The sequence below is a fragment of the Lactuca saligna genome, chromosome 7 (assembly GCF_052625555.1).
Source record: "Lactuca saligna cultivar CGN05327 chromosome 7, ASM5262555v1, whole genome shotgun sequence".
Classification (NCBI taxonomy): domain Eukaryota; kingdom Viridiplantae; phylum Streptophyta; class Magnoliopsida; order Asterales; family Asteraceae; genus Lactuca; species Lactuca saligna.
Window position 1 is genome coordinate 121,726,343 of NC_136423.1, and position 72,089 is coordinate 121,798,431.

At 38.5% G+C, this 72,089-nt stretch overlaps 1 protein-coding gene across 1 annotated transcript; it reads left to right on the top strand.

Annotated features, from left to right (window-relative positions):
* The first annotated feature begins 22,987 nt into the window (after positions 1 to 22,987).
* LOC145006502 (glycosyltransferase BC10-like) lies at positions 22,988 to 26,159 on the top strand. The gene is made up of 2 exons (XM_078965591.1): positions 22,988 to 24,046; positions 25,323 to 26,159. The coding sequence occupies exons 1-2, from the start codon at positions 23,471 to 23,473 to the stop codon at positions 25,962 to 25,964; spliced, it is 1,218 nt and encodes a 405-aa protein (XP_078821717.1). The 5' UTR covers positions 22,988 to 23,470; the 3' UTR covers positions 25,965 to 26,159.
* Positions 26,160 to 72,089: the final 45,930 nt, after the last annotated feature.

Here is a 72,089-nt window from a genome sequence, read left to right on the forward strand (position 1 = left end):
TAGCACGAATGGGAGTTTTTCATGAGAGGGAACTCATATGCAAAGAGGACAGTGAGAGTATAATTGATCTTGAAGAAATTCAGGTTTCAAGCGATGAAGGAACCTCTAACACTAGCGCTCAACCCGAGGAAGAAATTCCTGTTAAACCAATTGATGAGTCATTACCTCTTAAGCATTCCACTCGAGTTAGAATGGCACCGGAGTTTTATGGTTTTCATATTACTATGGATGGTGATACGTTTATCAATGATTGTACATTGGTAAATTTGGATGAGCCTTCTAACTACAAGGAGCCATTGCAAGCCCTGAGTCTACTAAATGGAAAGATGCAATGGCCAACGAGATCTAGTCCATATATAACAATCAAGTTTGAAACTTGGTTGACAATGTACAAGGTCGTAAGACAGTTGGGGTACAAATGGATCTTCAAGAAGAAGACCGACATGGATGGAAAGGTACACATGTTCAAGGAAAGGCTAGTTGCGAAGGGCTTTACTCAAACCCCAGGGGTTGACTATGATGAGACCTTCTCACCAGTGGCTAAGATCAAATCTATTAGGGTTATGCTAGCCATAGCTACGTTTCATGACTATGAAATATGACAGATGGATGTCAAAACCGCTCTCCTTAATGGAAATTTGGCTGAAGATGTTATGTCAGCCAGAGGGTTTTGTAGATACTAAGTACCCCAATAGAGTGTGTAACCTTGAAAAATCAATCTCTGGATTGAAGCAAGCTTCTCGCAGATGGAATCTTTGCTTTGATGAGAAGGTCAAAGAGTTTGGCTTATCTAGGAGTGAGAATGAGTCATGTGTATATGTCAAAGCTAGTAGGCGTATAGTTAGCTTTTTGGTACTGTATGTTGACAACATAATGCTCAGAGGAAACGACATTCCAACCTTGCAGGAAGTTAAGTCATGGTTTGGAAAGTGTTTCGCTATGAAGGATCTAGGAGAGGCTGCCTATACTCTGGGAACAAGAAGTTTGAGAAATAGGAGTAGTAGAATAATTGGACTTAGTTAAAGTACTTACTTGGATAATATGCTAAATCGTTTTATCATGGAGAATTCCAAGAAAAGAGAGTTACTTATCCAGAGAAATACCAAGCTGAGTATGACTCAGAGTCCGAGCATCGATGCTGAGACAGCAGAAATGAGTCGAGTTCCGTATGCTTCCGTCGTTGGCTCAATCATGTATGCTACGACATGTAGTCTCCCTGACGTGGCTTTTCTTTTGAGCATGGTTAGTCGATATCAAGGGAACCCGAGTAAATCCCATTGGATATCGGTTAAGAACATTCTTAAGTAATTGCAAAGAACTAAGGACTGGGTCCTTGTACTTGGAGGCAGTGATGACTTGAGAATTACTGGTTATAGTGACGTTGGTTTTCAGACAAATTGAGACAACCTGCCTTCTCAGTCTGGTTAGGTGTTTACACTCAATGGAGGAGTGGTGACTTGGAAAAGTTCCATGCAGGAGAACGTGACTGATTCAACATATGAGTCAGAATATATACTTGCGAGCAAAGTGTCAAAGCAGGCTATGTGGTTGAGGAACTTCATTGGAGACCTTGGCGTTGTGTCAGCCATAAAGGAGCCCATGGAGATTTTCTGCGATAATGAATGAGCAGTTTCCTTGACCAAGGAACCAAGGGATCATGGAAGATCTAGACATATCGAAAAAAAATACCACTTCATCAGACATCGGATAAAAGAAGGACTCCTCATCGTCAAGAGGGTATCATCAGAAGAGAATCCTGCAGATCCCTTTCATAAAGGGTCTGAGTAGGATTAAGCACATTCAACATCCAATGAGCATTGGACTGAAGGATGGTATTAGTTTTAGTGATTAGATAGATATTTTAGAAACTTGTAACAATATAAATGTAATTGACATTTTATGATTAAGTAATGAATATTTATTTATGAGTATGGTTTACTATCTTTTGTCAATTTTTTATCATTGTGTTTCATTTTTTGATGTTTTACTTCCTAGATAATTGGATTATTCAAATCAACCACAGCCGATCATACTTTGGAAGTAAGTAGTGAATTAAGATTGTCATGAACTGGCTTGTAGATTGTCTAAGTGTTTGGACATAGAAATGGTTTGCTGCAACGTTCATTAGTACTCCTGAAATGCGACTTGAGTATTGAATTAAACCCACGCTCATAGAATTACTTCATGGAATTTATCACAAGTAATTATGAGACGATAATATCATATAGTCTTTAAACCGAGATATATGAGTTGTTGTTTACGATTTGGTTGTGCATTGATAATGCGTAAATGCATCAATAAACTGATGTTATAAAATGTATTGTTGTGTACGATTTGATGAGCAAATAGTACAAGCATATAAGTAAAAGTTTATCTGTTCCTTTTATCCCAAGGGATAAAAGCGATATTTTAGGCCCCTCGATGATTTTGTGTTGACTTATGTGCCGAGCCTAGTCAGACCTGAATTGATGTATTCAATTAAGTTCTTTGTCATACAAATCAGAAATCTGGAAACAACCTGTTGGACAATAAGAATATTTTAGAAAGGAGGATTATATAATTCATGTCTTTATATATTGCAGAATAGAGGATTATATGATCCCTTATCTTAAGAACACACGACTGACTAGGTCAGAGTTCGACAACGACTTTTGAAAGCTACGATTGCTGGTCAAAATTTGAAGTCATACTTGAAATTATAGTTATTAGACTTATCCAAGTGGAAGATTGTTGGATTAGGTGCCTAAACCCATAATTATAATTGGTATGTACTTGATTTGGTAGTAGCATGGTCCTTTTGGGTTGTTTTCACCCTAGCAACTTGATAGGATGACTTTTGGAGAAAGAGGTTGAAGTTATTATTTGGAATAATAAATTGATTTATTAATGTATTATGAAAACAATATATTAATTAGAAAACATGTTATTTAATTAGTATTTAATCAGATATTAATTTGGAATTAATTTTGAGATTACAGGAACTGATTAAAGGAACAGGGGTTGTTTTGCAAATCATTGATAGTTGTGAAACTGGGCTGATGGACTCCTTAATTAGGAGTGGACGAAATTCTATAGGGAGGCCGTATAGATTTCGTCCAATGCCTATTGGTGGTATGTCCATGGGTTGCTTAATCCTTAAGCATGAAATTAGGGTTTCCTCTAGAAACCCTAGCAGCCCTCAGCTATATAAAGACCCCATAGCCTTGGGATTTTTGGCTAATGCTTGCTAAGAAGAAATCCTAGGCGAAATTCTAAGTGCTTCACCCCTCTCTCCTTTCATCCACTTGCTAGTGGTGTTGGTGAGCCATTAGAGGCGCAACACTTGAGGCACTAAGATTTCAAGAGTCAAGGATCTACAAGGAGTTCTTGTTATTACTACATAACAAGCAAGGTAATCATCAAAAACCCTTTTGGTTATATGATTTTCGAAATTGTATGCTAGATCTAGGCTTCATTTCTTTGGTATTCAATTGCATGTTCAACTAGTGAGAAACTTAGATCCAAAGCAATTAGGGTTGCAGGATCACATAGGATGTAGTTATACTCAAAACCAATCACAACATACTTTCAGAAGAGAAATCTGGGTAAGATAAAGAAAAAGGATTGGAGTGTGGTCTATCGGAGATAAGAAGGAGACTCAGTTAAGAAATGTTTGTTCTTACTGTTAGACAAATGTTTGTATTCCACTAATGCATTGACTCATATAATGGACTTAACCGTAGCATGAAAATTGAACGATGAAGGAGATCTGAAATGGTTTTGAGACATGATCAAGTGGTACATCGTCATTCAGAACAAACTTCTGAATTTGACGACCAGGCTGTTTTAAAGTCCAGAAGATTGAACGGTGAAAAATCTCCTTTCTTTATTGACACCAAGGGGGAGATTATTTGGTTACAATTTGTTATGTCAGTTGTTTTGTACTTAATAGTCTTATTTTAATGGGTTGGGACTATCCATTCGTATTTATGATGCTAGGGTTAGACTATTTAAGATGCATGCATGCATCTGTTTAGGGTTACCGATTTTTATTGTTTGTTTTTCCCTACATTGCGTTTACAAAAAAAGTTCTCACTGAACTCTTCTAAAGGTTTAAATATATTAAGCATTCGACATCCTTTCAATCATAGTTCTTGTTGTTTGATTCAATTATTTTGTACAGAATCTATCGATCTGTATTTCTTTGTTCTAACAACAGCCCTCCTTGAACCGAGTGTGGATCCTATGCTTCCAGTAGTATGGGCCCATACTACCTTTCACATCTATCCGTACTTTCCTCAAGAAGTGCCTTCACTCAGCCAAGTTACTTTGTATCCAAAAATCTCCTCACAAATAAGGCTCACAACGCTAAATCTCATCCTAGGTTTTTCTAGGGCAAACTCCACACCACTCTCCACCATCAGTTGTAGAAGGAGCTCACGCTAGCTTCCTCTAAATAGCTCACGAATACAATTACATATTACAAAAACTAGATAATATTTCGAATGAGAGGTCTCAAACTACAACGGTTGGACTCAGATAACAGCTGCACATTTGAGTTAAAACCCAACCCTATAAATTATTTAGTTCCCATAATATATAACTTAGCATATTTGCTCGCTAGTTAAAACTCCTAAAAGCACAAAGCAAGCAACATTTGAGCATCATGTAATCAAAACCAAGCATACCCTAATCAGGCCATCTTATTATTGACTAGTTAGTACTAGCATGCAATTCTATAAGCTCGTACAACAGGCGTACAAAGGCATCTCTCTTATATCCTAGCTCTAATCTAGCATGCGATCTACAATTTCACAGTTCATATCATATATAAACATGTATGGGTATTTTGGGATAACTTATTTTAGCTCGGCTGATTACACGCACCACACCCTTTCTTATTTTAGAATACATTTTCTTAAATGTGTTTATCTTTTCAAAACTTACCAAATCCCCAGTTTGAGTTCAGACACCCCCAAGAGTATGCCCGAATCCATCAAACCAAGGCTCTGATACCAACTTGAAACATCCAAAAATTATGACCCAAAATTTTCTTTTTTGATTTAAGTAAAAACAGTATTCCAAACATTGTTTAGACATCCCAAATAAAAATATCAAACATCATGAAAATCAGAGTTTGTTCCACAAACATAATCTCTATGGTGTGTGCGATGCAGTCAACCCGAGCTCTACCCCTTGGAACCAGAAGTACCTAAAACATAAACTAAAAATCATAAGCACAAAGCTTAGTGAGTTCCCCAAGATACCACATACTAGACATATCACATATCGGGCCCCGCCCAAAGAGATATGGGCCCCTCCCGCACTCGCATAACGGACCCCGCCCATGGAGATACGGGCCCTGCCCACACTCTTATAACGGGCCCCGCCCAATGAATCATACATATACAAACACCTACTATTATCACACAAACAACAAGTATATCAACATAATCAAACAAGGTTCGGCCTTAGTGCCTTAGACCCATTACACCTGGTGTGGAAACTCACCTCGAAATACTAAATGAAATGAATGATCTCTAATTGCTGGTCCTACAGCTCCCCGAGCTATCAATTACCACATAAAAGCTAATCAACAATGGGATCTACATCATTAACCAAAAATTCCTTCATAGGGTAAAATGACTATTTTACGCCTAACATAACTTAGTCCAAGAATGAAACCCTAAATCACAATCCAATGGCCCAAAAGAGATAAACAATCTAACAAAGGCCAATATATGGCCTGATTTCAATATGGGCCCAATTCTTTTTCATAGGCCTTAGCCTAAAGGCCCAATAATTCTTTCCTAGCCCAAATATTCAATTCCAGTTGGCCCACTAAGGCCCAAGACACAAAGTCCATGAAAGTGGCCCAAAACGATGCCCAACAATGAAAAGCCCCAAATACATTGAGTACGCGAGGTGTACTCAACTGTACGCTAAGCGTACAGACTGCATCGCTTGTATGTTGCGCGTACGAGCTTTTACGCCCAACGTACCAACTTATTAAGCCATAATCTCATAAAGTACTTAAATCTTTAAGACCTAGGGTTCTAATTACAGACTTGAGTCATATGAAGTGTCTTAGACCATAAAGTCGACAACTTGATGGCTTGCATGCCCCCAAATGAACCCAAACTCGAAACAATCTATTTCCATAAAAATGATCAATGCTCATGCATGGATGATCTTAGGGGTGTAAACGAGCCGAGCTGAGCCCGAGCCTGACCAAGCTCCATCTCGACTCATTTAATTTTGAAGAAGCTCGGCTCATGAACAATTTAGTGAGCTCGCGAGCCTAAATGAGTTTAAACGACCCTCACACACACACACACACTCCCATCTCTCTCTCTCTCTCTCTATATATATATATATATATATATATATATATATATGTTCATTTAGGCTTGCGATCCCACTAATTGAAGCTAGGCTCGAGCTCTTTTAATAAACGAGCTTCATATTTAGGCACGAGCTCAGCTCAGGCTCATTTAATTCGATCTCGAGTCGAGCTTTTAACGAGTCAATCCCGAGTAGCTTGGCTCACTTACACCCTAGATGATCTACAGTTACAATGATAGCAACTTTATGATTCTAGGACCCAAATTATACCAAGAGTGGCAACTCTAAGATTTAGAAATGGAATGGACTCATAAGATCTCAATAATAGTACCAAAAGGGTCCAAAAAATCAACCAAAAGAGATCTAAAATATGAAGTATCAAGTTCAAGACTTTATACTTGCAATAGCTTTTAATGAAGCAAACAACTTAGATCTACAAGCTTCTCCTTGAACCACCACCTTGCTCCAACCTTTACTTCCTTGGAAATGGATCAAAAACACCAGAAAAGCACTCAAGGTACCTTCCAAGAACAAGAATACACAATATATGGGTTAGGGTTTCGTGGAGGCTAATATAGGAGGTCCTTAAGGCATAATGTTCTCTATATAGTGCTCAAACCCTAAAATGTAGAGTTTTGGGTTTGGACACATATGTTGAGCGTACTCCTCAGTACGCAGCCCGTACGTGCATCGCATCTGCATCCAACTTCCAACAGTATGCCCAACATATGTAGGGTGGTACACCCAACGTACGACACCCTCCATAGCCTAAAATGATAAAAGTACAAGGACTCTAAGGCTCAACCAAGATATTTAAGCAATCAACAAATAAAATAAATATCTTGCAAATCGAGTATTACAAAAGCCCACTTTAAACACCACACTAAATCATAGCCTAGAAATCATCCCTGTAAGTAGATCAATCAGTATAACGACTTGGAATCACTGATAAATCTTGTTTATAGGTTCATAATAATGATAATGAACTTAAACATAAGTTATACTTAAAGTAGGGTAAGCATAACTCACTTACAAGAGAGTTTAGCAAGGAACCGGGATCTGCGCGGGCAGAACTTCTGTGCCGAACGATCTTCTTGTTGGAGCCTTCTAGCACTTCGGGACTCACCTCTTACACTTAGGAAGTGCTAGTGAACGAAAAGGGGCTATGGGGTGCTTGAGAGAGAGTGGGATAAGAATGGTGTGAGAAATGAGGTGATTTGCGCCTCTATTTATAGGTAGGGAAACTGACCAACACAACATGTTCTGAGCCCTACACGGTGTGTTGTGTGCCAAGTATCAGCATCTAGTGGCAAGGCGTGGGGAGGAAGTTGTGGCTGAGATGGTGCCACGTCTCAACTTCGGAACTTAACCCATAAATTAATTATCTTCTAAATGTAACACTCTAAATTTTCAGACATAATTTTCAATTAAAAAGTTTCACACAAAATATAGTTTAACATTTCTCATGCCAATTTTGAAATTTTCCTAAACACAAAACATCAAAAATTGTTTGTCAAATATCCCAAAATCCACATCAACACAAATCATCAAGTTGGTGTGTACAAATATGTTGGCACCTTCCCGAGATCTTGAGATGTACCTGAAACACATTTTACACAAACACAGTAAGCACAAAGCTTAGAGAGTTCCCCAAAAATCTCAGTGACGACCCGTTGGTCTCATATCTCGGTATGGACCCTTCGATCATGTGTCTCAGTGAACACCCTTCGGCCTCAAGGCTTGGTATGGACCCTCCGGTCATAACTCAATATATGCACAAGATAATGTAACAACAAAAATCACAAAGCATAATGCACAATAACACATATCTGAGTATAAGTAAACTGGACCCTCTTGTCAATAACACGAATAAGACCCTCCGACCACACATAGATTACCACACAGGTAAGTATAGTGAGAAGAGTCACCGCGCAAGCGAAGCAAGTAAATCCTGCACCCGAACTGTCAGTCTAGTCTCCGCCTAACATAGGTCACATATACTTCTAATTAATAATTGACATGAACAACCCTTAAAATGTTAGACCAAGTCCTATACTAAACCTCGGGAGGGTAAAAAGACCATTTTCCCCTCAAAAGTCCACATCTTGACCAACACCCTAAAAGTTAAAGAAGGTCAACACCCAACGCGTATGTTGGGCGTACATCCCTCTATGTTGGGCGTACAACTAGCCATGCATGCATCGGGGTGGCTCAATGCTACGCGATGCGCAATTGGTGTTGGATAAGGTGTCTAAGTCCATAACTATATTTAGTATGTACTTGATCCGGCTAAGCATGGTCCACTTTGGTTGCATGGCATCTCAATAATTGGATAGACAAAATGAGAATAAGGACACTTATGATTTGTTAATATATTCTAATATATTAATATGAAATCATATTATTTAATTAGTATATATCAAGAATTAATTTGGAAATAAATTTGTGATCAAAAGAGGCTAATTAAATATATGGGGATTGATTATGTAAATATTTCATTCTTATATAGTGGGCTTAAGGTCCATGATTCACTAGATTGGGCTAGGACTCATTGTGTTCTCCATGGATGCTCCATGGAGGTTAAAACCCATGGATCATGGGGGAAATGAAAAGCCATGCACATTAGGGTTTACATGGTGTAACCCTACATGTGACACGCTATATAAGGAACCTCATATGGATCAAAATCGGCATCTTAGACACAAGAAGTAAGGGCTAGCCAAATTTTGAGCTCAAGTGTACTTCTCTCAAGTTATTCCAAGAGTTGTGGTGTTGTGTGAAGCATTTAAGGCATGACATTTGGGGTGCTAGGCTCACAAGGTCTCTAGGAATCCAAGCAACAAGAAAGGTATCTCATTCTACTAATTTTTATATTACATGTACCCCATGGTATGCTAGTTAGAATGAAAACCTTGGAAAATTCATATTTACATGTATATTAGAGAAAACATAGATCCAAGATTTCTAGGGTTGCATGTACACCATAGGAGTGTTAGAATGCTCAAAACACATCAGTGGTATCAGAGTCTAGGCTTGTTTTCTTTATACTTGATACTTTCTGCAAAAAAGTGAGAAAACTACTAACTGTTCATTGAACTCGCTGAGTCCATCGGGGGACTCGACGATTCCAAGTGAAACCTCATCCAACTCGTCGAGTAGGAGGCCCTATGTGCAGATTTTTGAGTTTTGTTGCTGGAAATGGACTAGAATCATTACCCTAAACTCTTTTGGACTTATAAAATCTGTTTTTGATGTGGTAATGATTATACTAATCCATTTTCAAAGGTTATTATCAAATTTTCAAGTTTTATATATGTTTATATGATTCTTGAAATTTTTGATTTGAATGGTCATGCTTATGAGTTTTAGTAGATCATAGGAATTATTTGCAAATTGTTTGTTAGTGTAATTCTTGATCTTAATGTTAATTAATGGACTCCATAACTTGTCCTCAAGTTATGGAATTCCAAACGTATTTTCTTTAAAACCATCAATACTCATAACTTATTGAATATGAAAAGTTTTGAATAGTTTCAAAACTTGTCCTCAAGTTTTGGAATTTGTAAAGTCACTTAGAAAACTTTAATTCCAAAACCTAGAGTTTTAAGAGTTAAAATTCAACCCTTATACTTTATTGTATTATAATTTAATATATATATATATATATATATATATATATATATATATATATATATATATATATATATATATATGTATAAGAGCAAGTCAGTTTTACCGTTAGTAGGCGTCATTTGCGAAGCCGGTCTATAAGGGGGGTATAAGGTTGTTGCCTATAAAATGGTAGCTTAATGGGTGTCCACTCTCACCCATCGCTTCCTTAACTGGTGGAGGGTCGTTAGCTGAATAGTTAGGACAAGGACTATAATTCTCATTAAAAGTATAATGATAAATATAAAGTAACTAAACCTTTTATACATTCTCAATCTTAGTTACTTTAGGAAAATGTGAATTTTGTGCTATCCCAGGAAATTACACTTTGTACCTTACCAAGTCGTTGGTGGAGCGTGTATGGGTAACCAACACACTTACATGGACTAGTAAGAGTGGCAAAGGGTGACTTAATGTTTATCATAGATCAGTGGAGCACGCGTGTGGGTAACTAACACATTGATTAGGTGATAAAGATTTAGGTACCAAGTTAATTTGCATGGTTATTCACACATTGCTTGTGATCCTCGACACCAGTCATAAACTTGAGAGGACACAATCGAGATTTAAACATGCCATTGAAAAGTTCAATGAATCTCAAAAGATCTAGGAGTTTTAATCCAATTAAAACCTAATAATTTATTTCATTTTCATGGTGGAAATTGGTGAATCGTCATTCGCCTACCTTCATATATTTTATAACTTGGATTACGGCATCCCTCTTCCAAGTTATAAAGTATTGTGTTGGGTCCTAGCCTTAATATTACATGTGAGTGTCTTATTAAGGATTCTTTATCTAATCTAAACTTGTCTTTCTTCTTTTCAGATGTCTTCCAACAATGTTGCTTCTGGCTCAAACACTACTGGCTCCTTCTCTCTCATGAACCTTTGTAGGAGAGTCATCTTTGATGGTTCAAACTTTAATGATTTGATCAGGAACATCAGGATGGTCACGCGCTACAAGGATAATGAATATGTCCTCAACAATGAGCTGAAAGAAATTGATGAGTCTACTGCTACTCCAGAGAAGATCGTTGACTTTAGGGCACATGAGAGAGATGCTACCAAAGTGACATGTATCATGTTGGCCACAATGACAACTGAAATCTAGAAGTCCTATGATGACTTTTACCCTTTTGAGATGCACATGGACCGCTACCATCAGAGTGCTCGTCAAGAGAGGTATGAAATCATCTCTTCCATGATAACTACCCAAATGAAGGATGGTGAATCCATCATGGGCCACTTGCAGAAAATGAAAAGGTTTGTGGACCGGTTGCTAAAGTTGAATGTGAACATACCTGAGGAGTTGGCTATTGACATCATACTGCACTCCTTACCTACTTGTTATGATCAATTCCGAATGACTTATCACATGAACAAGGAGGAGGTCACACTCAACAAACTTCAAGGACTTTTAAAGACCACCTAAAGTGGTCTCAAAGGTAAGTTAATTGTTACTACGCCTACTCCTAACACTGCCCCTATCCTGGCTATCAGGAAAGGTAGAGGGAAAAAGAGTAAGACCCCTTCGAAGGGTACCAAGGGAAAGTCTCTTGATGACTCCTATTAAAGTGGAGCCAAAGGTGGTTCTGTCACTCCTTCTTCCAACTTAAAGGAAGCTCAATGCTTCTATTGTTAGGAAAAGGGGCATTAGAAATGAAACTAGCCCAAGTACCTGTACGATGTTAAGGATGGGAAGGTCAAACCTACCCATGCAGGTTTTTACAATATATTGTCTAATAACTCACCACATACTACTTCTTAGGTTCTTGATACAAGTTGCAATATTCATATATGTTCTGATTTGCAGGCTCTAAGAAGAAGTGAGGATGTGGAGCACGGAAAGATAAACTTGATCATGGGGAATAGGAAAGCTTCACCTGTCACCAATATTGGAGTTTATTCTTTGTTTCTAAGTAGTGAGTTAGTATTATATTTTAATAAGTGTTGTTACTCGTCCAAAATGGTGAGAAATATTATTTCTTTTCACGGTTTGTACAAACAAGGGTTTACTTTTTCATTTGATAATGAATGTGGTGGTATTAATGCTTTTTATAATGATGTTCTTTATTTTAAAGCATTACCTTGTGATGGTGTATATGAAACTGTGTTGGTTGTAGATAAGTTAGGAAATAATGTATTGCATATCAATTCTTCCACTAGTTTGGATAAAGCATCCTTGTGGCATTGTCATCTTGGACATGTTAACAAGAAGCGCATAGGCCAACTCTAGAAGGATGGAGTCTTGGAGTAATTTGAGTTAAAGTCAGATGATAGTTTCTAGTCTTGTTTTCTTGGAAAAATGAAAAATTCACCCTTCACTGGTACTTGTGCTAGGGGTGAAGGTTTGTTAGAACTCATACACACAGATGTGTGTGGACCCTTCAAAACCGCCATAAGGGATGCTAACCGCTTCTATGTGACTTTTACTGATGATTACAGTAGATATGGTCATATCTACTTAATCAAGCATAAGTCAGAAACCTTTGAAAAGTTCAAAAAGTTTAAACAGGAAATGGAGAATCAGTTGGGCAGGAACATCAAGATGATCTGATCCGATCGAGGAGGAGAGTATCTTAGTACATAGTTCCTTGACTATCTTAAGGAATGTGGAATTTTTTTAACAATTGATACCTCCCAGAACACCACAACTTAATGGTGTGGCTGAGAGCGCAATCGAACCTTGTTAGACATGGTTCGTTCCCTGATGAGTCAAGCTTCATTACCAATCTCATTATGGGGGTATGGCTTAGAGACTGCCACCCATATCCTTAATCTAGTCCCTACCAAGAAGGTTGCCAAAACACCTCACGATATGTGGATTGGGAAAGTTCCCAATTTAGACCACATCAAGATTTGGGGTTGCGAGGCTTTCGTGAGACGTGACACTCAGGACAAGATCGAACCTCGTAGTGAAAGGTGTATTTTCATTGGCTACCCACATAATTCTTTTGGTTACCTCTTCTACATACCCAGTGAGAATGTGGTATTTGTGGCAAGGAGAGGGGTCTTTCGAGAGAGAGAGTTTATAAGCCAAGGAAACAGTGGGAGGCAAATTGACCTTGAAGAACTTCAAGAGTCAAGCGGTGAAGGAACCTCAAACCCTAACAATCAACCTGAGGAAGAAACTCCTGTTGATGAGTCTGTACCTATGAGGCATTCTACAAGAGTTAGGAATCCACCTGAGCATTACTATGGTTTTCATATTATTGCAGAAGGTGATGCATTTATCAGTGATAGTACACTGATAAATTTGGATGAGCCTAACAACTTTAAGGAAGCCATGACAGGCCCTGAGTCCGCCAAATGGAACGAGGCCACGGACAACGAGATTCAGTCCATGTATGACAATCAAGTTTGGAACGTGGTTGACAATGTACCGGGTCGTAAGACGGTCGGGTGCAAATGGATCTTCAAGAATAAGAACAACATCGATAGTAATGTACACACTTATAAAGCGCGACTGGTTACGAAGGGATTTACTCAAACTCCGAGAGTTGACTATGATGAGACCTTCTCAACAGTAGCGAAGATTAAGTCTATTAGGGTTTTGCTAGCCATAACTGCATTTCATGATTATGAAATATGGCAAATGGATGTCAAAACTGATTTACTTAACGGAAAGTTGGTTGAGGATGTTTACATGAGTCAGCCAAAGGGTTTTGTCGATGTAAAGCACCCTAATAGAGTGTGTAAACTTGAGAAATCCATCTATGGTTTGAAATAAGAATCTCACATATGGAATCTTTGTTTCGATGAGAAAGTCAAAGAGTTTGGTTTTTCGAGGAGCGAGGATGAGTCATGTGTATATGTGAAGGCTAGTGGGAGTATAGTTAGGTTTTTGGTATTGTATGTAGATGGAATACTACTAATAGGGAATTACATCCTAACCTTGCAGGAGGTTAAATCCTGGATCGGGAAGTGTTTCACTATGAAGGACCTTGGAGAAGCTACCTATATCCTAGGGATAAGGATATTGAGAGATAAGAGTAAGAGACTAATTAGACTTAGTCACAGTACCTACTTGGATAAGGTGCTGAAAAGGTTCAGCATGCAAGATTCCAAGAAAGGTGACTTACCAATCCAGAGTAATGCCAAACTGAGTAAGACTCAGAGCCCGAGTATAGAGGTTGAGATAGCTGAGGTGAGTTGAGTATCATATGCTTCCGTTGTAGGCCTGATCATATATGCTATGACTTGTACTCACCTTGATGTGGCCTTTGCTTTGAGCATGGTCAACATATATCAAGGGAATCCGAGCAAGGCTTACTGGACTGCGGTGAAGAATATTCTCAAGTACCTGCGGAGGACTAGGGACTGGGTCCTTACCCTTGGTGGGAGTGATAACTTAAGAGTAGTGGGGTATAGTGATGCTAGCTTCCAAACTGATAGGGATAAATTCCGCTCTTATTCGGGTTGGTTCTTTACCCTAAATGGAGGAGCAATTACTTGGAAAAGTTCCAAGCAGGAGACAGTAGCTGATTCAACTTGCGAATCAGAGTACATAGCAGCAAGCGAGGCGGTAAAGGAGGCAATATGGATAAAGAACTTCATTGGAGACCTTGGAGTTGTACCAACTATTAAGGAGCCTATGTATATTTTCTATGATAATGAGAGTGCAGTTGCCTTAGCTAAGGAACCAAGGGATCACGGCAGATCTAGGCACATCGACAGAAAATACCACTTTATTAGACATCAGATAGAAGGACTTCTAATGGAAAATAGGGTATCATCAAATGAGAACCCAGCAGGTCCCCTCACAAAGGGAATGTGTAGGGTTAAGCATTTGCAGCATGTGAGGCACATTGGCTAAAGGATGATATTAGTTTTAATGATTAGATAGATATTTCTGAAACTTGTAAAATATAATTGACATTTGATGATTAAATAAAAAGTATTGTTTATTTATAAGTAAAGTGTTGCTATCTTGTGTAAATTGTTTACTATTGTGTTCAATTTTGCATGTTTTGACTTCTAGAATAATTACTTTATTTAAACTCTCCACAATCAGTCATATGTTGGAAGTAGGTAAGAATCAAGATTGTCATGAATTGGGCTTGTAGATGTCTAAGGTGTTAGACATAGAAAAAGTTGCTACAACATTCATGAGTGCTCATAAGTTCTGAGTATTGGATTAAACACACGCTCACTTGTATCACTTCATGGAATTTGTCTTGAGTGATCGTGAGATGGTAATATCATATAAGTCTTCAAACCTAGAGATATTAGTTGTTGATCATGAGTTGGTTGTGCATTGATTGCACGAAAATGCATCAGTAACTTGATGTTATAAAATGTGCTTTTGTGTATGATTCAACAAGTAGTTAGTATAGGCATATGAGTCGAAGTTTATCTGTTCCTTTTAATCCTTGGAGGATTAAAAGCGATATCTGGGCCCCTCGATGATTTTGTTTTGACCTATGTGTTAGGCCCAGTCAGAACAAAATTGATGTGTTCAATTTAGTTCTATGTCAAACAAATCGGAAATTGGGAAACAAAATGTTGGATAATAAGTACGACATTGTTCCATGTATTTGTCCGACTGATATCTAGAACAAAGGATTATATGATCACTTATCTTAAATGGCGCTTCATCCTATTTTTGCGAGACTTTGAGAGAGCTACGATTGTTGGTCGGATCCTGAAGTCATACCTGTACTTGATCCGGCTTGGCATGGTCCATTTGGGTTGCATGGCATCTCAACAATTGGATAGAAAAAATGAGAATAAGGACACTTATGATTTGTTAATATATTCTAATATATATTTATATGAAATCATATTATTTAATTAGTATTGATCAAGAATTAATTTGGAATTAATTTTGTGATTAAAAGAGACTAACTAAATATATGGGGGATTAACTATGTAAATCTTTCATTCTTATATAGTGGGCTTAAGGTCCATGATTCACTAGATTGGGATAGGACCCATTGGGTGCTCCATGGAGGTTAAAACCCATGGCTCACCGGAGAAATGAAAAGCCATGCACATTAGGGTTTACATGGTGTAACCCTACATGTGACACACTATATAAGGAACCTCATATGGAGCAAAATCGGCATCTTAGACACAAGAAGTGAGGGCTAGACGAATTTTGAGATCAAGTGTACTTCTCTCAAGTTATTCCAAGAGTTGTAGTGTTGTGTGAAGCATTTGAGGCATCACATTTGGGGTGCTAGGCTCACAAGGTGTCTAGGAATCCAAGCAACAAGAAAGGTATGTTATTCTACTAATTTTTATATTACATGTACCCCATGGTATGCTAGTTAGAATGAGAACCTTGGAAAATTCATATTTGCATGTATATTAGAGAAAACATAGATCCAAGGTTTCTAAGGTTGCATGTACACCATAAGAGTGTTAGAATGCTCAAAACCCATCAGTTGGGAGTACGCACAACGTACTCCTCATACTTCCTCTTTTCACTCTTTTTGTCTTAATTCGTTAAGATAGTTGCTACCACTACATATCTGGGCTGAATAAGGATCATTACTCCATAAAGTTGGTGACTTTAAGCCTTAGCAAAGCTGGACAAGTCTAAAACTCATAAACTATAATCCTCTAATCACAAAGGTCCACATATCTCATACATAGAGAGACCTTGACGACCAATATCTCATTTTTATGAACCCAAACGTCTAAAAACACCTAAAAGGACAAGAGTTATGCTCTAGAGTTCATCAAACTCATAAAGCTTCAAGCTTGGGACATAAAACCATGGAAATGGACCAAAACATGAACTATTCAAAACAATGAGAAAACTTCAAGCTTGATACCTCTGGATGATGCACCAACCACAGAAAAACTCAAATCCAAGAGCTTGGACACCAAATCTCCTATCCTTCAATGCTACTTCTTCACAAAAGAAATCCACAAGAACACTCAATAAGCCACAAACACTCACACAAGCTATGGAAACATGATTTAGGGTTTGAGGGGAGTGGGAGGCTGGAAATGGTGGCTGGAAATAAGGCCATCATGTTCCTTAAATAGGGACACACAAGTCAATTAGGGTTTACACTTTGAGCCTAGTACACCAAGTGTGCCCTCTGGTACGCCCAACGTACTAGGTGGCATCCGCATTCATGATACGTACATGAGTACGCTGAGTGTACACATGCGTACGCCTCGTGTACTCAATTGCCACCTTTTTCTCAATTAAGGGCTAGTTTTGACAAATGCAATAAAAGTTAGGGTTATCGATGCATACCTTATTTCAGGATGTTACACTAAATTTCGCATATTAGCTTCGTTTTTGACGTTTTTTATATCCACGCGTAGGTAGCGACGTGATCTACAACTTTCGTTTAGACTCTGTCAGCTAATTTGATTTTATTTTTAAAGTTATATTTTAATAGGATTAGACAGTTAAAGTCTGTTAAAAATTCATAACTTTGTCATCAGACGTCCGTTTTCGTCTGTCTTTATATATTTGAGCTTCTATTAACAAGATATTCGATTCTCGTTTAGGTTGTGTCGGCTAAAAATCAATCGATCTAAAATTCGATTTTCGGGCTATATACCGCCATCCAGAATCTTAGAAAAATCAGAACATCGTCTACCGAAGTCAGATTTGGACTTTCTCTATATGCACGCTCTCGATTTAACATATATGACTTTCGTTTAGATCACTAAGGCTAAAAAGTATTTTATCGAAAATTCACTTTTTATGATACGTGGCGTCATGCTAGTTTAGTCGTAAAACTTCGACGGGTCATAACTTCTTCGTTATAAGTCAGATTTCAACGTTTTTTTATATGTATGGAATCCTTGTCACATATAAATTGGATAAGATTATTTACTCTAAATAATTTTCTATCAAAAAGTTATTTTTAACATTTATTATCTTTAAATTCACTAACCCGAATGTGCGAGCATTACATAACTAGAATCAATGACTAATCTAAATCTTATATGGTTCATAACGATGACTATGAATATAAGCAACTATAGATAGGAGTAAGTGTAAATTACTCGATTTGACAAAATCTGAATAGCCACGAGCAGAACTTCGATGCCATCTTTCTTATATCCTTTCGAAAGTTCCAAAGCTTCACTAACAAAGTTACAAAATGAGAAGTCGAATCATAAGTAATCGAAATGCTCGAGGGAGAGGGAGAGAGACTCTTTGAAAGAGAATGAGGCAACAAAATGAGGATGGGTGACTCTCCTTTAATAGGTGAAAAATCTGAGGCCGCACAACTCTTGTTCGTCGGCTAGAAGTTAACGTGTGGAGTCAGGTGCATTTAAAACACCGCGCCACAGTAATTTTTATAAATTCTCCAAAACTTATAAAAATGATATCTTCATTACACGAACTTTTTTTTTTCGACGTTCTTTATATTATTGTATTCGTCTTGACGACTACTATAACTTTCTTGTTGATCATTTTAGCTATAAAGCAATATATTTTCATTTTGATTTATATAAGCAAAGGTTTATATTTATTAACTTTTATAAGTGAAAACATATGTTACATTTATGTTCCTAGCTTGAAGAAAAAATCATTCAAATGGACCCATTATGATGTATAAGAAGAAGAAAAAGCAAAAACATGATCTAGGGTTTTAGATTCGATTATTCGAGTGATACTTGTGACGCATATGAGTTAGGTGGATATAAGTTTACGTGTTGGTAACTGACTCCATTAATGAAACAAAAAAAATATTAACATTGTTTTCTTTTTTTTTTTTTTAAAGAAAAATTTAGGTATAAAATGAAAAAATATATATAAAATGCATGGTCTTTTATGAAAAAAAATAAAAATCAATTTATGACCTCTTAGGGTCTCAAATAACAAGTGAAACATAAAAATTAAGTCTTTTTTTTAAATAAAAGTTTTAGATTTAAAAAAAAATCAAAATATAAAATATAACCCTGCAAACAATTTACAAAGGCATTTCACATCAAGTTTAATATATTTTAGACAAAACTGCATAAATGGTCCCTGTGGTTAGCCGAAAATTACCACTTTTGTCCAAAAAGTTTTGGACTAGCACCAGAAGTCCAAAGTTTTCATTTTATTGCGAATTTGGTCCAATTTGTTTTGAACTTTTTTATATTGATGATTTTGCCCTTGATATTCTATTTTTTCATTTTTTTCTAATTATTTTAATGTTTTCTGAATAAAATAAAAATAAAAAATAAATACACAAATCCATCTCTCTCTCTCTCTCTCTCTCTCTCTCTCCACAAATCCATCTTCCTCATTCAAACTTTTTGAAAATGAAAATACAATCATCGGTGACATAGGCTTCCGGTGATTGAGTGTTCCGGCGACTGAGGGTTTCGGAGGCCACCACCGTGTATAACCTACTGTCTGGAGCACCACCATCTCTTCTTTCACCTCAATTCACTCTGAAGCTCCAGACCTGTGACATCTCTTCAGCACCGCCAACGACTCCGACTCCGACGAAACCATCGACTTTGATTTCGGCGGAGCATCACCATTCTATTGTCATTATCGTTTGGTGTAACACATTCTCATCGAATCTAGAAAGACGATGGAGGCCTATTCAAACTCACCCCCATTGAACACATACCGATGTCACCCATTTCTATGCCTTCTTTTCTCTTCATCTCTATCCTTCTTCGACGACGATTCAAAATGCTAGCGATACTACTCCAATCGTCCGTTTAGGGTCTCTACTTCGCTATATCGTTCCTCTTGGTTCAGATTTGACAGCGCTAGGGTTAGGATTCCCAAATAGCGGTAGAGGCTATCATATATGAGGGTTTTCCTGTCGATGGTTGGTGGAGGCTTTCAGATTTGAGGAACGACGAAGCGCCGAAGATGTAGAGAAACGAAGGCGGCGGAGACCTAATATTTGATGAGGAAGATGGCGTTGGGCCTCCCTTCTTCAAGTTGCAGATAAGATTTGTCGTGTTTTTAAGTTACCAGGTGGTGGAAAAATGGGTGCCATCGATGGTGGTCGTCCGGCTAAATGGGTGGTGGAAAAATGGGTTAGAACCCTTTTGTCGGAGTCGCCACAGAAATGGTAACGGTAGTGGTGGTTTCCGATTATACTTTTCAGATATGACGTTTTCAAGGATATGGTGGTGATGTTGACTTACAGTGGTCATATTGGGTAGATGTTTTGACCTGTCGTGGTGGTGGTGACGTTCATCATTTTCGATTGTGGCATTTATCTTTTCTGATGGTAGTGTTCAGACTTTCCGGTGTTCATGTTAGCTGAAGAGAGAGAGAGAGAGAGAGAGAGAGAGAGAGAGAAGAGAGATTGCATATTTTATTTATTTATTTTTATTTTTTAAAAAAAAAATATAAAAATCAAGTAGAAAAGACAAATTTTATTTCAGAAAAATATTTAAATAAATTAAAACTAAAAAATATAAAAGTAAGGGCAAAATTATCATTATGAAAAAGTTTAAAGGAAATTGGACCAAACCCGCAACAAAATGAAAACTTTGGACCTCTGGTGCTGGTCCAAAACTTTTTGGACCAAAGTGGCAATTTTCGGCTAACCACAAAGACCATTTGTGCAGTTTAATCTATCTTTTAAGATTACACCTAATACATAAGGTATAACATGTCACATTTTAATTTTACATTTTAATTTGTATAACACCTCAACATGTTTTACGGCCTTTTTTAATACAACTTATTAAGTATGGAATGTTTTTTTTGGAAGAGAATTTTTCTATGGAGGGTTTTTGGGCCAACTTTCACATACCAACTAATCATTCGCTGTAAGCATGAAGCTTTGTCTCATGTTGAGGGAACTTATTAAGTATTATATGTTTTTTTAAGGGAAATCTCCAATAAAGTCCTAAAATTTTGGTCCGAGTTACGTTTTAGTTCTAAACTAATTTTTGTTTACGAAAAAGTCCTAAAAACCGGGAAAAGTATGCATTTTGACCCCTTTTGACCGGTTGGAACTGGCACCAAATTAACTTGGGACTATTTCATAAATTAACCTAAAATATTGGGACCATTTCACACAATGACCTAAAATATTGGGATTTTTTCTGCAAAAAAAATATTAGGATTTTTCTGCAAACAAAAACCTTATTATTATTATTATTATTATTATTATTATTATTATTATTATTATTATTATTATTAACAAGTATACTAATTTTTAAATTCATTATTATTAATATTTTTAATAATACATATAAATACACTTAAATAAAAATATATTAAAGAAATTATTTAAAGGTGAAGGTGGTGGTGATGGTAATGCTTTAAGTATTGAAATCACTGCTTGTATGTCATCACTTTGTATATGATTATTTCACATTTCTTATTATTGTTTTCAATTCAAAATATTAACACTTAACAATTTAAAAGAAGTTGTCTATTTATAAAATTATGTATAAATAGTTTAAGATAAAAGGATTTCTCACTTTGTATATAAAATTTCTTAAGGTAGAATGATTTCTTTTCAAATCCAACAGACCCACAATAAATATTTACATTGGTGGCCCATATCAAAATTCAAAAATATTAATTAAAATATCTTATTTAATAGAAAGTAATATGATTTATTTTGCTTTATCACACTATATCTGCTATGTTTCCAAAAAACCACAAGGATAAAGTAATGAAAAAGAGCAACACACATGTTGGTAATTCAAAAATACTTACACACAAGACATACACGCATATCACATGCTCACTATTTGTAAGCAATTTGAAAAATCAGTAGCTTCTTTTAAATTGTTAAATGTTAATATTCTGAATTAAAAACAATAATAACAAATGTAAAATGACCATATACAAAGTTAGAATATACAAACAGACATTCATGATTACAAAGCTTAAAACATTACCATCCTCTCAACCTTCACCTTTATAAAATGTCTTTAATATTATTTTAATTTAAATGTATTTATATGTATTATTAATAATATTAATAGTAACAAATTTAAAAAATAGTATACTTATTTATATTTTTAATATAATAATAAGGTTTTTGTTTGCAGAAAAACCCTAATATTTTTTGTTTTTGCAAAAAAGTCTCAATATTTTGGGTCAATTTATGAAATAGTCCTAAATTAATTTGTTACCGGTTCCAACCAGTAAAAAAGGGTCAAAATGCAAACTTTTGCCGGTTTTTGAAACTTTTTCGTAAACAAAAATTAGTTTATGACTAAAACATAAACCGGACTAAAATTTTAGGACTTTATTGGAGATTTTCCTTTTTTTAAAATAAAAGTATTTCAAAATGTTATAAAAAAAACACTTGCATACAAATTAAAAAGATAAATAAAAATAGGTGTATGAAAATACAAATTTTTAATAAAATATAAAACAAGTTTAAAACATTATAAATACACTTGTATGAAAAATATTTGTACGAATATATATATATATATATATATATATATATATATATATATATATATATATATATATATATATATATATATATATATATATATATATATATTATAAACAAGTTTAAAACTTTTTAATGAAAAAGTTGTCAAAAAAGTATTTATAAAAAGACTTAAAAAGATTTTTAAAAAGTTGTAAAAACACTGTAAAAACAAATTTATATATAAAAAAATTTAATGTAAAATTTTAAACTAGAAAGGTTTGGAGCTTAACAAAATTTAAATTTATAATAAACTTTAAAACTTGAATTAAAATGTAAAATTGAAATGAGATCTGTTATTTCTGATATAACATGTATAACAGGTGTCATATTACGTGAGTCTTTTATAATCTTATTTTAATTGTTGGCAATCGGAAATATTTTCAATATTTCATAGTACTCAAAAACAATTTATATGAATTTCAAAATACCTTTTCACCTAAAAGTTATGTTCCGACCGATCAAGTAGTCTTTTCTAATTTTTAATAAGATGGATCTAAATATTATAATTTAATTAAAAGTTTTTGGCATAATGATATGCCGATATGCTTAGTAGTCAAAAAATACATTTTTTTAAAAAAATAAAATTAAAAATATTTGAAAAGTAGAATTGATGTGGCAGTGGACATGTAACCTCAAAAATGCCGTTTCTTATTGCACTTTGTCTCTAACACATTGCCGCCTCAACCATCGCTCCAAGACACACACACAACTCAACTCCTCCCTTTCACCATCATCTTAGTTTACTCCGACGCCAACAACAAAATCCACATCAACATCTCATTAGATTCATTTACTTCTTTGTTCTTTCTTCTTCAATCACAACAACTCCTCCCTTTCGTTTGATTTTCATTATGTTATCCTTGTCACCCTGAAACCCTAGTTTTTTCAGTCCCTCAAAATCAACAGTGAGAAGTTTTGGTTGCTAATCTGCTACTGAGTTATGATTCGATGTTGGGTTCCTTCAGATAGATACAGATTGGATGAGCAAAAATGGAAATTCAAGTGCGATTTGCGAACCTTGTGAGCTTCTACTCAAGTAACTTCCTTTAGTACATACATTCGATTTGTTTCCGTAGTTCTTGAATGAACAACAAGGTATTTGATTTATTGGAAAATTGAAGAATAAGATGAGGGCAAGAACCGAAAGAGATGAACTATCTAAAGATTTATCAGCGGGGGTAACGAAACCTTTATGCTTTCTTATAGTTTTTGTGATTGGGATTGTGATCGGTTTAGCTTCAAGTTCACATGTCGATAGATATTTCACTTCACAGCCCTATAATCTTAATCGGGGTCGTGAATCTATACCCCCTAATTCTCCTTCTACTTCTAGCATCACACAAACTACTTACGATCAGAAGTGTACAACTTCTACTGATATTGTGACTAATTGTGTGAAAGACGAGTGTTTGAGTATGAAAAGCTTTCTATCGCAAAAGAATTTGAACCATAATATGACAGATGAGGAGCTTTTTTGGAGAGCTTCATTGGTGCCTGACAAAGCACACTATCCGTTCGATAGAATGCCTAAGCTAGCTTTTATGTTCTTGACAAGAGGACCTCTTCCATTTATTCCATTGTGGGAGAGGTTTTTTAAGGGTCAAGATGTGAGAAAGTATTCGATTTATGTTCATACAAGTCCTGAGTTTGATCTTGGTGTTTCAAATTCTTCGGTGTTCTACAATCGGCAGATTCCTAGTCAGGTATAACTTTGTTGCTTCAATCTTGTTATGATGTGTAGTGATAAGTAATCAGTTATATTGTCATAATGTTGGGATATGAAAAAACAAAAAACAAAAATAGTAAGTAAAATGTTATAACTGGATAGAATTTTCAAAGGACAATGCCTTAATAACAAAAAAATCGGAAGTACATTGATGTTATAGAAAGAAATGAAGGCATGATTCTATAATCAACAAATAGATGGAAATACATTGGTATCTTTTGCATTTATCCCCTTTCGATTTGCTTCTCAAAATCGATAAAGAATAGAAATTCGTAGACAAAATTGAGATCATTAGGCATTGGAATTTTCCAAACAAAATTCTCTCTTATGGTTATCTTGGATACACTTTACCTAAATGTTATGTTTTATTTAAAGCATATTTCCTTTTCTAATTTTGGGTTAATTGTTTCATTGCTTGTTTATGCAACAACATTTTTTTTTTCAGTTTATGCAACAAAGTGGTTTTTAAAAGAAAAATGTAACAACATTTCATTCTAGGACCAAAACATGGTTTCATTAATTTGGAAAAAAAGTGGAACATTGTTGCTTAAATAACCTGTTAGAGATCTACATCAGCTTGCAAGAAGCCTTCCAAATTATTTATCTAATGAAATATAAATATATTTAAACCATTTAATTATTAACTAAAAATAATTATCAGTGATTATTTTATTATTATATTTATTTGTTACATTAATTTATTATTAAACAAATATATTTATATATTAAAAATATGTGATTTTATAATTTATTAATATTTATTTAACTAACTTTCTATATTATAAAACAAATTAATAGAGATATAATAGTATTACTTTAAAATACATTAAATAAAATATAGGTATAGGAATCCTGAGAAAGCTAAATAGGTAAGCAGGACCTACTATGACCTAATAAAAGGAATTGAAACAAAAACACTAGTAAAAATTACATCATGCTTTGTAAAATCTAAACTATCTTAATATTTAATAAATTAAATTAAATTAAATTATTATTAAATTATTTTATATTTTATTAATCACCTATTAATAAATATATCAATCATCATATTCATGTTAATATTTTATTGAATATTTAACCAACATATATCTTAAAAAGTTATAAATTAGTCGATAACGTGTCGACGGGGACCACTTTCGAAAGATTCTCTGCATTGTACTATCAGTCCAGGATAATTGCAAAAGCTGACGTGACACTAATACTGACACAACAATAACAGACATCTAACCGTTTATTCTTTTTTCCATTTCTAGGTGGTCGAATGGGGAACCGTATCTTTAGTCGACGCGGAACGCCGGCTTTTATCCAACGCACTGCTCGACTTCTCAAACGAAAGATTCATTCTCTTATCCGAAAGTTGCATTCCAATTTACAACTTCCAAAAAATCTACAAATACCTAACAAAATCCATCTATAGCTACCTCGATTCCTACGATGACCCGTCACGATACGGGCGGGGCCGTTACAACACCTATATGAAACCCGAGATCCGGATCCGCGACTGGCGAAAAGGGTCACAATGGTTTGAAATGCATCGGGCACTTGCGATTAAAATAATATCGGATTCAAAATATTATGATTTATTTAAAAAGTATTGTACGGATGATTGTTACCCCGATGAACATTATATGCCGACTTTTGTGCATATGTTTTATGGGGAGCTTAATTCGGATAGAACGGTGACGTATGTTGATTGGTCGGTGGGGGGCCCGCATCCCGTGATCTTTGAGGGCGGAAATATTACCAAGGGTGTTTTGGAAAGTTTGAGGAAGAGTGGGAAGAATTGTGTGTATAATAAGGGGACAACGGATGTGTGTTATTTATTTGCTAGGAAGTTTGATCCAAGTGCTTTGGAGCCGTTGCTTGAGATATCGTCGGTAGTTCTTGAATATTGAAGAAGATTGGTTTGGGAAGATTGTTTTTTGAGAAAATATTGTTGTGGTTTTTTATTGTTTTATTGGGTAGTGACTGGTTTAAAGTTAAAATGTACAAAATTTTTGGTGTATTGTTTTGAATCCAACATTTATGGTAAACGTGCTAAATAGTTGTTGTAATGGGTTTATAAATTTTATATGATCATGTTTTAGTCATGGATGTTTTTCAACCAAATTATTTGTTGTTTTAAATGTTGTTAAAGTGAACCGAACTGAATTGTGTGTTTGTTTGCTCACTCCTTGTTTTATATGTTTTTGTGCTTTAAGCTATTGGTTATTTAGGTGTTATTTGTTTTTTCGAAGCGAAAATTCTTAAAGTCTGCAGATCACCTCTGCAATCCTATGTAGCAGAAGAGGTGGAACAAACGGCTGCAACTTTTAATAAGAAATATGTTTGTTTTTTAACATGTGCAGACTGCTGCAATAAACTGAAATTTAAATAAACTAATTTTATAAATTGAAAATAGTTATCTTAGTACTAGAGATGTGATGTAGATGTGATGTGCTGTTGAAACATGGTGAAGTTCCTTTGGATTGTTTTGAACGTGCAAAGGTTTATATCAATCGATTTTTTGACTTAGATCTACAATGGTTTAAAATCAACTTCTTCTACATCTATAAGGTTACTTTTCAGTTTAACTTGTTAAGGCGATATTCGACAATGGCATCTATGAATTATGATCTACTGCTAGATTGAGATACCCGTTTCTCATTATGGCAAGTCAAGATGTGAGCGTTATTACTACAAACAGATTATAATGATGCATTGGATGCACTTGGAAGTAAAAGACAAGCACATTAAGCAAGAAGTTCTAAAAGAAAATTCTACACCTCCTTTTCGGCATGGGGCGTTGAGGTGGGGCCGTGGACAGCTGCATAGGGTCCAATTGTTTTTATTATATATTTTTATTTAAAAATAAAAACTTATAATAACGGTAAGGATTGTTTTTTCTGGTTTGTCTTAAGCTTTTAAGAATATTTAATTCCTCAGGACCAACTCTACTTTTAGGTTTAAACCGAAAGAAACATGCATGAAAGAAAGGATATTGCTCATCTATATTTCTCTTTTTCTCGGTTTTTTTTTTTTTTTTTTTTTTTTTTTTTTTTTTTTTTTTTTGGTATTAAACTGATTTGATGTGAACTAACATTTTGATTTATTACCTAATTAATTATGTATTTCCGAATGATAACTATTTATATATATTCTCATTTTTTAATAAAATATTTATATAAATGTGAACAAGGTTAGTAGTGAAGCATTTGTAGTCAATTGTAGAGGGCAATATAGACCACCACATCCAATCAATTTGTTTCGCTTCCAATTTTTTTCGATCTCTTTCCATATTTTAATTGATTATTTTTTTTATTTTAATAATAAATAAATAAGAATAATATAGTGATGAGTATTTCAAACTATAGTTATTAGTAGTAGGTATAAGAAATGGTATTATTATTACTCACAACATATAACTAAATAATATATTTTATAGGGTAGAGTATTAGAAGGGGTACATTATTGTGTGATGACCCAGTTTGAGATGAAATGACTATTGTAGACATTTAAATCTATGTTACCAATTTAAATTGTATGTCTTGTATTTTTATTTATTTCCCTTTTACTTTGATCCATTTTACTGATTCAAGGTATTATATTTTTACATTTTTCCCTTTTAGTTTGTTAGTTTGTTGTATTATTTTTTTAAATATTATTTTATATTATATATATATATATATATATATATATATATATATATATATATATATATATATATATATATATATAGAGAGAGAGAGAGAGAGAGATATGAGGGTTTAATTGATAAAAAAAGATTGAGAATGATAAACACATTTATTTTGCCACAAAACAATTGGATGTATCGGTGGAAAGGGAAAATAAACACATTTATTTTGCAATAAAATATGTTTCCTTAAACCACAATCATTTTAAAATTTTTATTTATATTTATTTGAAAATCAATATATTCCTTTTAAAATTACACGAATCGTCCCTCGTGCAGGTGTCAAAATGCAAGTTCAATCCCTATTTTGAAAAATTAACTCGGATTGTCCCTCGTTAGTTTAAAATTTATACGCTTCATCCTTCCAAACATAAAAAAGACCATTTTGCCCTTATTTATTTATTTCTTTTTTGTTTTATTTTCTATTTATTTGTTACTTCTTAATTATTTCTTAATTTTTTGTTATAAAAATATTATTATTTCCTTTTAAAAAAGAAGTGGCCCTAAACCCTCCCTTCAACTAGGTCACCGGAAAATGTTGGTCAACAATATCATGTTTGGCCACCAGCCACCTCCTGCCACCAGCCTACTTCTAACAACCAAATCAAATCTGAAAGCCAATAGTTGAAACCTAAAAAACAAGAAATCTCAAAATCGACCAGAAATCTAAAACCCCAAACCTTAAAATCAAATTACTTCAAACTGAAAAACCTATCCCGTAAAATATGAAAACCCACTTGCATAAATCGACTGATGATTGTGAATAAATTGAGTAGAACTATGAGTGAGGGTGTGAAAGAGTGGGCTTGAGACGACAATGGGTGAGAGATTCACTAGAAGGAGTGGCCATCTGTGACAGGTTCAAACATGGTGATGGTGGAGTTTAGTGGTAATGGTAGTGTTCACATGTGATGGAGTAGTTAGTGGCTTGCGGCGGTGGATTGGACGATGGTGGCTTGGAAAACCTAACCCTCGCCTAAAACCCACAAATGAAGTCAGTGGATTGCAGGGAGGATGGTGGTGGCTTGGAGGCGATGGTGATGATGATGACCAGACCGATCGCCTTCTCAAATGAAGGTGGAGAAACGAGAAGGGGAGTTAGGGTACTTCTAGAGTTCCCCCTGAAAACCCAGTCAAAACCACCACCACCGGAGGGTAGAGACGATGATGATGCCCGGTCATCGACAAGTTGATGATCTCCTGTTTCCTTCTTATGAATGTGTGTGTGGGCTTACGTTAACAGTTAAAAAATGGTGGATAGGTTGGGGAAAGTGAAGGTTAGGGGGTTTTATTTTTTCTAATTGAAAATCATAATATAAATCAAACTAATTGAAAATAAAAACATAAGGGTATTATAGTCATTTCAAATGTGGAACGAACTAAGTTCTCAACAAAATTGTGTTTCATGGATGAAGCGTGTAATTTTGAAAGTATCGAGGGACGGTCCGAGTTAATTTTTGAAAATAGGGACCGAACGTGCATTTTCTTACCTGCACGAGTGACGATTCGTGTAATTTACTCAAACATATTAAATATATTATCAAAGCATTTCCGAATAAATGTATTTTGTTTATATAAAAACTTTGGGATATCATCATCAATACAGAAACATAAGCATAAACAGACCATACATTCATTTACACTAGTGATTTACATCTCCTTTAATCTCCCAATGTAATGTGCCTTCGTATCGATACCGATGATTCATATAAACTGAGTGGATCAGGTTGGGAAACCTGGTGAGTAAATAGGGTTTTCAACCAGGTTCAGGGCAGAGTTTGCACCAGTGATTAAGGTGAAACAGCTGATACAGGAGTCCCGGGACCTCCAGCAGACTACTGAGATGGTGGCCGAAATCACCGCCATGTTCAGGGAGAGGGCCCTTCTTGTTCCGCAGTATGTGGCGGATGAGGAGATGAAGAAGACCCGGTACCATGAGATGTTGAGGAGCGATATTCGATAGTTTGTTAGCCGATCCAGTTGCAAGATGCTGGAGGATATGATAAAGAGGGCTCGGGAGAGGGAGCTGGATTTGGAGATGAAGAGGAAGAGGAAACCAGATAGGGTTCAGACAGGGAATTTGAGCAAAAAGCCCAAGGTATCGGATCACAGATCGAGGAGCCAGTAGGGTCTCGGCCGCTGTGGCAAGTGTGGCAATATGCACGAGGGGACGTGCAGGGCGGGTAGTTCGGGCTGCTTTAAGGGCGACCGAACTAGTCATGTTAGTAGGAATTGTACTGCTACGACCACCACCATAGTATCTTATCTTATTTGCTTCTAGTGCAATTAAAGGGGCCACAAGAGGTCCCGGTACCCGAGTTTAGCAGTAGCAGGATAGACGGTGGCACCCACTCCTACTACATTGAGGCTTACTGATGGCCGTCAGGGCCGGACGAAGGCGCCTGTGGAGAAGAGAAGGGCCTTCCAACTGACAGCAGAGGAGGCACGTGCTACCCCGATGTTGTGACGGGTATGTATCTTCTCCTTATCTCTTTATCTACATTGATTTGTCCTTTATGTTTATGTGTTTCGTTATAGGATCGTTCTTACTGAACAATATATCTGCTCTAGTATTATTCGATTCGGGGGCTACCCGATCTTTTGTATCTCTCATGCTTAGCAAGTGATTTGTAGGAGCTCTCGGGGTGTTGGACTTTCCCCTTGATGTAGACATTGTAAATGATAGGACCGTTCGGGTCGCGAGGGTTCACCGGGGATGAACAACGAGCAGTATTCTATGGATTTAGTCCCTATTCCCTTGTAAGGGAATAAGGTTATCATGGGTATGGAGTGGTTGAGCCCCAATCGGGCAGTGATCGACTGAGAGCAACAGCTAGTGCAAGTTCAGACACCAAGTGGGGGAGGATTGGTGATTCAGGGCGAAAGGTCGCAGTGTAGACCGACTTTGTACTCAACAACGAGGGCAAGATGCTACCTACAACAGTGTTGTGCAGGTTATGTCGCCTATATCATGGATACCCAAGATAAGGGTAAGGCGACCGTGGATGATGTACTAATCATACGGGAGCACCCGGGCGTGTTCCCAGAGGATTTTCCTGGGGTGCCTCTGGAGAGGCAGGTAGAGTTCAGGATTGACCTGGATCCTGGTGTGTCTACGATAGCCAAGGCACCATATCGGTTGGCTCCTCCCAAGATGCAGAAGTTGTCTACATAGCTGCAGGAGCTGTTAGATAAGGGATTTACCAGGCCGAACAGTTCGCCATGGGGAGCCCCGATTCTGTTTGTGAAGAAGAAGGATGGGTCACACCGAATGTGTATAGATTATCGGGAGTTGAATAAGGTAATAGTGAAGAACCGTTATCGATTTCCGAGGATTGATGATTTATTTGACCGGCTTTAGGGTGCATGAAACATCCCCAAAATATGGTCCAAAAAAACCATGTTTAAATCATAAATAAACCATAATAATCCAAATCATCTCATGAAAACATAAGTGAAAATATTTCAAAACATCATATCAATCACTATATCAAAATATCATAGTAAACATCCCAAGCTAAAATATCTTGGTGTGTGCAATGCTGTCATCCCGAGCTCTTCTTTTTGCAACTGGAAGTACCTAAAACCAAAACAGAAAACTGTAAGCACGAAGCTTAGTGAGTCTCCCCAAACTACCACATACCATACAGATAAACACATACTGCAAACATTAGGCCTAGCCCGCTACATCGGACGAATCCGACATCCCTTCTATACACATGCAAACATATAATCATAATCAAGATAGTACATAACAAGCAAACACATCACTATAACTACTAGTCTCAAGGTCTCGCCTATCTTGGGCCCCGCCCCTACTTTGCTACTGATGAGATATGGAACCCCGCCCATACTCAACTAGTGATGAGATACGAGCTCTCGCCCACACTCATCTCCCTACCAGGCACATACAAGTATCACAAAGACAACAAGTATAACAAAGCATGCATTCCTTCCTCGGGTACCACCCGACATCGAACCATAGTTCGGTAACATACATATAAACCTTCCTCGGGCCTAGCCCGATATCAGACCGAAATCTAGAACATATAAAGTACATCTTGATAACCCCGATGTAGCACCTGGTTCCTGGTACGTAAAACTTATCTTAGTGTTTTTCATTTTAGCCTTGGACTCGGCGAGTTGTAGGCCTGACTCGCCGAGTAGAGTCGGGATCTGGAACACGTTTAAGTTGGCGACTCGGCGAGTCCATATTCTTGACTCAACGAGTCCCCACTGTTTGATGAAACCCTAAATTTCAAGAGCTTGCACCCTATTTAGGCCCTCTGATCCGCCCCAAGCTCGCCCCTTCACCCTCAGAGCTCCCTATATCGTCCAACCCTTGTTCCTTGTGAGATTGAAGTGCTTTGGTATGTTTTCTTGAAGATTTTGAGAGAAAAGGAGAGTAGATCAAGAAGAGAAGAAGGAGGCCAAACATCTTGGTGTTATTTCAGTGATTTCCTTGAGGTATAACTCAGTTTCCCTCTGTTTTCATGCTCATTATCCCTTGTAGCTCCATCAAAGTCCTTCTTGAGCCTTTCCCAAGCTTGTTTGTGTATTAGAGTTGATAATAAGTTGTTTAGCCTCTAGATCTAGGCGTGATTGAGCTCCAGGAGCTTGGGTCTACTGCCTTTATGGAGCCATAGTGCATGAAAGCCCTAGATCTACTCTTTTGGTGCATTTTGAGCCCTAAAACCCTCATGGGTGTTTATTTACACGTAAAGTTGGAAACTTTACGTGTAAACCAAGCCCTAGAAACCCAGATCTATGAATGGCATGGGCTGGATTCAAGCAGAATCGCGTGTATAGTATTTGCATGTGGCAGACTCGGCGAGTTGTTCATCTGACTCGGCGAGTCGAGTTGCGAGACCCCAAGTTTTCCCATTTTTCGTGTTTGCGGGTTGGAGTAGTGAGTCACAGGGTGTGACTCAGTGGGTTGGAAACCAGACTCACTCATGTAGTAACTCGGCGAGTCAATGCCATGACTCGGCGAGTTCAAGGCATTCTTCTTGCCTCAAGAACGGACTCGGCGAGTTGTTCATACAACTCGGCGAGTCTTAGCATAGAGTGTTCTTTAGATGAAGGAGAACTCGACGAGTTGTTCATACAACTCGGTGAGTAGAATGAAGGACGTTTGGTTATCAGCTTAGAAGGAAAACTCATCGAGTCAATCCCAAACTCGATGACTAGAGACGGGATAGTGGTCAGACAAAGGGATAGGGACTCGGTGAGTTGACAAGCCAACTCGGCGAATCGGATAAACTGGAAGTTGACTTTGACTTTGACTCATGGTTTGGTTAAGGGTAAAAGGTCAGTTTACCCTGAGGTCGGTTAGCAGTATTTGACTAAGTGTTTGGTGGGAATTGCAGCCGAAGGATTTCCGGAGCAGCAGCAGCAGACAGACCGTTCCCACACAGATCAGCAGCTACGAGGTAAGTTACCTTCCAGTAACGGTGGTTCTACGGCCACAATGCCGGCCCACCAGTAGGATTGTATGATAGATGTTTGTCTCTGTGATATTCATCTAGGATTGCTACTACCTATGATATGCTAATGTGCTGGTATGATATGATGATATGTGCTAGTGACAGTAGGGGGAGATAGTCCCCAGTATACCGGTTGATAGGGCCGAAGGGGCGGTCATGCCCAATCATGCTAGATAGATTATGAGATGTATGTGTTGTGTGGTAGTAGTAGGGGGATGAAATAGTCCCCAGCATCTGGTAGAGAGGACCGAAGGGGAGACCAGCACCCAGATAGGAGATATGCAGCAAGATGTTTGAGGGATCGATCTAGGGATTGGTGGGAGTCCGTTGGTGACTCGTTGGGAGCCTCGACTATCGAGGCTATGACCTGGTCGGACTTCGTGACCAGGTTCAGGGTAGAGTTTGCGCTGGCTGTCAAGCTTCAGCAGTTGGCCAGGGAGTTCCTAGATATGAGACAACGGAGACTGTGGCGGAGATCACCGCCAAGTTCCGGGAGAGGGCGTTGCTGGTGCCCCAGTACGCGGGTGATGAGGATATGAGGAGGGCCCGCTATCATGACATGCTATGAGCTGATATTCGGGAGCATGTCAATTTTACAGCTTGCCCTACCCTGGACTCTATGATTGCCAGGGCAAGGGAGAGGGAGATAGATCTGGAGCACATTCGGAAGAGGAAGGCGGAGGAGGGGCATGTTATGGGGGCTTCGGGGAAGAAGCCCAAGGGATCAGATGCGGGGCCGAAAGGCCAACAGGGGTGGGGTTGCTGCAGGAAATGCGGCAAGATGCACGAGGGAGCGTGCAAGTTGGGATCGTCAGGCTGCTAAAAGTGTGGCAAGTTAGGGAACTTCAGCAGGTATTGTATTGCCCCACACATGTGATTCAAACATTGGAGTTGCTGTGTTTTCACTGCAACCAGAGGGGCCACAAGAAGGCCAATTGCCCCCAGTTGATAGCATCAGCGCCGGTTAAGGCGCCGACTCCAGCTACCATGCGGATTACAGATGGCCGGCAGGGCAAGGCAGAGGCTCCAGTGGTGAGGAGCCGGGCATTCCCGCTGACGACAGAGGAGGCACGTGCCGCACCTGATGTGGTGACGGGTATGATTCTTTCCCTCTACTTTATTTTTGTGATGTTATAATATTGATATGTGCTCTATGTATATGCTTTAGGATCATTCCATGTGAACGATATTCCTGTTCCGGTGTTGTTTGACTCGGGTGCACCCGATCATTTGTTTCCCTTGCGCTTAGCAAGAGGTTTACTGAGTCTTCGGGCATGTTGGATTTCCCTTTAGAGGTAGAGATTGCCGATGATCGATCGGTGCGTGCATCACCAGTATTCAGGGATTGTGTCCTAAGGTTATTTGAGGAGCACTATTTGGTGGATTTGGTTCCTATCCCTTTGCGGGGGAACAAGGTGATTATAGGCATGGATTGGTTGAGCCCTAATGGGGTGGTGATAGATTGCACATAGCAGTTAGTGCGGATCAGGACCCCAAGTGGGGGAGAGTTGGTGATCCACAGTGAGGGGCCGCAGTGTGGACCTACATTATATTCAGCAGCGAGAGCTAGGCGCTACCTTCAGCAAGGTTGCGCGTGATATGTCGCGTATGTTTTGGATGCCCAGGAGACGGGTAAGGCGACGGTGGGCGAGGTTCCAGTGGTGCGAGACTACACTGATGTATTCCTGGAGGAGCTTCCAGTGGTGCGAGACTACACTCATGGTTTGGTTAAGGGTAAATGGCTAGTTTACCTTGAGGTCGGTTAGCAGTATTTGACTAAGTGTTTGGTGGGAATTGCAGCCGAAGGATTTCCGGAGCAGCAGCAACAGACAGACCGTTCCCACACAGATCAGCAGCTATGAGGTGAGTTACCTTCCAGTAGCGGTGGGTCTACGGCCACAATGTCGGCCCACCAGTAGGATTGTATGATAGATGTTTGTCTCTGTGATATTCATCTAGGATTGCTACTACCTGTGATATGCTAATGTGTTGGTATGATATGATGATATGTGCTAGTGATAGTAAGGGGAGATAGTCCCCAGTATACCGGTCTATAGGGCCGAAGGGGCGGTCATACCCAGTCATGCTAGATAGATTATGAGATGTATGTGTTATGTGATAGTAGTAGGGGGATGAAATAGTCCCCTGTATCCGGTCGAGAGGACCGAAGGGGAGACCAACACCCAGATATGCTAGTCAGTATCCGGTCGAGAGGACCGAAAGGGAGGCTAGCTCCCAGATATCCTAGACAGTATCCGGTCGAGAGGACCGAAGGGGCAGGTCGGGCACCAGATATGGCTGACAATATATGTATGTTATGTAATTGTTTGGTATGTGGTATGTTGGGGGAACTCACTAAGCTTTGTGCTTACAGTTTTCAGTTTTGGTTTCAGGTACCTCTTCTTCGAAGGGGAAAGAGCTGGCGTGGTAGCGGCCCATCACACACACGCTTTGCATTCCGCACTATGAGATATTCCTGGGGATTGTACTCTGACGTTGTTATGTTTTTTTTTATAAACTGATTTCCAGACACGCACAATTTTATGAATGATATGATCGGTGTATGTTTTATTACTAACGTTTTACTAATTACATGATTTTAAAAATGAAATTTTTGGCTCGTATTTTTGGGATGTTACACCCGGCATCGGATCTGAATCCGGTATACACTAACATACATAAATGGGCCTACATTGGTGCCTTCGACCCGTTCCTACTGGAGAAAACTCACTTCACAAGCTGACGCCCTACTAATACTTCTCTGGCTGCTAATTTGAAATTCTCCGAACTACTATTCCTTTGGCTCCCTGAGCTATCTGTATGAAAATGACACTTAGTCCCAAAATGCCCTCAAAAGTCAAACTAGGTCAAAGTCAAAGTCAACGCTCTGAGTTGACTCAACTCACCGAGTTCCATAAATCAGGATCCTAAAATCTCAATCCAAATCATCGAGTAAATGCTCAGACTTGTCAAGTTCTATCATGAACAGAAACAGGACAACTCTCTTAGACTTGTCGAGTCCCTCCCTGGACTCGCCGAGTCCCTCAGCCAGTTTGGTCCATCTTAACAGATTAAGCCCTCTACACTTTAGATCTACACTCCAAACTCCTTATACACTATGGAAACACTACTAGAGGGGTAAAGTTTCCAACTTTACCCATTAATACCTTTCTTACAAGGGTTAAGCTCAAACCCTAACTCCTTAAGACATAGATTCTTGTCCAAAAGCCATAGTATTCCAAACTAAGGCGTACTAACATAGATCCAGGCCTTAGATATCATTTGCTCATGTAAAGTCTCTGCCTTTTCTTCCATGCATGGCATTTTAGGGCTTAAAGGCCATAATAACTCCTTAAAGCTTGCATGAGGGTTCCAGTTGAGCTTAGTCATATCCACAATACTTTTCATGTCTCCCAACTGTAGAAGTGTTTAGTAGATGATTCCATAGTTGTGCCTTTAGAGGATATTCAAGTGGACGACTGCCTGAACTACGTTGAGAGCCCAATAGCGATTTTGGATCGGAAGACGAAAACCTTAAGGAACAAGGTTGTACAGTTGGTGAAGGTGCAGTGGATACACGACAATGGGTCAGAGTAGACTTGGGAGCCAGATGAGGAATTGAGGGAGCATTACCCCGAGTTGTTCGAGTCGACAGACTTCGAGGACAAAGTCTGATTCAAGTGGGGGAGAATTGTAATGCTCGTTAATTCTCCAAGGTATTATTTATATATATGTTGGGTTAATTAATTGAATTGGTTTGGGCTTGGACCTATTGGGTACTTATGATTAGGATTCAGGGTGCCATACGTGGGGCATACAACTCTAAGTTTGTGTAGCGTATTCACGAGATATGGTCGTGGATGCCATGCGTGTACGCGCTGCGTACCAAACGGTACGCGCAACGTACACATGTAGTCCCTAAAACCCAAAAATTTAGGGTTAACCCATAGATAAAGAACATTATGCCCTAAATCCCAGCCACCCTCTCACCCTTAAGCAGATCCCATGAAACCCTAATCCCTTGTTTGTGTGTTTTGAGCTTAGAATACCATTTTGGAGTGGATCTTTGTGTTTTGAAGGAAGGTGGCCATTGTTGAAGCATCATAAAAGGAGCAAAGACTTATAGATCTAAAACCTTATCAACATTTGGCATTCATATAAGGTATAAAGCTTTGAACTTAGTATTTGTTTGCTTAGATCTCTTGTGTTGGGTTTTATGGACCTTTTTGGTCCCAAGGATGAAGCTTTATTGTCCAAATCCATTTCCTAGGCTTGGAGTTTGTAACACCCGTGTTTCGAGGCTAAGCATTGATGCGATGATGTAATAGATTGGATCAACAAATCTAACATATTTGTAACATCTGGATTCTAAGGTATATTATTTGATTTATTTATCTTGGAGTTTGTGGAGGGACTCGGCGAGTTGGTGCTTAGACTCGCCGAGTAGGGTCGCGAATTCTCATCCAGATTAATGACCGGACTCGGCGACTTAATGAGTGGACTCGGCGAGTCTATGCTGTTTTATGAAACCATAATTTCCTGGTTTGGGACCTATTTAAAGGCCCTTAGAGCCATCATTTGCGGCTACCAAACCCCAGAGAGATACCCTAAAAGAGTTAGGGTGTTGTTTTTGGGGCTAAATCACCAAGTGAAACCTCCTAGACATCACATGAGTGTCAAGATCCGAGCTTTACGTGATTATCTGTCACACCCCCAAACCTGAACGGCGGAAACGTTCGGGGGCGGATGACTTCATGTGGTAGCGTAACAAATGAATACATAGTAAAGAAAGCAATACAACCATCATATATATAATTGAAAGTTTACATTTATCAAAAGTTACATGTTCAAAACCAATTACAATATGATGTCAAAAATATGAGATTAAATGGGCGCCGCAGCATCTCTTCTTCAAAAGCATATTAGTACCTGAAATTACTGAATTCCTGGGACATACACGTAATTTTGAAAGAGTAGATCAGCATTTAAGCTGGTGAATTTCATAAGTATTTAAATGACAATGTTTAAATGAAATGAAATGTTTTATCTTTGTTTGTATGTGTTTAGAAAATCCTATATTTTCTACTAGCATAAAAGTAGCCTTCATTCAAGACCAATGTTTGTTTCCAAAATGTATGTAAAGGTAAAATAATAAATGAGTTTGAAAACCTTGTAAATCAATGCGTTTTTAATACCCCTTGTGAGTTTTATAACCATACTATTGACTCGAAATGCCTATACACAACGTTCTTCAGGCGTTGGAATGTTATGACGTTTGTCACCCCAAACGGTGGACTGCAGCTAACAGTCAGGGCGCGGGTTGTCAAGCCCGTATAGATCTATACACAAACACCATGCTCCCCCTCCAAGGGATTCTGGTATATAATACAGGACTTGAAATGTGTACTCGAACGTACATGAAGTTAGTGTCTCACAAATCCGTGGTATAAAAACAGATCTACTTGTTAAAATGTAACGTTTGTTCTTGTATACAAAAGTAAACTTCTTGAAAATATATGTTTCTAGTACCTAAGAGTTAGAAATCTGTTAGTAAAACTATACCTATTATAGTTTTAAAAAGTGTGCTTTGTTTGTTTAGAAATACTTAGGAAAAGAATAATTTGTTTATGAAAGCATAAATTTTTGGTGTAGAGTCTAAGATAGAACAGAATAACTTAAGAATAGTTTAGTTTTATACATGTATTACAACAACTTTATATTTTAAAAGATCGAATGCTATTGTAACATATGTTATATATTTATATATAAAAGTTCCTTTAAAAGTTTATAAATCGAATGTGATTTGAGTATTTAACATTATATAAAAGAGTTTCTTTATGTAACACACGATAATACTCGTGTGTTTTACTTGTAATCCCCCCTTTGAAAGCATATAAAAGTATTTAGAATAATTAAAACGGTTGATTAAGGGGTATGAAACTCACTTGAAAGTTTTGGAGATAGCGAGATGGAAAACCGGGCAAAGTTTCGTCTCGGGAAACGGATTTTCCTCGGGATTCTCGGGAATCTCGGGAGTAAAATCGACCTTCGGGACTTGAGCCAAGAAGACCAGAGCTTCGGGTTTGAACGGACACGGAAAACGAGGCAAGGTTGTGAGAGAGAGAAGAGAAATGAGCCCTTTCTTTGGAAACCCTCGTAGCCTATTTATAGTGAGGCTGGTCTGCCTCAGTACGCGGGGCGTACGCTCGTACGCAGCGCGTACGCGTACGTCATGCATGACCGAAGCCTCGACTGCCTCGGCCTCGGATGGGACGGGTCCCTGGGTACGCGGGTCGGATGGGACAGCGGGTCGGGTTCTCCGGATCGTGCGACGTGGACGGTTTGAGGCCAAGCTCCTCGGGTACGCGGGGCGTACAGGAGTACGCAGCGCGTAACTCGGATGCTGACTCCCCTTCGGATAATATCCGAATTTTGAATAAAATAAATAATTAATTTATTTAATAAACTTCAAAAATTCATATCTTCTTCATACGAACTCCGTTTTCGATGGTCTTTATATCCTGGCGTAGGTGAGACTACGCTCTTCAACTTTCGTTTAGACTCCGTCGGCAAATTCCGAAATTATTTTTTTTATTAAATATAAAAAAATCTATCGTGTTTAAGGAATTTCTTTGAAAATTCGTAACTTCTTTATCTGATGTCGGTTTTTGCCAGACTTTTTACCGCTGGAATACCATTGTCGAGACCTTCGATTCTCGTTTAAGTCTTTCCGGCCAAAAGTCGCTCGATTTCTGATTCAAGTTTTTAGCTGTCTGTTGCTAAGTCGAACTTGGAAAAATCATAACTTCGCTAAATGAAGTCGGATTTGGGCGTTCTTTTCACGTGCGATCATGGTTCAAAGACATTTAATCATAGAAGGAAATTAAATAGGACTTATTTGTACATTTTATTATGAAAGTAAATTTTATTACTCAGAAGCGGTTACAATACTTGACCCACTTTGGTCGTTACAAAGAGTTGAAGTATCGGGTTGTCACATCATCCCCCCGTTAGAGAGAATTTCGTCCCGAAATTTAAAGTAGTAAAGATACTAGTGAACATGAAAGAGATGAGGGTACTTTTGTTTCATTTGATCTTCGCGTTCCCATGTGAATTCGGGTCCCCGCTTGGCGTTCCAGCGAACCTTCACGATGGGTATGCGACTTTGTTTTGTTTGTTTGACCTCTCGGTCCATTATTTCTACTGGTTCTTCCACAAAGTTGAGGCTCTCGCTGATCTCGATTTCGTCGAGTGGGATAACAAGAGTCTCGTCGGACAGACACTTTTTCAAGTTTGAGACGTGGAAGGTTGGATGGATGTTACTAAGTTCGCGCGGTAGGTTAAGCTTGTAAGCCACAGGGCCGATTCTGGCAAGAATCTCGAAAGGCCCTATGTATCTTGGATTTAGTTTCCCACGCTTTCCAAATCGTATTAAACCCTTCCACGGTGAGACCTTTAATAAGACGTGGTCTCCTACCTGGAATTCCAAAGGTTTCCTCCTTTGGTCAGCGTAGCTTTTCTGTCGGTCTCTTGAGGCTTTCAATCGTTCACGAATCTGAACGATCTTCTCTGTTGTTTCACGTATGATCTCCGGACCGGTGAGAGTGCTTTCAGGAACTCTTCTTCCAGCTAACTGGGTATCACCCACTTCAGTCCAGCACAGAGGGGATCTGCACTTTCGACCATAGAGGGCTTCAAACGGAGCAGCCTTTATGCTTGTATGATAACTATTGTTGTATGAAAATTCGACAAGGGGTAAATGAATATCCCATGCCTTTCCAAAATCAATCACGCAGGCTCTCAGCATGTCTTCTAAAGTTTGTATCGTTCTCTCACTTTGTCCGTCTGTCTGTGGGTGGTAGGCTGTACTCATGTCCAACCTAGTTCCCAGGGAACTTTGTAGTGACTGCCAGAACCTTGAAGTGAATCTACTATCTCGATAGGAGATAATGGATATCAGAACACCATGCAGTCGCACTACTTCCCTTAAGTAAGTTCTTGTAAGCTTCTCCATTTTGTCAGTCTCCTTGATGGGTAGGAAATGCGCGGATTTGGTCAGTCTGTCGACAATGACCCATATGGTATCGAGTCCACTTGTCGTCTTGGGTAATTTGGTTATGAAGTCCATAGTAATCCGCTCCCATTTCCATTCCGGTATCTCTGGCTGTTGTAGTAGTCCTGATGGTTTCTGATACTCGACCTTAACCTTAGCGCAAGTAAGACATTTACTCACGAAGGTAGCAATTTCTGCTTTCATGTTAGGCCACCAGTACAGTTTCTTAAGATCCAGATACATTTTATCTGAACCCGGGTGAACGGAATATCTTGAGTTGTGAGCTTCAGTCATGACTATGTTTCTGAAACCACCATGTTTTGGGGTCCAGATTCGGTCCATGAGATAGTAGGCTCCGCCACCCTTGACTTCTAAATTCTTCTCCATTCCTCGCAGGGATTCACCCGCCACATTTTCGGGTTGCAAAGCTTCCATTTGTGCTCCCTTAATTTGTGTGGATAAGTGGGAATGGATAGTCATGGTCAGAGATTTGACCCTCCGACCAGTGTATTCCTTTCGACTGAGGGTGTCGGCTACTACGTTGGCCTTTCCAGGATGATATCGAATCTCACATTCGTAGTCATTCAGTAACTCGACCCATCGTCGTTGTCGCATGTTGAGTTCCTTCTGATCGAAAATGTGTTGAAGGCTCTTGTGATCGGTGAAGATGGTACTCTTTGTTCCGTATAAGTAGTGCCTCCAGATCTTCAGAGCAAATACCACAGCTCCTAATTCGAGATCGTGTGTCGTATAGTTCACTTCGTGTGTCTTAAGCTGTCGGGAGGCATAAGCGATAACCTTCCCCCTCTGCATAAGAACACAACCCAGTCCTTGATTTGAAGCATCGCAATACACAACGAAGTCTTCTATCCCTTCGGGGAGGGATAGTATCGGTGCGGTGCACAAGGCCTGCTTTAGTGTCTGGAATGCCTTCTCTTGTTTCGCTTCCCAGTCAAAGGCCACACCTTTCTGGGTTAATGAAGTAAGAGGTTTCGCAATGCTCGAAAAGTTCTTTATGAATCTGCGATAGTAGCCAGCTAGACCTAGAAATTGACGAATTTCAGTAGGTGTCTTTGGTGCCGACCAGTTCTCAATAGCCTTAATTTTGGAGGGGTCAACGTGTATTCCCTTTTCGCTAACAACGTGACCTAAAAATTCGACTCTTCGAATCCAAAATTCGCATTTAGAGAACTTCGCATAGAGTTTCTCCTTTCGCAGTGTTTCTAGGACTTTTCGTAGGTGTTGACTATGCTCTTCTTCACTTCGAGAGTAGATAAGTATATCATCGATAAAAACGATGACGAACTGATCCAAGTAAGGGCGGCATACCCTATTCATTAGGTCCATAAATACTGCTGGTGCATTGGTTAATCCGAACGGCATCACCACGAATTCATAGTGTCCATAACGAGTTCGGAAAGCTGTCTTTGGAATGTCCCCCTCTAGAACTCGTAATTGGTGATATCCCGATCGCAGGTCTATTTTTGAGAAGTAGTTCGCCCCTTGAAGTTGATCGAATAGGTCGTCGATACGGGGTAGAGGATAGCGGTTTTTGACAGTAAGTTTGTTCAGCTCTCTGTAGTCGATGCACATACGGAACGATCCGTCTTTCTTCTTTACAAACAAGACCGGTGCTCCCTAAGGTGAGAAACTTGGTCTTATGAATCCCTTGCGAAGGAGTTCATTAAGTTGACTGGAAAGTTCCTGCATCTCTGCTGGTGCAAGACGATAAGGCGACTTCGCTACTGGGGTAGCTCCTGGAATTAAGTCGATTCTGAACTTGACTTGGCGTTGCGGTGGTAATCCTGGTAGTTCTTCTAGAAAGATATCGGGAAAGTCGCGTACTACCGAGATGCTCTTGATGTCCTTCAGTTCTTGACTTGTATCGACGATGTGCGCTAGGAATGCCCGACAATCCTTCCGTAAGCACTTTCGAGCTTGGATGCACGAAATGATGCGAAGGTTTGTACTAGATTTGTCGCCGTAGATAACTAATGTTTCATTGTTCGGGAGGTTAAGACGGACTGCTTTCTCAAAGCACATGATGTCAGCGCGAAGGAGACTCAACCAATCCATGCCGACTATGACGTCGAAACTTTTAATTTGTACCGGCATGAGATTGATTGGGAAAGAATGGCCGTCCAATGTTAACGTACAGCCCATGTATATGCAATTTGTGCTTTCGGTTTTTCCATTGGCCATCTCTACAGTGAATGATTCTTTTAACTTGCTAGGTTTAGGTTTAAGTAAATGGATAAAGTTTTGACTCACGAAGCTTCTCTCCGCTCCACTATCGAATAATATGCATGCGTATGAATTATCGAGAAGAAACGTACCAGCAACTATAGTTGGGTCAGCTACAGCTTCGTCGTGTCCTATTGCCAAAACTCGTCCTACACCTCCGGTGCCTGCTGCCTTAGGACAGTTTCTCTTGTAGTGGCCCACCTCGCCACAACCGTAGCAAGCCTGCCCTACACTCGCACCGGAAATTCGAGCGATCGGCTTTGCGGGTTCTTTGCAGAAATGAGTTGTGTGTCCTTTCCTGTTGCAGTTGGCGCACTGCATATCTCGGCAAGGTCCATGGTGGTGGAAATTGCACTTGGTGCATTTTACGAGGTTGCCTATATAAGGCTTTGTTGGGTAGGTATTTGTAGGGACTGTAGCAGGTACAATAGCAGCATTTACTAACACAAGTTGTTTCTTTGCGGATTCTTGGGAAGATCCACCCTTTCCTTTGATCCACGCTCTCTTCCTGCCATTGTTGTTGTTGTTGTTGTAGTTGTTGTTTCCTTTCTGTGGTGCTGGTGCAGAAGTGGTTGAGTTCTGATGACCTCCGTAGTCGATCAGAGATTGTGCCAGTTCCTTAGCACTTTCAAAGGTGTCAGGTTTGGAAGCTAACACGCTTGACCGCATCTGGGGCGTCAGTCCCCAGATGTACCTTTCTATCTTCTTGCTCTCGGGAGCAATCATGTCTGGACAAAGGATTGCCAGTTCGCAGAATCTGTTGGTATAAGTAGCGATGTCGGTACCCACCATTCCGAGAGTCCATAGTTCGTGTTCAAGCTTTTGAATTTCTCCCCGCGGGCAGTATTCCCTCATCATCATGGCCTTCAAGCTCTCCCAGCTTATGGAGTTTGCCACGATTAGGGTAAGTACTTTAACGTGACCATTCCACCAAGTTAAAGCTTTATCAAGAAGGGTGAAGGTTGCAAATTTGACCTTGCTGTGCTCGGGACATGAGCAGATTTCAAAGACTGCCTCCGTCCTTTCAATCCACTGCCTCAGGGCCATCACACCACCAGTACCATAAAACATCCTGGGCTTGGCATTGGTGAAGTCCTTATAGGTGCATTCTCGAGGTGTTCCATGACTCTCGCCATGGTTGGACGTGTGTGCGCCAGATCCCGAAACATTAGCACTTGAGTTATTGATCTGTGACATGGCAGCTGCCACTGCTGCGGTGACTGCTGCTTGAAACATTACAGCATCAAATTGGGGTGGTGGTGGTATAGGTATTTCCTCACTGTTGTTTCGCCTTGGATTCCTACGCGGAGGCATCCTTCAACTATAGATGGAAAGAAAACAAGGATAAGAATTTCAGAAATGGAAAATGTATGTGTCTCATGAATTAAATCGCTATAATTCAACAACAAATGATAGTATGAGTATTAAAATAGAAGAATGAAAGTTATTTGTAAGGCTGAGGGTATGAAACAAGTATTTGGGTTCCCAAGGACCATTCAAGGTTCGAACGAAATACTCAGCATAGTAGTAATAGTGCCACTTATATTAATATAAAAGTTGTTACAACGATCAAGAAAATTTGTCCCCTATAAGGATCTCCGTTTACCAAGTTCAAGAAATTTAAAGACTTTTAGCCGAGGTCCTAAGCTATAACAAAATTTGAGTTCTTGACAAGCACTACTTGCGTCGAAAGTTGCGTTTGGAGCTTGACTCCGTATCTGATTGCTTCGACTCCATTAGACGCCTATCTAAATCGGCTTGTTGTTCCCTTAGTTCGGCGAGGGCTGCAATAATTTGCGCTTGAAACGCTTCGGTTTGGAACTGAGCGTTTTCTTGCCTCTTGTCCAACCTACGGATGTCAGAAGTGTGAACCTGCACTTCTACGTTGATATCCCGGAGTCGACTAGCTTGTAATCTAGACTGATAGGACTGATTGGCTAACTTACCCACCATTACCGGGAGTGCTCGATCAGCCGAACTTCCGCCACGGACATCATAGAAGTCCCGGCACATGCCGTAGGGAGGGCGTAGGTTTTGCTGTTGGCTCCAATGGTGGAGGTGACTTCCCCAGACGGGAGTCGGTCCTTGAAAGTTCCTTACGAAGACGGGAGGTTGAATGGGTGGTGGATCGATAACTTCCAGCTCTGAGTCGGTACCGGAGTCATCACCTACGTCTATGGGTTCCTCGTCCTCTTCGGGATCATCTTCGATCCATCCTCCGTTGCCTTGGTTGGGAAATTAGGGGTCGCCAGGGTGGTGAAATCCAGCCATTTGACTATACGAGAATTAGGGTTATAAGAATTGAATAAAGTCGGAACATGTAAAACGTGTAAGTTACACTAGTTTAGATAGCAAATACTCCTATAGTATTTAAATTCTTGTGTTTGATTTTTGTAACGGCTTGGTAAGGTTTTGACATTGTTGCCCACTACGATCATTCCTTGATTTGTGCGTGTCAACTTGCCTAAATACTTGTAAAATTGTATAACATGAAAATAGTTTGTGGTATGCATGCAATTGTACTTAAATGAACTATTAATTTAAGTTGAACGAAATGCTGCTTAAGTGTAAAAAAAAAAAAAAAAGAAATTTGTTTTGTCAGAGAGTATTAGTCCCTTAAGCATTTATAGTTTGTATATCTTATGTGGTTCGATATACTTAGTTCACTATAAACATTGCTCTGATACCAATCTGTCACACCCCCAAACCTGAACGGCGGAAACATTCGGGGGCGGATGACTTCATGTGGTAGCGTAACAAATGAATACATAGTAAAGAAAGCAATACAACCATCATATATATAATTGAAAGTTTACATTTGTCAAAAGTTACATGTTCAAAACCAATTACAATATGATGTAAAAAATATGAGATTAAACTGGCGCCGCAGCATCTCTTCTTCAAAAGCATATTAGTACCTGAAATTACTAAATTCCTGGGACATACAAGTAATTTTGAAAGAGTAGATCAGCATTTAAGCTGGTGAATTTCATAAGTATTTAAATGACAATGTTTAAATGAAATGAAATGTTTTATCTTTGTTTGTATGTGTTTAGAAAATCCTATATTTTCTACTAGCATAAAAGTAGCCTTCATTCAAGACCAATGTTTGTTTCCAAAATGTATGTAAAGGTAAAATAATAAATGAGTTTGAAAACCTTGTAAATCAATGCGTTTTTAATACCCCTTGTGAGTTTTATAACCATACTATTGACTCGAAATGCCTATACACAACGTTCTTCAGGCGTTGGAATGTTATGACGTTTGTCACCCCAAACGGTGGACTGCAGCTAACAGTCAGGGCGCGGGTTGTCAAGCCCGTATAGATCTATACACAAACACCATGCTCCCCCTCCAAGGGATTCTGGTATATAATACAGGACTTGAAATGTGTACTCGAACGTACATGAAGTTAGTGTCTCACAAATCCGTGGTATAAAAACAGATCTACTTGTTAAAATGTAACGTTTGTTCTTGTATACAAAAGTAAACTTCTTGAAAATATATGTTTCTAGTACCTAAGAGTTAGAAATCTGTTAGTAAAACTATACCTATTATAGTTTTAAAAAGTGTGCTTTGTTTGTTTAGAAATACTTAGGAAAAGAATAATTTGTTTATGAAAGCATAAATTTTTGGTGTAGAGTCTAAGATAGAACAGAATAACTTAAGAATAGTTTAGTTTTATACATGTATTACAACAACTTTATATTTTAAAAGATCGAATGCTATTGTAACATATGTTATATATTTATATATAAAAGTTCCTTTAAAAGTTTATAAATCGAATGTGATTTGAATATTTAACATTATATAAAAGAGTTTCTTTATGTAACACACGATAATACTCGTGTGTTTTACTTGTAATCCCCCCTTTGAAAGCATATAAAAGTATTTAGAATAATTAAAACGGTTGATTAAGGGGTATGAAACTCACTTGAAAGTTTTGGAGATAGCGAGATGGAAAACCGGGCAGAGTTTCGTCTCGGGAAACGGATTTTCCTCGGGATTCTCGGGAATCTCGGGAGTAAAATCGACCTTCGGGACTTGAGCCAAGAAGACCAGAGCTTCGGGTTTGAACGGACACGGAAAACGAGGCAAGGTTGTGAGAGAGAGAAGAGAAATGAGCCCTTTCTTTGGAAACCCTCGTAGCCTATTTATAGTGAGGCTGGTCTGCCTCAGTACGCGGGGCGTACGCTCGTACGCAGCGCGTACGCGTACGTCATGCATGACCGAAGCCTCGACTGCCTCGGCCTCGGATGGGACGGGTCCCTGGGTACGCGGGTCGGATGGGACAGCGGGTCGGGTTCTCCGGATCGTGCGACGTGGACGGTTTGAGGCCGAGCTCCTCGGGTACGCGGGGCGTACAGGAGTACGCAGCGCGTAACTCGGATGCTGACTCCCCTTCGGATAATATCCGAATTTTGAATAAAATAAATAATTAATTTATTTAATAAACTTCAAAAATTCATATCTTCTTCATACGAACTCCGTTTTCGATGGTCTTTATATCCTCGTGTAGGTGAGACTACGCTCTTCAGCTTTCGTTTAGACTCCGTCGGCAAATTACAAAATTATTTTTTTATTAAATATAAAAAAATCTATCGTGTTTAAGGAATTTCTTTGAAAATTCGTAACTTCTTTATCTGATGTCGGTTTTTGCCAGACTTTTTACCGCTGGAATACCATTGTCGAGACCTTCGATTCTCGTTTAGGTCATTCCGGCCAAAAGTCGCTCGATTTCTGATTCGAGTTTTTAGCTGTCTGTTGCTAAGTCGAACTTGGAAAAATCATAACTTCGCTAAATGAAGTCGGATTTGGGCGTTCTTTTCACGTACGATCATGGTTCAAAGACATTTAATCATAGAAGGAAATTAAATAGGACTTATTTGTACATTTTATTATGAAAGTAAATTTTATTACTCAGAAGCGGTTACAATACTTGACCCACTTTGGTCGTTACAAAGAGTTGAAGTATCGGGTTGTCACATTGATGGACTCGTCGAGTGCATGAACCGACTCGGCGAGTTGGATCGTTTTGATCAATTTTTAGGCATGGACTCGCCGAGTCTGATGATCAAACAGCAACACTTTCATTTTCTTAAGCAGTTTTGCAGGTATAACAAGAAAACAAGCCTAGGCTCTGATACCACTGTTGGGTTTTGAGCATTCTAACACTCCTAAGTGTACATGCAACCCTAAATACCTTGGATCTATGTTTTCTCTATTATACATGCAAATAAGAACATCCAAGGTATTATCCTAATCTAGCATACAAAACAATGAGTGTAACAAGATAGAATACATACCTCTTTGATGTAGAAAGTCTTCATGAAGCTTAAGTGCCTAGCCCCAATAGTGTGGAAGCCTCAAATGGAATCACAATCATCAAAACACTTAGAATAACTTGATAGAGTTCTACACTTCATGAAATCGGCTAGCCCTTTTCTTCACTTTCTAATGTGATTCTAGTGTGATACTAGTGTCCGATTTTTGTCAAGAATAAGATCTTTATATAGTGTTACAATTAGGGTAAATCCTTAATTGTCATGGCTTTCCATTTCCTTGGATCCATGGGTTCAAATACACCATGGAGCATCCATGGACCATCCTATGGGTTTTAGCCCAACTTGATTATCCATGGAGCATTAGCCCACTATATAAGTATGGATGATTTACACAATCATCCCATATATTTAATTAGTCTTCTTTTGATCACTTAATTAATCCTAGATTAACTCTGTATCAATACTAATTAAATAATCTTATTATTCTTATTATTAATATACTAGAACTTATAATATATTAATAACCATAAGTGTCTTATTTCTCTCATTATAGTCTATCCAAGTGCATGATGGTATGCAACCCAAATGGACCATGTCGGGTCGGGTCAAGTCTTACCAATTATAGTTATGGACTTAGACATTAATCCAACAGTCTCCCACTTGGATAAGTCTAAAACTATTTATTGCGTATGACTTCAGGAACCAACTGGCAATCGTAGCTCTTAAAAGCTTCTGTCGAACTCTGACCTTGTAGATGAACTCTGACCTTGTCAATGACTTGTCCATTAGATAAGGGATCATATAATCCTCTGTTCTTATGATATCAGCCGGACAAATACATGGAACAACGTCGTACTTATTGTCCAGCAGTTTGTTTCCCGATTTTCGATTTGTTTGACAAAGAACTTAATCGAACACATCAATTCAGTTCTGACCGGCCGGTACATAGGTCACAACAAAATCATCGAGGTGCCCAGATATCGCTTCTATTTCTAGAAGGAACAGATAAACTTCGACTCATATGCTTGTTCTACTACTTGTTGAATTGTACACAAAGGCACGTTTTATAACATCAAGTTACTGATGCGTTTACGTGCAATCAATGCACAACCAACTCATAGGTAACAACTCATATCTCTAGGTTTGAAGATTTATACGATATTACCGTTTCACGATCACTCGAGATAAATTCCATGAAGTGATACAAGTGAGCGTGGGTTTATTCCAATACTCATAACTTATGAGCACTCATGAATGTTGTAGCAACCATTGTCATGACTAAACCCATTTAGCCATCTACAAACCCGATTCATGACAGTCTTGATTCATACCTATTTCCAACATGTGAACGACTGTGGAGTGTTTAAATAACTTAGTTATTCGAAAAGAATAACCTAGTTATTTTGGAAGTCAAAACATGCAAAGTGAAACACAATAATAATCGAATCTAATATGGTCTCAGAACCCTTTTGAATATAAATAAAACCACTTTTATTTATCACCATATTGATTACACATTATTCAATGTTTCAAATAATCAACTTAAGACTTGAATAAAAAAAAGAGTCATCCCATGCTCCTGGCATGTACACTTTGTTTTTCTAAACAATAGTTATGCCATACTCCAAGTATGCACACTATGTTTGTCTATGATCCTTACACTGTGATGTAGATCAATTGAACATGATCCCAATGATACTCATTTCACAATCCCAAATCCTTATTGTAAATGCAAGAATTCCAAATTCATGTCATTTACTGAAATCTGTTAGATTCTAAACTTATATGCAATGTTCCTCTTGTAATGATTATTCACAAAGTCACCGAAACCTTGTCACCAATCATTACAGAGTATTCCAAAGAAGGTCAACTTCTATTGAACGGAAGTCTCATATTCAAAGTACATCGCTTTGAACATCCTTCTTGCATTAAGGTTTTCTAATCTTACATAGATTGAATAACTTCCACCTATGGAGACATTTCCATAGTCCCATTTGACTATCACTTCCGAACAAGAGTTACCTCTTTTCAGAAAATGTCAATATGGTCCTACCAAAATTAACACTAGACTTCCAATTATCCTTGAGAAACCAATCTTTGGTAAACCTTAGATTGTCCTCGACAATTGTTTAATCACTTTAGTCATATCCAGTTCTAGACTTTTCCCTTCTAAATGCCTTAAGCATTTGGAAAATTTAGAAAGGATGAATATTATAGCACGTGAAATCGATCTTATATCCGAAGCATATGGGACACGATTCATGATGTTTGACATAAAGACATGATACTAGACCAGTCTTTTGCTACAATATTTTTTATTTGCCATGTTTTCAAAATTTAACTATGAAGAGGATGCCGTAATCATAATCGAATTTTGAAAATGCAATATATATAGAATTTCTTCAAGTTGAACCATTCCAACACAAAATTCATATATATTCTTGACTAAAGATGATTAGAATCTCAATCTATGCTTTAGAATTGAAATGAAGTATAATTTCCTCTCCCTTAATTATAGCAAAACAACTTTTCAACCCTTGCAACTTCACGAATTGAAACTTTGTTTTCTATAATTAACATTGCTAGCTTGCAATACTAATCATAATAATCATGCTCCCACTAACATGATGATTATCAGCATAACACTTATGCTCCCACTAGCTTTGACATGTATTCAGAAATCTGCTGGACTTCTGAAATTTGGATTCATACATCCTTTCTTAGATAGCTCACATGTGTGTCTAAACAATTTTCAGAACTATGAAAAGGGATGCCGTAATCATAGTCTCAATTGCTTAGGCATTTGCCATTTCTCACAAGTCCATGTTAGCGTGCTGGTTAACCACACGCGCTCCACTAACGACTTTTGAAAATGCAAATAACACAATTGCTATCTACGTAAAATCTACTTAGTGAAAGCGTTTCCTCACCATCATTTTCCTGAATCGGAGAGAAACCTTATGACACTTAGATTTTATAGTGTATGAGTTCCTATCCATGCGAATTTGTCAAAACCATAATCACAAGATAAGGTTAGTGACAAATTCAGCCTTACATGGATTAAACTTATTCAATCTTACTTTCTTGTCACCTTGGTAGCACAAGGCCCACCAATGCTTCCGAGTTGAACTCTGATAACTCACATGCAAATCCAACTTATTTGAAGTAGGTACAGAAATGAGAATTATGTCAACACGATAGGTTGCAAACCTTAAGTCGTGTGCTAGTGATAAATTACAGGTTTCACTCTTGATTAAATCTTGAAACTCTTTCAGGATCTTTAAGGCTCCCACTGTCCCCTTGACATATAAGTTTCCCCAGTCAAGAACCATTCTTTGACAAAACAAATATTCAAGGGATAGTGCGGATTCTTATCAAGACTAACACTTCACACAATTGATCTTAGTTGGTCTTTATCTCATCCAAGACATCACAACTTACCAATCTCAAATGTTCAAGAGTATAAATATTTCACACTACATTTGATAAGTGTTTTTAAACCTTACTTTATGTCACTCAATGTTACAATCTTGGAGTATGACTCTAAGAATTGGTTTTGGAACGAAGTATGAATCATCTTCTTGATTTTAACCAATCCAACAATTCATGACCTCTCTTTTTAGCCATAACAATGCACTAAGACGTCCTTAGAGTATGAATTTGTGATATGGTTTCATAATCATTAAGATGATCATGAAATATGATACTAAAGTACTCTCCCATCTTTTCAGATTTGAGAAACTTTTATCTTTCTGCCTAATTTGATTCTTCTCATTTGTTTTGTCATACATTGTATCCTTTCCGATGTTATAGAATTATACTTAACCTTATAAGTATAATCATATTTACTAATCTTTAGTAAATCATGACAAATCAATCTTTGTGGTGGACCTTGACCAGCGCACACCCAGTGTACCTAATTCCTTAGTCCTTCAATTGACTCACATATACATGTGATCAAAGAATTAGTCTTAATTTTCAAAGATGAAAATTCTCATTCATCATACAATACAACTTGTATGATTCCAAGTTTCTATCCAATTGAAACTTGGGTGATGAAAAACTTTCTTCATTTGGTAAATTCAGACACTACCACAAATGGAGGAATCAATTTCATATTTCCACTCTTGCTCTTAATGGAATCATATAAGCAACAATTTTTCCTCAAATGCCATTGTAAGGATATCTCAAAATAAATAAAATCAAAAATTTTCTTTTATTTTAAAACTTAGCGGAAAAACTTATCCTTACAATCCATATGAAAAAAACTTGTTGTTATCTATTCCTAAGCAACATCTCATAACTCCTAAGAAGTAGCTCAAGAATCCGATCTTCAAACTACGCGATAGAAATCCATCTACGCGATCAGATTCAGCATATTCTTTCTTTAAGTTTCTTTACCTTTTCTTTGATTCTTAAAACATCACCATGTGACCCAGTCACATCATGTATCAAGAATCTCATAATAGAAACTTAGCAGAGTTAGATAGTGGACTTTACCTGAAGTAGAGTCAAACTTATCGACTTTAACATCCTTAGGTAAATTATGGCAGCTTTGCAACCAATGCCCCTTTCTTTGGCAATATAAACATATGGACCCTTTGATAATGGTACACGGGACTATCACAGACTTAGTTTTTCTCTTTACCATTTGGTCAACCAAGTTGACTATGGCCGGTCCCTTTCCATTGGGAAGAGAATGCTTTTCTGGATTTCCTGTGTCACTATTGTCAATGTCCATCAAGTTTTGAGGAAGTTGATCTTAACAAATAGATAAAATCATTAAGGGTCTTGTCATAGTCTTTTTCATAGGTGTTCCAAAAGAACTCACTATGTGACTTAGAAAGTGATTGAACCACCAACTTTCTCAAGACTTTGACACCCAACTCTCCCGGCTTGTCAATATGTGACTACATCTCCAAGATGTGACCACACCAAGACCTTTACTTGCCAATAGGGCTCGAGTGACTTTAAACTTTTCAAGAACTTGTGGGTGAGGGAGAATAATTAGAGGAGGTGGAGGAAGTGAAGCATGATGTTGAGGAACATCATCTTCAAGAGATTTGGGAAGATCATAAATGTCTAAACCAGACATGTTTTGGGAGATATTCAAGATAGTTGATTTAAAGTCCTTAATATGACACCCAATATGAAATATTAAGGCTAGGACCCAACACAATATTTTATAATTTGGAAGAGGGATGCCGTAATCCAAGCTATAAAATATTTGAAGGTAGGCGAATGACGATTCACCAATTTCCACCATGAAAAAGAAAATAATTTATTAGGTTTTAATTGGATTTGAAATTCCTAGATCTTTTGAGATTCATTGAACTTTTCAATGGCATGTTTCAATCTCGAGTGTGCCCTCTCAAATTTTGTGACTGGGATGCCGAGGATCACAAAACAAGGTGTGAATAACCATACCAATTCACTTGGTACCCTTAATATTATCACCTAATCAATGTGCCGATTAACCACACACGCTCCATTGATCTATGACAAACATTAAGTCACCCTTCGTGGTCCTTACTAGTCCATGTTAGTGTGCCGGTTAACCACACACCCTCCACCAACGACTTGGTAAGGTACAAAGTGTGAATTCCATGGGCTAGCACCAAATTCACATTTTTCCTAAAGTAACTAAGATTGGGAATTATTAAGATTTTAGTTACTTAGTATTTATCATTAATACTTTTAATGAAGGGAGAATTTAAAGTCATTGTCCTACCCGTTCGGCTAACGACCCTCCACCAGTCAAGCAAGCGGTGGATGAGAGTATACACCCATTAAGTCGCCATTTTATAGGCAACAACCTTATACCCACCTTATAGACCGGCTTCGTGAATGAGGCCTATTAACGGTAAAACGACTTGTTCTTATACATATATACAATAATTAACCATTAATGTTATAAATAGTATAAGTGTTGAATTTTAACTCTTTAAAATTCTAAGGGCTAACTTGGAATTAAAGTATTCATAAATGAAAACTTTTCAAATTCCAAAACTTGAGGGCAAGTTTTGAAACTATTCAAAACTAATTAATTCCATAACTTGTGTGTTTAAAGTAGTTTTAATCCAAAAAACTCTTCAAGTTCCATAACTTATGGAAGACTTTAAACTAATAAAAGAATTAACTTTTCTTTATTTTTATAACTTATGGAATTAATTAAGGTTACACTTTTACTCTTTAATGAAGTGACTCTTGAACTTCCATAACTTGAGGACAAGTTATGGAGTCATAAATAAAATATTCAATGACACAAGACTCTTCATTTTGTAACCATTACCAACTTTTATGAGTTTTATGAGTCTTTAATGTGACTCTTCACGTAACTTGAGGACAAGTTACACAAACACATTTTATACTCAACTCTTGGATTAAAATGGATTGAAAGCAACTATTTCAATTAACTTTTCTATTAATCTAAGCAACTCATATGAACAAGATAATTCATATCAAACTTCTTCATGTAATTAGTCTAAACCTTAAACTAATGCAAAACATGAATCTATTGACAATTATCTTTGAAAATGGATTAGCATGAACATTACCACATTAAAAAAACAAGTTTATAAGTTCAAAAACAACTTAGGGTAATGTTCCTAGTCCATTTCTAGCCAAAAACCTCGAAAATATGTTGTCTGGGGTCCAACTCGTCGAGTGCATGAACCGACTCGGCGAGTTGGATCGTTTTGATCAATTTTTAGGCATGGACTCGCCGAGTCCCTTGATGGACTCGCCGAGTCTGATGATCAAACAGCAACACTTTCGTTTTCTTAAGCAGTTTTGCAGGTATAACAAGAAAACAAGCCTAGGCTCTGATACCACTGTTGGGTTTTGAGCATTCTAACACTCCTAAGTGTACATGCAACCCTAAATACCTTGGATCTATGTTTTCTCTATTATACATGCAAATAAGAACATCCAAGGTATTATCCTAATCTAGCATACAAAACAATGAGTGTAACAAGATAGAATACATACCTCTTTGATGTAGAAAGTCTTCATGAAGCTTGAGTGCCTAGCCCCAATAGTGTGGAAGCCTCAAATGGAATCACAATCATCAAAACACTTAGAATAACTTGATAGAGTTCTACACTTCATGAAATCGGCTAGCCCTTTTCTTCACTTTCTAATGTGATTCTAGTGTGATACTAGTGTCCGATTTTTGTCAAGAATAAGATCTTTATATAGTGTTACAATTAGAGTAAATCCTTAATTGTCATGGCTTTCCATTTCCTTGGATCCATGGGTTCAAATACACCATGGAGCATCCATGGACCATCCTATGGGTTTTAGCCCAACTTGATTATCCATGGAGCATTAGCCCACTATATAAGTATGGATGATTTACACAATCAACCCATATATTTAATTAGTCTTCTTTTGATCACTTAATTAATCCTAGATTAACTCTGTATCAATACTAATTAAATAATCTTATTATTCTTATTATTAATATACTAGAACTTATAATATATTAATAACCATAAGTGTCTTATTTCTCTCATTATAGTCTATCCAAGTGCATGATGGTATGCAACCCAAATGGACCATGCCGGGTCGGGTCAAGTCTTACCAATTATAGTTATGGACTTAGACATTAATCCAACAATTTGGACGCGATGGGGTATTAGGCCTAAGGGATATGATTGAGTCCGAAGAGGCATCCCTTGAGAGGGAGGTCAAGTGCATTTCAGAGTATTATTGGTAAGATGTCAGATGTAGTCGCAAGACTCAGGGATTAGTAGAGAAGGCATTTATGGGGGATTGCGGTCTGAGTGAGCAATCAGTCGATGGAGGAGATGTCACCTTCTGTGACCTGATGGATGCTATTTATGTTTCTTGTGGGAAATAAGAGAAACATGAGATTTCAGTTCTAAGTTCAGGAGTAAACCCTACGGGTTGACATTGATGTCGATTTTTCCACCAATATAGCAGGCAGCAGGTCTGCCGTGAGGAAATGATCTACCTTGAGCAGGTAGTCAGTGGGGACTGAGATGGTCAAGAACCACATTACATCCTAATTGGGTATAATAGGGCGTGTGGTAGCGGTATCAGTGGGTAATCCAGACGAGTATATCAGAGCGGTGGCTATTCTGTCTATGATGGGTATTAAGTATGGTAGTGGAGTCCCTATTCCCGTGATGATTCATGTGTTGGAACGGGGGTTGAGAAGTCGAGGGTGAGGAGTATGATGATTTGTTGTTCAGTCTAAGAGTCAGTGATAGTACTGGACAGTTGGGATGTTCGGTATTGGGATGGTATGAGGCTCTGGACGGCTAGGGGCAGTCGTGATGAGAAATTCCTGAGGATTTTATCAGAGATTTGGGGTATTTGAGGTTTCTTGATCCCTACATGGGGAGATCAATGGGAGCTGTGTGGCACCTTCCAAGCGTAGATGCGATGTTTTTTACGGAAATCGTCTATGGGGTAGATTGTTGATGCGTCAATTGGTGATGGTTCGAACCCTAAATGGGGGAGAACCGGGTATTTTATTGGGGAAACCAGAGATTTGTGCAAGAGCGGTTAGGGGTTGGATACAGAGACCTGTGGCTCGAATTCATGAGACCAGGGTCATTGATGATCAAGGAGAGGTGCAGAGCGAGATAATGCATGTGGTGCGTGTCTGAGAAAGGATGAGTGTCTCCACAGCAGGTGGCCGATTTTAGGAATCTAGTGGTGGTCAGGGCCGTTTCGAGTGGTAGGCTCGTAATGATGGTATGGGCATTTGAGGACTTCTGGGTCGAAGTATGGATAGAAGATTATCGAGCAGCCAACTCCCGGACCAGTATGTGTATTTTTTCTTGGATTTTGAGCAGTAGAGGAAAGGGTTTCGGAGGATCATCAGTGTACTCTGAAGCGTTAGCGCTTTCTTTGTATTCCAATTGAGTGTTCGGATACACTGAAGTTGTGCCTTGGGTAAATGAAGAATTATTTATGGGGTTCAGAGGAAATGTATTGTTGTATCTGTATGGTGCTAGGAGTAGGAGATCAGTGGTTGAGGCAGGACATTGTGATGTTCTGTAATGGTGTTCCGTAATACCCGGGTATAAATGTTCCGATTTTGGAGTTATTTGGAATCTTGACTTTAAGACGACTAGTGGTGAATCATGTATCTACAGTTCCAGTGGGAGCCCTTCGAGTATTGGCATTAAGAGGGATTAATTATGAAAGTGGGTCTCCGCAGAGGTAGGTATTCTGTTATAGCGGTTACTGCCAGAGTCTCTGATGCACATGTGGGACAAGGGTGTGTAGCTATCTATGATAGTCTACGGAGCATGGGTTGGTGGACATTGTGTGGCGTTGTGATGAGAATGAGAGTATGGGGTGAAGCTACGGGGCGTCGTAGTATTCATTAGTCATAGGGTGTTGTGATGCTACGGGGAGTCGTAGTACTCACAAGTCAGAGAGAGGGAGTCGTGGTATTGCGGGGAGTCGTAGTACTCACTAGTCAGAGGGTGTTGTTATGATACGTGGAGTCGTAGTACTCACAAGTCAGAGAGAGGGAGTCGTGGTACTGCGGGGAGCCGTAGTACTCACTAGTCAGTTAGTGTTGTGGTACTACAGGGAGCCGTAGTACTCACTAGTCAGAGGTTGTTGTGATGTTGTGGTGAGCCATAGTACTCAATAGACGGCAACAGAGTGTGATGATGGGGTGTTCTCCGATCAGTGTATGATGCAGAAGAGTGTTAGGCTTGGGTAGCCCTAGTATTGTGTTTTTGAAGCCTGGTGGTTGAACCAGGGGTGAGACTGGGGTCTCCGTCTCTATCGGGAATCATTATATTTTGTTTTAAGTTGTGATTGTTACAATATGAGGAAGTTGGAAAAGTGGTATTGCACGGGGCGTAAGCTGAGTCATGAGAAGAGTATCTTATTGGGTAGCGAGGTTCCAACTTTGGGTAAGACTAAACTCTCGAGTTGAGTTTGGCATTGATGGTGCATGGGTAAACAAGATGAAATTCTGGAATTTTGAGGTGAATTCTTGGATGAGGGTATTGTTGTCGCCCGATGTCTAAAACCTGTATAGGTCAGTAATCGGGTATGGGAGATACCGCGAGATGCACATGAGATATGCGCAGCAAACATCAGAGGTCAGGGTTGAGTCGATCTTCGGTTGGATTGTAGTTTTCGTATGAGGTAAAGAGAATTTTGTGACTTGTGTGTCACTGGGCCGAGATAGTTGACACGAGAAGGAAGTTAGTGAGAGGTAGGGAAACATGTGATGTGTAGTATAGAGATTGCATTTCATATGAATGAGCAGATTCAGCAGGTCAGACAGAGGTTGTTGACCGCTCAAAGTCGCCTGTAGAGTTATGCGGACAGACGCCGGTCCGAGCTCGAATTTCAAGTTGGCGATTTCGTACTCCTAAAGGTCTCTCCTTGGATAGGAGTGATCTAATTCAGGAAGAGGGGCAAGTTGGGGCCCTGATATATTGGACCTTTCGGGGTGATCGCAAGTGTAGGCAGGGTAGCCTACCATTTGGAGCTACCTACATAGTTGGGTCAGATACATGACACCTTCCACGTGTCGCAGCTGAGAAAGCGTATAGCCGACGAGTCGACAGTGGTACCATTAGAGGATATTTTGGTGGATGCGAGCGTGAACTATGTTGAGAGATCGGTAGCGATTAGGGATCGGAAGATCAAGGTTCTGAGGAACAAGGAAGTGTCTTTGGTGCAGGTCCAGTGGCAGCATCAAAAAGGGTCAGAGTTAACTTGGGAGTCGGAACGAGAGATACGTGAGCAGCATCCAGAGTTGTTTGCAGAGTGAGACTTCGAGGATGAAGTCTGATTCTAGTGGGGCAGAATTGTAACATCCGTATTCTCAGGTATATTATTTGATTCATTTATCTTGGAGTTTGTGGAGGGACTCGGCGAGTTGGTGCTTAGACTCGTCGAGTAGGGTCGCGAATTCTCATCCGGATTAATGACCGGACTCGGCGAGTTCATGAATTGACTCGGCGAGTCCGTGCTGTTTTATGAAACCCTAATTTCCCGGGTTTGGGACCTATTTAAAGGCCCTTAGGGCCATCATTTTCGGCTACCAAACCCCAGAGAGAAACCCTAAAAGAGTTAGGGCGTTTATGAGAAGAAAGTAGCCATTTCATGATCTTTGTGGTTGATTCTTGCAAGAAGGAGGTGATTCTAGCTTAGAGGGGACCAAGGAGGTTGTGCATCTAGGGATTTCTAGCAAAAGACTTCATCTTTGAGGTATTATATCGCCCTTTTATCTGTTTTGTTGAAGAAATCCATATATGTAGAGTTTTTCTGTCCTTTATTGGAATGAATTGTGAGAATATGGCCCTTGTTCATATTGAGACTTCAGATCTGGACCCATAGTGGTCTAAACAGCTTATTCAAACTTACTTTATGTTGAGCTATGGAGGTAATGAGCTTAGGGTGTTGTTTTTGGGGCTAAATCACCAAGTGAAACCTCCTAGACGTCACATGAGTGTCAAGATCCGAGCTTTACGTGATTATCAGGCTTGGGAAGGTCAGATCTATGGATCAAAGCAACAGATCTGACCTCAGGAGTCCAATTGAGTTTATGCATGGCATGAACTCGCCGAGTCCAAGGGCAGACTCGGCGAGTAGGGCTAGGGTTTCCCGTAAGTCACTCAGTGAGTAACTTGTCGAGTTGGGGGAAATGACTCAGTGAGTCAGAGGGGGGATAGGGGACTGGAGTTCAAGGTGGAACTCGCCGAGTTGATCTTGAGACTCGGCGAGTTGAGTCGGGGTAGCCCCACGATTTATGCCAGGTGTAGCTCGTCGAGCAAGGGGAAAGACTCGATGTGCCAAGCGAGACTAGAGATAGTGGACACGTGTAGACTCGCCGAGTCGCCCAAGTGTACTCGACGAGTCGGGTCAAAGTTTGACCGTTGACTTTTGTTGACTTTTAGGGTTTGGTCAACAATTGGCTCGTTGAGCCAAGAGAGGGGTAAAATGGTCTTTTACCCTTCTGAGGATGCCAAGAGAGAGTTGAGTCTAGTCTCGAGAGTTATATTTATGAGAGTATTTACCTTATGTGATCAGGCGGAGGCTAGACCATATTTCTACCGAGTTAGAGATTTACTAAGATATCTGAGGTGAGTCTTCTCACTATGCTTTACCTTGAGTGGTAATTAGAGTTATGTGACAGAGTTATTGTATGCTATTTATGTGATGTGTTGCACTTCATTATTTCTACGTGATTTATGCCATGTGTATATCAGAGTATATCAGAGTTAGAACCGAAAGGTTCACAAAGCTAGGACCAGAGGGTCCACAGAGTTAGGGCCCAAGGGCCTACAGAGTTATAGCCTCGAGTGGCTAGTATTTGTTATGTATGGTATTTTGGGGAACCCACTAAGCTTCGTGCTTACAGTGTTTTGTGTTATGTGTTTGAGGTTTTCTCAGGATCACGGGACGGCACCGGCTCGATTGTGCACACCAGAGGAAAAGTTTGTTTTGAGGATCCTAGTTTATTAAGTGATTGAACAAAAGAGTCATGTATTGTAATTAAAAAAAAAGAAGACTTTTATGAAAAGTGTTAAGGAGATAAACTATTTTAAATGAAAATTTTCTTTTGAAAATTTCGGTGTTACAATATTTCAAAGTAATAAATATGAATTATTTGAGTATTATGTGAATTTTGGGTTTTATACTTGTTGATAAAGATATAATAAATTTATAAAGAAAATAAGTGTCAAAAATAAAATGTTAGATAAGCCCGATATATATGAAGAAATATGTAGTGGTCGTGACAAGGATTTCGGAGATATAAAGAACACCAAAATCTGAGTTATAACGAAGAAGTTATGACCTGTCGCAGTTTCGCGACAGAACCAACATGATATTACGTGATGTAAAAAGTAAGTTTATGATAAATTGAATTTTAGCCTTAGTGATCAAAATGAAAGTTGTGACGTACGTTAAACCGAGAGCTTGCATAAAACGAACGTCCAAATCTAACTTCGAATGAGGGAGTTATGATTTTTATAAGATTTGGCATAACAGTGTGCAACCCGGAGTTTGAATTTTAGATCAGCAATTTTTATCTTACACAACCTAAACGAGAATCGAAGATCTCGTTAATAGGAGCTCAATGATAAAAAGACAGATGAAAACGGACGACGGATGAAGAAGTTATGAATTTTTAACGGACTTTTCCTGTCCCGGCCTATTAAAAATATAACTTTAAAAATAAAGTCAAAATTAGTCGACGGAGTCCAAACAAAAGTTGTAGAGTACGGTCCCACCTACACGTGGATATAAAGAACGTCGAAAACGGATCTCGTATGCGAAAGTTGTGAATTTTTGAAGTAAGAGGTACACATTTTGCATACCAAGGAACGCCCTGCATACGAGCCCCGTACGCCTTGCAGTCTCTTTCCTTCTGCATTCCAAATCAGCAACGAAACCCCAGCCGCCGACCAACGCGTTTCCACTACACCCTGCGTAGATCCGAAGTACACCTAAAGTACAGCAAGGCTTCGAACCTATAAAAGGGGGTGCGAGGAAGCTTTCTTTTTCACACTTTTACACCTCTCTTTCTCTCTCTACTCTCTCTCTAGCCTCCCTAAACCACCCAAAGCCTAGGGAACCTCCCTAGCACTAGAAGAAAGCCCCAGAGCACCCGAAGGCTCCGAGCATTAGTTTAAGCGAACTAGGAATTTGTAGGATTTCTAGACTTAAACTTAGAATGCTAAGAAATGATCGTGAGATGAGTGTCTACCATATTTTAGACATGAGCACTAGTTTATTTTAGGAAAGATGCCTAAAATGATTTTATGTGCTAAATGCTAAATGTTTTCCATATATGCTATTATTTGTTCGGATTTATGGTATGTGGCCGACCGGATCTGCAAACCTTGTCTGTTCAGGATTCTATGTGTACGACTACAATGTTAGAACGATCATGTAACGTTTCAGAGTGATAAGGAGGATTTAAACGTCTATCGTGAATAAAGATCTAAATTTTCCAAATTTGGTGTATAGATCAAAATGGCAAGAACCTGAAGTGGAGCGGGAAATGCAAATGAAAAAAAGAATCAGCAGCCTCATCCCCAAGTGATTGAGTAGGTGTCAATGGTAGATGCTGCACCAAAGCCCATCACCATGGATGGAGTACAAGCCATGATTCGGGAAATGATGGTCGAATAAAGGGAAGAGATGAGACAACTATTGTTGAATAATAAGGGTGAACCTTCGATGCATGTTGAACACCCTGAACTGAATGACGGACAATCAGAGGAAGGAAATTACAGTCGTAATTTCAGTCAAGCGGAACCCCCAGTGGCAGAAAGGAATGACTCGGAGAGGGGAATCAACAAAGATGAACGTATGTATAAGAACTTCTTGGGAGCCAAACCACCAAGTCTTTCCTGAATCCCAAAGCATGTAGAGACTATGGACTAGATCTCCGAAATGGAGATGGTATTTGAAAGTTGCAACTGTAGAACAAGCAGAAAACCATCTTTACGGTTAGACAACTGAAGACCAGAGTTTTAAGCTGGTGGAAGTTGTTAGCGGATTGCCTACCAATATATTTTTTGATTCCAGAGAAAATTACTCCTTTATATCACATAAATTTGATGGAAGACTAGCATTGCCTATAGAAAAACTTGATAATGCTCTAGTTGTAGAATTTGCTAGTGGAAAATTCATACTTGTTAGCGGTTACATTAAGAATATCGTCATCGGCATGAACGGAAATGAATTCCATGAGGAGCTCTTACCCATTGAGTTGAATGGTTTCGACATCGTACTGGGAATGGATTGGCTTAGCGCCAATGATGCCGAGATACTGTGCAAGAAGAAGATAGTAAGGATAAACCCGCCTGGAAAAGAATCATTTATGGTGTACAGGGACAAACACAGAGTAAATTATAGAATTATTTCCCTAATGAAAGCCATAAAATGTTTATCTAAAGGATGTACATCATACTTGGCGTTCGTAATCGTTGCTAAGGAGGAAAAAAAAGAGATGCAAAGTATACCAGTGGTGTGTGACTATCCGAAAGTCTTTCCCGAAGATCTTCCTGGATTGCCCCCTGATAGGCAAGTAGAACTTTGAATAAACTTGTTACCAGGAATGACACCAATAACAAAATCACCATACAAATTAGCACCAGCGGAGATGAAGGAGCTTATGACACAACTTCAATAGTTGTTGGACAACGGTTTCATTAGACCTAGTTCATCACCCTGGGGAGCTCCGATTTTATTCGTAAAGAAGAAGGATGGAAGCATGAGGATGTACATAGACTATAGAGAGCTGAACAAGGCAACAGTACATAACAAGTATCCATTGCCAAGGATTGACGACCTATTCGATGAAATTCAAGGTTCGAGCTATTTCTCAAATATCGATCTTAGGTCAGGATATCATCAACTGAAGGTGAGAGAGTAAGATATAGGAAAACCACATTCAGAACAAGATACAAACACTATGAGTTCTTGGTTATGTCATTTGGACTCATGAATGCTCCATCAGCATTCATGGATCTGATGAACAGGGTTTGTAAACCATTCCTCTATAAATATGTGATAGTGTTCATAAATGACATTCTTGTTTACTCAAAGAGCCAACATGAGCATGACAAGAACCTACGAGAACTGTTAGAAGTTTTGAAGAAGGAGAAGCTATATGCAAAGTTCTCTGAATGTGATTTTTGGATTCGAGAAGTCCAATTCTTGGGTCATGTGGTTAACCAAGAGGGTATCATGGTTGAACTTGCTAAAATTGAAGTTGTGATGAAGTGGGAACGAACAAAGAATCCTACGGAGATTCGAAGCTTTCTAGGATTAGTCAGATATTACCGAAGGTTTATCCAAGGCTTTTCTTTGATAGCTGCTCCATTGATAGCTTTGAACCATAAAGGAGCCACTTATACATGGAGTGAAAAACACGAAGAAGCATTTGAGAAGTTGAAGAAAAAGTTGTGTGAAGCACCGATTCTTTCTCTACCCGATGGAGTTGAAGACTTTGCAGTTTATATTGATGCGTCGAAAGTTGGGTTAGGTTGTGTTCTGACCCAAAGGGATAAGGTGATAGCATATATCCATCGAGACAATTGAAAGAACATGAAAAGAACTACCATACTCATGATTTAGAGTTGGCAGTGGTAGTATTCGCATTAAAGATATGGAGGCATGATCTTTACGACACAAAGTACAAACTTTTTACTGATCATAAGAGTATTTAGTATCTCTTTAATCAAAAGGAATTAAACATGAGACAACTACGCTGGCAAGAGTTACTTAAGGATTACGACTGTGAGATACCTTATCTACCTGGTAAAGAAAATGAAGTAGCTAATGCTTTAAGCCGAAAAGTGAGCCTTGAAAGGAAAAGGCCAAGAGCATTAAGAATTGAAGTTGTCTCAACAATTATGGTAAGCATCAAGAAAGCTCAAGAAGAAGCTTCAGAGAAAAATGACCGAAAGGAAGAGCGTTTGGGCAAAAACGTTGGTGTTCGGTACAAACAATCAAGGGTTGAGGGTATTCCAAGATAGGATTTGGGTATTTAAAACAGGAGGAATAAGAGATCTTTTGATTGAAACAGCTCACAAGACCATGTACTCGATTCATCTCGGCAACACAAAAATGTATAAGGATCTGAAACCCTACTATTGGTGGCCGGCAATGAAGCTTGATGTTAAAAAGTATGTGGCCGAGTGTGTGACCTATGCGAGAGTTAAGGCACAACATCATAAACCGTATGGTAGTTTAGAACCTTGACATGTACCCATTGGTAAGTAGGAAGACATCACCATGGATTTTGTCATTAAATTGCCCAGAACGAAGAACGGTCACGACATGATTTGGGTGATCGTTGATCGGTTCACAAAAAGTGCACACTTCATAGCAGCTAATGAAAGATGGTCTATAGATAACCTTGCAAATGCTTACGTGAAGGAGGTAGTAAGATTTCATGGTGTTCCTTTAACGATTGTATCAGATCATGATAGTTGTTTTACGTCAAGGTTTTGGAGGAGTCTACAAGAGGAATTGGGTATGAAGTTGTGTTTAAGTACAACCTACCATCCACAGACCGATGGTCAAAGCGAAAGGATGATTCAAACACTGGAGGATATGCTAAAAGAGTGTAGCCTGAAATTCCAAGGTAACTGAGATGAACATTTACCTCTGGTAGAGTTTTCCTACAATAATAGTTTCCATTCGAGCATCAATATGGCACCTTATCAAGCTTTGTATAGACAGAAGTGTCGTACGCCATCATGTTCGCTTGAAGCTGGAGAAAAGTCGTTTATGGTCCCCAAGATAGTCCATCAGACTATCGAAAAGTTGAACGTGATTAGGGAAAGGATGTTAGCGTCTCAGGATCGTTAAAAGAGCTATGCTGATAAGAAAAGATGGCCGATGAAATTCGAAGTTGGAGATTTGATTTTGCTTAAATTAACACCTTGGAAAGGACTTATAAGATTTGGGAAATGAGGAAAGTTGAGTCCAAGATTCATTGGACCGTTCAAAGTTTTTCGGAGGATTGGGAACCAAGCTTACAAGCTAGAACTACCGGATGAACTTGATTATATTCATAACACTTTCCACGTATGTTATTTGAGGAAGTTCACGGCAGAAGTTCCCGACATAATTCCAATTTTTGAGTTAAGGATTGATGAAAACAATAGGCTAATTAACTGGAGGCGATTTTTGATCGTATGACTAAGAAGTTACGACACAAGATAGTCGACTTAGTGCTTGTAAGATGGAAACATAGGAATGGGCCAAATCTCACCTGGGAAACGGATAGTGACGTGATGAGTCACCATCTGCATTTTTTGCTGATGCATGATTCTGGGATGGAACTATCCTAAGGGGGGAGAGAATTGTAGCGCCCGTGTTTCGAGCGCCGTTGTTTCGAGGCTAAGCGTTGATGCGATGATGTAATAGATAGGGTCAACAAATGTAACATATTTCGAAGTAATAAAGATGAACGATTTGAGTATTATGTGAATTTTTGTGCTTTATACTTGTTAATAAATATATAATAAATTAAGAATGAAAATAAGTGTCAAAAATAAAATATTATATAGCCCGATATCTATGAAGAAAGTTGTAGTGGTCGTGACAAGGATTCTGGAGATATAAAGAACACCAAAATCCGAGTTATAACGAAGAAGTTATGACCTGTCGCAGTTTCGCGACAGAACCAACACAATATTACGTGACGTAAAAAGTAAGTTTATGATAAATTGTTTTTTAGCCTTAGTGATCAAAACGAAAGTTGTGACATACGTTAACCCGAGAGCGTGCATAAAATGAACGTCCAAATCTGACTTCATATGAGCGAGTTATGAATTTTATAAGATTTGGCATAGCAGTGTGTAACCCGGAGTTTGAATTTCAGATTGAGTAATTTTTAGCCGACACAACCTAAATGAGAATCGAAGATCTCGTTAATAGGAGCTCAACGATAAAAAGACAGATGAAAACGGTTGACGGATGAAGAAATTATGAATTTTTAACGGACTTTTCCTGTCCCGGCCTATTAAAAATATAACTTTATCAAAATTAGCCGACAGAGTCCAAACAAAAGTTGTAGAGTACGGTCCCACGTACACGTGGATATAAAGAACGTTGAAAACGGATCTCATATGCGAAAGTTGTGAATTTTTGAAGTCTCTTTCAAGGCTATCCAAAGAGAACGCGCTGCATACGAGCCCCATATGCCTTGCAGTCTCTTCCCTTCTGCATTCCGAAGCAGCAACGAAACCCCAGCCGCCGACCGACGCGTATCCACTACACCATGCGTAGATCCGAAATACACCCAACGTACATCGAGGCTTCGGACTTATAAACGGGGGTGCAAGGTAGCTTTCTTTCTTCACACTTTTACACCTCTCTTTCTCTATCTACTCTCTCTATAGCCTCTCTAAACCACCCAAAGCCTAGGGAACCTCCCTAGCACTAGAAGAAAGCCCCGGAGCACCCGAAGGCTTCGAGAAATAGAGTCTGTTGGTTTAAAAACCCTGCCCGCACAGAGCCCGGTTTTCAAGCAAACCTCCCAGTTTCGTCAAAGAAGATTATTATAAGAAGCAAAGTGTTGTCCGAATCACCACCTTATCAAGTGAGTGTGTAGTCACTTTCATCTTACACAGAGATATGAAGTATTTTATATAAATTACGTGTTATGTGTATATATATTATCTGTTTACCAGAGATGTATGATGGATGAAAGATTTAAACTTCGTTTTTCAGATCTAAACTGTATATATGTATTTTATATCTACAAATATGTTGGGTAAAACTTGGATAGATGAAACAGTTAATATGTGATGAAATAAAATGATGAGAGGTATCGAAGTTGACTATGTTCTGGTCATCTAGCAGAGTATATGTGACATCCCCAATTTCACGGCCAGAAAAGATCGATTTGTTTATGCTTTGTTTTTTAAAATCAGAGTAATCTTTTAAAGAAAACAGTTGCGGAATTTGTTCCCAAAATATGAGAAAGATTTATCAAATCATTTCTTTAAAGAAATGTATTTTCATTATATAAAAAAATATCGGGATGTCATGTTCCGATACAGACACATAAGCATAAACGAGAACTTACATTACCTACACTAAAGATTTTACATCTCCTTTAATCTCTCCGTAAAATATATCTTCGTATCGATACCTGTGATACAAAGAAAACTGAGTGGGTCAGGCTTGGAAGCCTGGTGAGCATATAGGGTTTTCAACCCACAATAATATAATTATTATATTCAATTATCAAACAATCAATTCAAATACCCACCCTTATTATCTCCATTTATTTCTTAAGGATTTATCCTAAGAACCAATTACCCTTCTCCCATTCATTCCTAAGGATTGCCCTAAGGAACTGGCACAAAGTCTAGTGCTGCCAAGGTTCTTAGATTACCTCTGGTGAACACGCAATTCACAATAATTAACAAACACCTAATGAACACTTAGTTCCAATATTACCCAATGAACACCTAGTTCACAAACACTTAATGAACAGTTAGTTCCAATATTACCCAATGAACACCTAGTTCACAAACACTTAATGAACACTTAGTTCAAATATCTAATGAACACTTATTCGAATATCCCTGGTGAACCCAATCACCTAAGGAACACAGAGTATGAAAGCTCTTAGTTCAAACAATGTGATAATAAAGTATATCTCGATCCTGTAAAACCACTAATATTAAAAAAACATACAAGTTATATTTCTAATACAATATATCCCATCCCGTCGATCCCCACATACTGACCCTATACAATGATCTTATGAGATCTAGCCTAAGGAATCGATATGAACCACAAACTGACGAAGTTTCTTAGGAAATTCCTTGGCAACCAACGAGGATCAATGAAGACATCAATTGAGGGGAATGGAATAAGTTTCACCACGAACCTTCGTTCGTAAAAGAAAGAACCACAAGACAGTTAAGTCAGGGGTAGTTATCAATGCCTAGGTTGTGGTCTGAATATCGTGAGGTATGTAGCCCCCAGACGCACCCTATCCGGCAATGGAAATGCTGACTAATAACTAGGCTGTGGTCTAAACCCCCAGACTCACCCTATCCGGCATCGGAAATGGAAACACCGACTAATGCCTAGGTTGTGGTCTGAATACATGAGGTATTTCACCCCTAGACGCACCCTATCCAGCATTATAACACCAGACATACCTAGCAGTGGTCTATTACCAACACACTTTATTAGGCAGTCTACAAAGTTCCCTTAATTACTTCGTGAAAGAAAACGCTGACATATGAAGCTCGGTCGATCACTTCATAAAAGAAACTCTGACTCCAAAGCTCTCTCAAAATAAAAGTATGGGGAAATACTAATAGAGTGTTCCCGCACGCTCCCGTAACCGACACACAAAATTGTCAAAAGGACTTTGTACATGATAGTACTTCTGGCACATTATAGTACTCTGGTATGCGAAAAACACGTACCCGAGAACATAATAGCTATGCAGTTATAGTGGTTCAAAATCAAATATCGGTCAAGGACTGATATTCGATATATAGGCTATCACAGTGGGATATCGGTGGGATATTAGTATTTTTATGTTATGTAGGGCCTTCGTAACCTTGTGTTTTATTAGATGAATACATGGTTATTAAGTAAAACATATAGTAAATTAGAAAATGTTTGAAACAAATGTTTATCAATCTCATAAAACCCCCACCATATATCTATATTTTAATAATAAATGAAGTAACTTAATAAAAAAATTTAGCTATAAACGCTATTTCACCGCTATCCCACCGATATTTGTCAAATATCAGTCAAATAGCAGTCAAATATCGGTCACTATCGCCGCTATTTGCGGTAATGCTATTTTGGACCGCTATTTAGTACCGATATTTTACCAGCTACCGATAACCGCTATCCCACCGCTATCTCACCGCTATCCCACCGCTATTGACTACATAGCATAATAGTACCCTGGCACAAGCAGCACCCAAGACACAGAGCTTTGAAAAGGACTTCGTACATAAAATGTACTTCTATACGTAGGACGTACTCCACCAATCATCAATCTCGCAACACACGTACTCTTAATAAGAGACTACCCAATGTCCAAGCTTAATGGAACTAAACATTCCTATTTAAGTCTTAACCCATCACTAGGCAAGCCTACGATGCCCATAATCAATTTTCGATACTATCTCCATTTGGACACGCTAACTATGAGTATACTTAACACAAAGTTTTAAGTAATAATGTCCTATATACACATCTTAACACATATTGGACCATAACTGGTTCGTACGTTGTATATCATCAATTATATATATAACACGTATTTCGGGAAATAACAAATACTTCACATACATATATAATTAATACTTTAATCAGTACTCCTGGATCTAAAATTTACCTCATTACCTAATCCATATTCCCGAATCTAAAACTAACCTCTTGATCTAATCCATACTCCCGAATCTATAACAAGTTTATCTTTTTATCCTTTTATCTTATGATCCAAATCATCTTTTATCCCATACCAACAATCTCATCTACCCATGTTCTACCCAACATATTCGTAGATACAAAATACATATACAGTTTAACTCATTAAAACCTATATAATTTATCCATTCCACAATTATCTCAAATAAACAACAAATATATACACACATAACACGTATTTCATAACAAATACTTAATATTTATGTGTAAGAAGAAAGTGACTATACACTCACTTGATCAGAAGATGATCGGACAACATTACGACTTGAAATAATTTTTTCCGATGAAACCGGGATATTTTCTACAAAAACCGGGCTTCTCGCGGGCAGAGCTTTGGCTCGAAAATTTTACTTCTCGGGATCTTCGAGGATTCGGGACTCGCTTCGGGGCTCGAGATTAATATTGGAGCTTCGGGATATAAGTTTCACGCAAAACGAGGAAAATTGGGGAGAGAAAGAAAGGATTTTGGCAAAAGAAATTGGCAGCCTCGCGTGCCCTTTTATAGCAGCGAGACTTCGGACTACGCTGGGCGTACCGAGGCCCTACGTTGGGTGTACTCCGGATAAGGCTTCCACATGGCGAACTTTGGCTGGGGGAACATGTCCTCTTCTAGACCGAGGAAAACAGTAGTACACTGCGCGTACCCATCCCGTATGTTGGGCGTACCTCGTATCCCTAGACTCTCTTTGGATAAGCTTTGGTATGTGTGCCACGGTTTTCAAAAATTCATAATTTTTGCATATGAGGTTCGTTTTCGACATTCTTTATATCCACGCGTAGGTGAGGTTATGCTCTACAACTTTCATTCAGACTCCATCAGCTAGTTTTGAATTTATTTTTATTATATTATTTTTAGTAGGCCGAGACAAGAAAACTCTGTTATAAATTCATAACTTCTTCATCCGACATCCGTTTTCGTCTGTCTTATTACCGTTGCACTACCATTGACGAGATCTTTGATTCTCGTTTAGATTGTTTCAGCTAAAAACTGCTTGATCTCGAAACAAGTATTCGGGGTACATACTGCTAAGCTGAAACTTTAGAAAAATCATAACTTCCTCATATGAAGTCAGATTTGGGCATCCTTTTTATGCACGCTCTTGGTTTAATGAACTATATGAATTTCTTCAAATTACTAAGGCTAAATATCAAACTAACATAAATTCACTATTTATGTCGCGCTATGTCGTGCCGATTCTCTCGCGAAACTTCGACGGGTCATAACTTCTTCGTTATAACTCGGATTTCGGCGTTCTTTATATATACGGAATCGTTGTAACATATACTAAAACTTATTTAAGATTAATACTTCTAGATAATCT

Excerpts from the sequence above, each read along its gene's own strand:
- LOC145006502 (XM_078965591.1), top strand. The coding sequence starts at position 23,471 with ATGAGGGCAAGAACCGAAAGAGATGAACTATCTAAAGATTTATCAGCG. Across the intron at positions 24,047-25,322 it reads ATCGGCAGATTCCTAGTCAG|GTGGTCGAATGGGGAACCGT; the intron begins GTATAACTTTGT and ends TTCCATTTCTAG.